This window comes from Moschus berezovskii, chromosome 12 (assembly GCF_049115385.1).
Source record: "Moschus berezovskii isolate FMDL1 chromosome 12, NW_MosBer_1.0, whole genome shotgun sequence".
NCBI classification, from domain to species: Eukaryota; Metazoa; Chordata; class Mammalia; order Artiodactyla; family Moschidae; genus Moschus; species Moschus berezovskii.
This window is the reverse complement of record NC_142471.1, coordinates 62,042,074-62,114,162: the sequence shown is the minus strand read 5'-3', so window position 1 is coordinate 62,114,162 and position 72,089 is coordinate 62,042,074. Positions and strand designations below refer to the sequence as shown.

The window sequence follows — 72,089 nt, the reverse complement described above, 5'->3', positions numbered from 1 at the left end:
TTGTCATTAGTAAACACTGCCAAATAATTGGCCAAATGATTGAACCAATTTATGGTTTACTTTGAGAGTGCCAGATCCTTCACTTTCTTGCCAACAATTAGTATAATCTTTTTCCATTTTAATCATTCTGATGGGTATGTAATAATACTTCATTGAAGTTTCAATTTCATTTCTGTGAAGATTGATTAATAATGCTGAGAACTTTTTCAGATGTCCACTAGCAGTATCAAATCTTTTGTGAAAGGCTTGTATATTTGGAAATGAACCCATAGTTGGCTCTCTCTATATATAAATATAGATATATACATAATTATATTGTGCAAGTGTATAGGAAATTTGGTAGTATGTATTTTGAATAGGTTGAGAGTAAAATGCTGACCCAGTGTTCTAAAGATCTGAATACTTAGTGTGCATTTTCTTAAAACTAGGTGATTTTCCTGCATGACCATAATACAAACTTAAATACAAACAGGAAATTAATATCGATGCATTTGGACCATCTAATTCTTATCTCTGTCTTTCACTAATACATCCCAAAGATATTCCTTATGTCCAGTTCCTTAGAATCACATCCTGCAATTTAGTTGTCATGTCTCCTTAGTCACATTCAGTCTGGAAGAATTCCTCAGTCTTTCCTTTACTTGCAGGACCTTGTCACTCTTGAAGAGTATAGTCTGGGTATTTGTAAAACATCCCTCAGTTTGAGTTTGTCTGATGTTTCCTCATGATTAGAGTCAGGTTGTGCAACTTCGACAGGAATATTACAAATTAATGTTTTTTTCTGTTTACTGCATCCTGTGAGGTGACAGTATTAATCTGTTCATTACGGATGCTATTTGCTTTGATTACTTGGTTAGGTTAGTATTTGTCAGCCTCTTCTCATCAATGTGGATGGGCTATGACTTTTCAAACAAGGTAGCTCCCCCCACCTGCTCCATGTGGGTGCCCTTCTTACCTCTCTTGGCTATGATACTCCATCCTGGGGTGCCCCTCAGTAGGAGTGCTTTCTTCACCCTACTTCATGCTAAGTCCCCTCCCCAGGTTGTCTTGTACTCTGCCTCTGCACCTTCATCTCCACCCCAAACCAAGATACCTCAATAAACAAACATTTTTTTTTTTAATCAAACTTCGACAATAAAATTACAAAGTAATTTTTTTAATGTGCATACCTTGGGACTTCCCTGGTGATCCAGTGGCTAGGACTTCATGCTCCCAATGCAGGGGGTAGGGGTTTGATCCCTGGTCAGGGAACTAGTTTCCACATGCCTCAACTAAAGATCTCATACTCACATGCCACAATTAAGACCCAACACAGTCAAATAATTTTTTAAGTGCATATCTTGTAATGATAATTCACAAAGAAAGAAATATGAAAGTGCAAGGAGTAGATGGAAAAAGTGATATGGCATAATTATTCATCAGGGATTCACACTTCATGAAAAAGGCTAAATTTCAAAAACAGTGATAATTGGCAAAGATGTGGGAAACCCAGTACTGTCAGATTCTAAGAAAAATGTAAAAGTACATCTGCTTTAGGAAAAGACAGGTACACATAAGATCTATATGATGTCTGGGGACCATGGGTAGAAGTGACAGCTAGAAAGACAGAACTGCCTGTCTCCCAAGCTAGTGGCATCCACTAGCCTGACCTGTCCTGGACCCCACAGAAGGGCAAGTTAAGAAGTTTAGAGAGAAGCACAGACTCTTTAATTTTCAGTTTTCACATTTGGACATGAGACTCTCAGCTTCCCATGAATAGAGCACACATTCTGTGGTTGGTATGAGTCTGGTTTACATTATCCCCCAAACCTCTCATGAGTGTATGCTTTTCCAGCAGGGTTTTAAGCTGTACTTAGAGGAACCTTCTGAAGTGTTCAGAGTTAACTGTGCAACCTCAGCATCAACCAATGATGGCTTTGTCCCTGGCTCACTAATTTCCTTCCTTACTGATTCATCCCACAACCATTGTGAATGCAAGTTTGTGTGCCCAATGCACAGTGAAGCCAAACAAACTGAAAGGCTGGAATTTGGAGCAGAGAAAGATTTATTGCAAGTTGAGTTGGTTCATACCCTAAAAAGCCTTGAGCTCCCTAAAGGGTTTTGGCAAAGCCTTTTTTTAAACGGCTGGTGCGGTGGGGCTGGGGGCAGGATGTCATCTGCAAGGTATGTGATCAGCCTTGTGCACAGTTCTCTGACTGGCTAATGATTAGGTAGCAGAGTGGTGTCACAGGGGTTAATATTATCAGTCCTTAGGCTACAGCAGGCCTGGGGCTATGTATGTGCTTATGGTCATCAATCCATTCCCCCATTTGTTGTTAAGGGGAATTCACATCTGCAAAACAACTCTGGAAATGTGCATCAAATACTAGTATCTAGGTAATTCAGAGAGGAACTAAAGCAGAGGTTACAGGGGAAGGCCCCAGAGGCTCCTGCTCAGTTATACCATAAACAGGCACATACCAGACAGAAGGTCTGCACTTCCCTCCTTCCTCAAAGAAACCCTCTAATAGAATCCATGAATCTGTCCTTTAACTCTATACTTAAAATGATAAAACATTTTAAGTACAAATAAGGCATCAAGACTAGCCCAACCCTATGTACCGAAAATATTACAAACTTAAAAAAGCTTCAGAGTCTCCAAGATGAGATCCAGATCCTGTGTTGAGAGTCCAGTCACACCTCTGCAGGAAACTGGCTCAAGGTCAAAGTCCAGGCAGCTTCTCTGCTGGATGTGGGAGTGGGTACAGTAGGTAACGTGAAATCAAGGGACAGCATGAAAGTTAATGATATGCAAAAATGTCTAGCAGGATGTTGAAGCATTATTGACTCAGTAGTGTCTGACTCTGTGACCCCATGAACTGTAGCCTGCCAGGTTCCTCTGTTCATGGGATACTCCAGGCAAGAATACTGGAGTGGGTTGCCATGCCCCCTCCAGGGGATCTTCCTGATTGAGGGATTGAACCCAGGTTTTCTTCACTGCAGACAGATTCCTTACCACCTGAGCCACCTGGGAAGCCCAGAGGACTTTGGAGGTAGGTTGCAAGTCAAGTGCTCATTTAACCATTCAAATCAAAGAGAACAATACATCCTACACCAACGTGGCTGAGGAAGAGAAATAAAAACCCACCTGACGTGTCATCATAAAATTTTCCAGACTAAAGAAGGCTCCTTTGAAAGAGTTTATCAACATGTTGAGGGAAAAGGAAATTAAATAACTGAACTTTATCAAGATAAAAAAGGGGAGCACCTGCAGGTATTACCCTTCAAGGCAGATTGTGGCTTGGAGCAAGAAGTGGGATTTTCCTTAAGACCTACAGAAAGTGACTTTAAAAAACTAAAAGAAATACTTCAAAGAATCATTTCTTTACAAAGGCAGATTCTGTTCCCTGGAATTAAAATCTTGTGTTCTTTGGTTGAGATCTTGGGAGGTTGGACAAAATCTCTTCATCTGTGGAGAGGAGATTACAGACTTTACACAAAGATCTACCCAGCTGTGATTAAAGTCCTGCTTCTAGGCATGGAATCTTAGGTAGCTGGTGATTCCCTTGGAGCATGTGCTCCCTGATCCCTGTCCATGGGTGCTGTTTCCTCTGAGACAGGAGGGTCCCACATTCCTTCCCTGGATCTTCCCCTTAAGGGAAGGCTGTCCTCCTTTACTCCTAACCTGAATTTCCCCTTGGGTCCAAAAGAGCAGGTGTTAAAATCAAAGAAAGGGAAGTCTCTGTTCCTCACAATCCAAATCCAAATCCCCACTTTGTGATGGTGGTTGTTTAGTCGCTTAGTTGTGTCCAACTCTTGCGACCCCATGGATTGTAGCCTGCCAGGCTCCTCTGTCCATGGAATTCTCCAGGCAAGAGTCCCCACTTTAGTTAGAACCATTTTTAGGAAAGCTCTGGGTCCTATTTCAGGTCCTGAGAATGAAAAAACCTTGTGAAGAACCTCACCTCTAAGTGTGGCCCCAAAGGACTCTCCCCTTCATTGTCTGAAGGGCTTGCAGACATTGTGCTATCATGCATTGAAAGCAATAAAACCAGCTGCCCAGCCTTGTTCCCAAAGATTCATTCTAGGGCAGGAGCTTGGAATTGGAGAGGAAGTGGGTTATCCTTTCGTTTAAGTCCACTGATGTGGTGGAGAAGTTAATCCTTTTGATACATAAAGGATGTGGCTGGATCAAACCAACCTTGCCATGGATAACAGTGTTTCAACCTAGAGAAATTATTCACAAGAAAACAGCTCACAGAACTCACAGCAGAGTCAGTTAAATTGGTGTGTCCTGGAGAGGATAGAGTGATGGGGTAACACAAGAGGTGAATTCTCTGATGGTAAAGTTTTCCACCCAGGACAAGCTCCCTGAGTGATTTCACTTGTGTTCACTTCACACCTTGCCAATATTATAGTTTTCTGAACAGTTGTTATTACACAAAACAGTTTACTCATTTATGTTGTTCTTTGCATTATTTAGATAAGTAGCATTATTTTTAATTTTTTAACATTTTTGTCTGTGCTGGGTTTTTTTCATTATGGTTCGCAGGCCTCTCTTGTTGTGGTACATGAGTTTAGTTGCCCCATAGCATGTAGGATCTTAGTTCCCCCTTCAGGGATCAAACCTGCATCCCCTGCATTGGCAGGTAGATTCTTAACCACTGGACCATCAGAGATGTCCCAATTAGCAGCAAATTTTAATTCAAGAAATCAGTCTACCTTTCCCTAAAAAATACGATATTTTCTGTGAGAGAACAGCCACCAGAATCATTTGAAATGTCCAAACACTCTTCCTTTTTTTAGTGTTTTCTAGTGTGAGGAGCTCCAGGGTGCCCCCAGGCTTCTCCTCAGATGCATGAGTCCAGGATCCAAGAGACCCTTCACCCAGCCCTCAGCCCAAGAATCCAAGGTCAAGTCCAGGACAGTGAAGAAAACACTGCTCTGTCACTTGTCCTGAGCCCACTCATTGGGAGCAGTCGCTTCGAGCCTGGATCACTCCGTCCCCCTCACATTGGGAGCCCCTGCACAGAGGATGAATGGCTTAGAGCTGGCTTGAGGAAGGAGTCCCTGAATCCTCCACCTGCACTCAATAAATGAAATGAAGAACCCATTAGAAAGCATTGTGTGCAAAAATTCTCTACAAACAATTAAGTTCAGTCACTCACTAGTGTTGAACTCTTTGCGATCCCATGAACCACAGCACACCAGGCCTCCCTGTCCATCACCAACTACCGGAGTCTACCCAAACTCATGTCCATTGAGTCGGTGATGCCATCCAACCATCTCATCCTCTGTCATTCACTTCTCCTCCTGCCTTCAATCTTTCCCAGCATCAGGGTCTTTTCAAATGACTCTGTTCTTTGCATCAAGTGGTCAAAGTATTGGAGTTTCACTTTTAGTATCAGTCCTTCCAGTGAAAATTCAGGACTGATTTCCTTTAGGATGGACTGGTTGGATCTCCTTGCAGTCCAAGGGACTCTCAAGAGTCTTATCCAGCACCACAGTTCAAAAGCATCAATTCTTTGGCACTAAACTTTCTTTATAGTCAAACTCTCACATCCATACATGACTACTGGAAAAGCCATAGCCTTGACTAGACAGACATTTGTTGGCAAAGTAATGTCTCTGCTTTTTAATACGCTATCTAGGTTGGTCATAACTTTCCTTCCAAGGAGTAAGCGTCTTTTAATTTCATGGCTGTAATCAGCATCCGCAGTGATTTTGGAGCCCCCCAAAATAAAGTCTGACACTGTTTCCACTGTTTCCCCATCTATTTCCCATGAAGTGATGGGACCAGATGCCATGATCTTAGTTTTCTGAATGTTGAGCTTTAAGCCAACATTTTCACTCTCCTCTTTCACTTTCATCAAGAGGCTTTTCAGATCCCCTTCACTTTCTGCCATAAGGGTGGTGTACTCTGCATATCTGAAGTTATTGATATTTCTCCTGACAATCTTGGTTCCAACTTGTGCTTCCTCCAGCCCAGCATTTCTCATGATATACTCTGCATATAAGTTAAATAAGCAGGGTGATAATATACAGCCTTGACGTACTCCTTTTCCAATTTAGAACCAGTCTGTTGTTCCACGTCCAGTTTTAACTGTTGCTTCCTGACCTGCATACAGGTTTCTCAAGAGGCAAGTCAGGTGGTCTGGTATTCCCATCTCTTTCAGAATTTGACACATTTTATTGTGATCCACACAGTCAAAGGCTTTGGCATAGTCAATAAAGCAGAAATAGATGTTTTTCTGGAACTCTCTTGCTTGTTCCATGATCCAGCAGATGTTGGCAATTTGATATCTGGTTCCTCTGCCTTTTCTAAAACCAGCTTGAACATCTGGAAGTTCACGGTTCACGTATTGCTGAAGTCTGGCTTGGAGAATTTTGAACATTACTAGCGTGTGAGATGAGTGCAATTATGCGGTAGTTTGAGCATTCTTTGACATTGCCTTTCTTTGGGATTGGAATGAAAACTGACCTTTAAAGTTTTTTTTTTAATTTTAATTTTTAATTTAATTTAATTTGATTTTTTAAATTTAAAAAATTTTCAAATTTTTAATTTAATTTAATTTTTAATTGCTACAAACAATTAACAAGGCAAATAAACATAATGTATCATTATTGCATCCCTGGAATAAATCCCACTTAATCATGGCATATGATCCTTTCAGTGCACTTTTTTATTTGGCCAGAGTTAGGGGCCCTTCTCATGGCAGGTGAGGAAAGTCTTAATGTGTTTTACATTCTAAGGAGTTCTCAGACACACAGTGATTTGTCTAGGGGAAGAATTTCATCAACTCATGCTCTAGTTTTCTCAATTTGGAAGACCTAGATCAACTTTCAAAGCCTCAGTGATCTGGCCCAATGGTGTATCATGTAGGGGGACCATGTGGGCTTAGGGACTGGTGCTTCTAATCATGGACAAACAGCCATCCTCCCAGCCCCAGAGTGGGCAACATGTAAGCTCTATCTGATCTCAAAAAGGTGTCTTGCTCCATGAAATACTGAAGGAAATAATTTTTTTCTACCAATTGCTCTTTTCCAAGTTGCCACTCTCTTCCAGGAAGTGGCCAGGGTCAAGCTCCTCTGGGTTGGGGAATTCTTTGTCATTATCCAGCACAGAGGTCAGAAAGGTAAATATGGTTGTGACTTGAAATGTGTTATGAAGTCATGGAGCTGGAAGAAATGGTTGCAACTCAGCCCATAGATGAGGAAGCCTAGGTCCAAAGAAGAGTGGAGGCATTTCAAACCAGACAGACAAAGCAATAGGCATGGATAAATTTAATGCCAGTGGCAACGATCTTGTTAAAGTAGCCTCCCATAGCATTTGAAGTACCGAGGTCATGGGCGGTTGGCTACCAGACCTGAATCTGTCCAGCTTTCAGAGAGTCTGGACACTGGTGTCTGTACCCATCTGCTGCTCTATTTCATTACTTTAGTTTTCATTCACCTCATCTCCGCTGGCACTTGAAATGTGCAAAGTATTCATTCCCAGGGCCTTTGTAAATATACAAATAAATCTGACCTAATGAAAAAGGACCTCTTCTGAGACAATGAGAAAGAGTTCAATAACAGCTAAGGTCTGTTTTTCACTGCAGTGTAATTTGTTTCCCTTAATTAAAAAATATGGGGCAAATCATCACTATGGATCGATCCTAGCTTAAAAGCACAGAAGAGAGGATAAAATAGAAAAAAAATGGCTTTTTGGCAACAATTCAGATTAGGACCATCAACAAATGCTAAAGCTCTTGGGTAAATGCTTTAACTGTAGAATATTCACAAGATCTTAAAGTATGATGCCATAAATTTTTATTACTTATGTATTAAATGATGAAACCTCTGCAATGGGGACATCTGGGAATACCTCCTTGTTTAGTGAGGAGGTTGACATAACCAATAATGGGATACGTGATATTATGTGCCTCCATTTCCCAGTGAGATTCAGTGGGACATACATATAGCATCTATGTAGTTCTCTTGCCAAAATCATAGCCAGAATCTAATCTCTAGAAATGGGAATAAAGAAACAAAGTGAATTTATTCTTGATTACAGGATACCAAAGGGGAAAAATAACCAAATTATATGCCATTTTCTTCACTGGATACTGAATTGAAAAGGAAAAAAAAGCTATAATGGATATTCTAGGAAAGTTAGAAAAACTTACATATAGATTATATATTAGATGCTATTGTATCAATAGTAACTCCTGAGCACAAAATTTTTACTGTTATGAATGAGAAGATCTTTGTACTTGGGATATGCATAGTGGTGTATTAAGGGATGCACTTCTCCAAGTATAAAAGACTAAGTCTCATTTGCAATTGAGATTATAGTCATTTCAGTGAGATTCTGACACAGGACATGATTATGTATGTTTCTAATCTACTATGCATATACAGAGTCTCCTTAAAGGTAAATTTCTGAAATAAAGTTGTCCATAAAATGTAAAATTACTGACACCACAAATGATTTTTTGTTGAAAAAAGTGGAAGTGTCCAACTCTTTGTGACCCCAGGGACTGTAACCCACCAGGCTCCTCTGCACATGGAATTCTCCAGGCAAGAATGCCGGAGTGGGTTGCCATATGCTCCTCCAGGGAATCTTCCTGATCCAGGGATAGAACTTGGGTCTCTCACATTAACAACAGATTCTCTACTGTGTAAGCCACCAGGGAAGCCCCCCCCTCCGGCTTTTTTTTATTGTCATAGTTAACTCAAACTTCCATGGTGGCTCAGACAGTAAAAAATCTGCCTGCAGTGGAGGAGACCTGGGATAGATCCCTGGGTTGAGAAGATCCCCTGGAGAAGGGCATGGAAACCCATTCAAGTACTCTTGCCTGGAGAATGGACATGGACAGAGGAGCCTGGTGGGCAATAGTCACAACTGAATGACTAACACTTCCACTTTTTTCATAGTTAACTTAAATATTAATTTCAGGTGTACAACATGGCGATTAGATATTTTTACAGATTATATTCCATGTAAAGTTGTCATAATATATTGGCTATATTCCATGTGCCGTACATTATATCCTTGTATCTTATTAACTTTAATTTTGTACTTAGTAGTTTGTACTTCTTAATGCCCTTCCTTTATCTTACCCTTTCCATCTACCTCTCTCTGCACTGGTAACCACTGGCCTGTTTTCTGTGTTTGTGAGTCTCTTTCTGTTTTGTTGTATTAGTTCATTTGTTTTATTTTTGAGTCTGCATCAAAGACTCTTGAGATTCCCTTGGACTGCAAGGAGATCCAACCAGTCCATCCTAAAGGAGATCAGTCCTGGGTGTTCATTGGAAGGACTGATGTTGAAGCTGAAACTCCAATACTTTGGTCACCTGATGCGAAGAGCTGACTCATTTGACAAGATCCTGATGCTGGGAAAGATTGAGGGCAGGAGGAGAAGAGGACGACAGAGGATGAGATGGTTGGATGGCATCACCGACTCGATGGACATGGGTTTGGGTAGACCCCAGGAGTTGGTGATGGACAGGGAGGCCTGGCATGCTGCAGTTCATGGGGTCGCAGAGTTGGACACGACTGAGTGACTAAACTAAATTGAATAACTGAAAATGGCCAGTATTTGTCTTTCTTTATCTGACTTATCTCACTAAGCATAATACCCTTCAGGATTATCCATGTTCTGCAAATGGTAAAATTTCATTCTTTTTTTATGGTTGAGTAAAATTCCATTGGGTATATGATGTTAGCTGTTGGTTTGTCATAAAAAGACTTTACTATCGTGAAATATGTTCTGCATATCAAGTCTGTTGAAAGTCTTTTTTTTTTTTTTATCATGAATAGATATTGAATTTTGTCAAATGCTTTCTCTGCATAGGGGAAGATGATCATGTGATTTTAACCTTTTGTTTTGTTAATGTGGTATATCACTTTGATTGATTTGTGGGTGTTGAATCATCCTTGCATCCCTAAAATAAACCCCACTAGATCATGGTATATGATCATTTTTATGTATTGTTGAATTCAGCTAATATTTTGTTCAGGACTTCTCTTTGTTCATCAGGGATATTGACCTGTAGTTTTCTTTTTGAGTAGTGTCTTGGTTTGGTATCAAAATAGTGATGGTCTCACAGAATGAGTTTGGAGGTGTTCCCTCCTCTTCAGTTTTTTGGAATAGTTTGAGAAGGATAGGTATTAACTATTTTTCTCTGGCTGTGCTGTGCAGCTTGTGGGTTCTTAGTCCCCTGACCAGGAATTGAATCTGATCACCAGCTGTGAAAGCGCAAAGTCCTAATCACTGAATCACCAGGGAATTCTCAACTCTTATTTAAATGCTTGGTAAAATTCCCCTGTGAAGGCATCCAGTCCTGAATGGTTGCTTGTAGGCAGATTTTTTTTTTTTATTACTACTCATTCAACTTCAATACTAGTAATTATCTGTTCTGATTATCTATTTTTTCTTGATTTAGTCCTGGAAGATTGTATGTTTCTAGGAATGTATCCATTTCTTCTAGGTTGTCCAGTTCATTGGCAAATAGCGGTAGTATTCTCTGATGAGTCTTTGTATTTCTGTGATATTGGTTGTAACTTCTCAATGATTTCTAATTTTGTATGTTCCACTCTTAATTTTATCAATTTTCTTTTCCTTATCAAAAAACCCAATTCTTGGTTTTGTTGGTCTTTTCTATCATTCTTTTAGTCTCTGTTTTACTTATTTCCACTGTGATTTTTATTAATTCCTTTTTTATGCTGACTATAGGCTTTGTTTGATTTTTATAATTCCTTTATATGGTACCATTGTTCAATATTCCATGATTCACATTAATCAGTTACTTTCAAAATAAATATTAATACAGTTAATAGTTACAATGCCAGCTTATTAAACTGGAGTCAGAAAAGCTTGGTTCTGTAACCTTTAGAATTTAAATGAACCTATGTCTCAGGGAACATTTTAACTAGGACAAACCAAAGTACTACTTTCCTGTCTAACTCACATGGTTCTAACTCTAATAGAACCAGACCAACTTTTTTTGAATAAAAAAGTTGTCACTCTCTTGGAATAACCATTTTATTCCTTGAGTAAGTGGTGTCCTGCTTAGTAATCTCCTTCCTTCTATGTGCACTTCCTCTCCCAGATATGGGAAGTTTTCTGCCATTGTTAATTTCAATACATTTTCTGGTCCTTTCTCTTTCTCTCTTCTCTCTCTATGACTCCTATACTGCATGTATTGATCTACTTGGTAGTGTTCTATAAATCCCTTAAACTTCTTTTCTTTTTCCTCCTTTTTTATTCTTTCTCTCAATTGAATAATCTCCAATGACTTATCTTCAAGTTTGCTGATCTTTTGTTCTGCTTGATCTAGTCTATTGTTACATTCTCTAATGATTTTTTTTAAATACAAAAAGTAATCTTCAGCTCTATGACTTCTGTTTCATACCTTTTAATTTTCCCCCCTGTTGTTGAAATTCCTACTTTATTTCTTTACTGTTCTCCAGACCCCAGTGATCAACTTCATGACTCATTTTGAATGATGTTTTAGGTCAATCATACATTTCCTGTTTCTACATTTTCCTTGACTCTCTGAATTGTGGTTTGCACATTAGACAATAGCCAGTTTCAGTCTTCACTGACTAGTCACGTGGAGGAGAAGAACTTCACCAATCAGCTCAACCAGAAATTCTGGCGGTCTCTCAAACCTGTGTGCTAGTCCAGCCTGCTTCTTATGTTCTAGAAACTCCCAGGTATCTACAGCTTGCTGAGTGCTTTCTTTGCTCCAAGACAAGTAACACAGAGACCAGTTCCTCATGAAATTCCCCCACAGCTGTGAGAGGTTGGAATGCCAGATGTGCATGCCAATTCCTTTGCTCTTCGAGGAGAAGCTGAGAGCTGGGAGGGGGATTCCTGCCCAATTATATGGCACATTGCTGGGCGTGGTAGTTGTGGTAAGAGAGGATCTGTTTCTCTTTCTGGCTTTGATGTGGCTAGGTTCACATTCACTAAGGGGACAGAAGTCTTTCAACTAGTTGATATTACTCTTTCGTGTGTGAATTTTGACCGATTGTGTGTGAAATTAACCTATGTCATTGAACTTCTCAAACTGGTGGGCATACAGCTTCATAATAATCCCTTATTATCCTTTTAGTGCTCTGGGGCTTAAAGTTATGGTCCCTCTTTTAGCAATGATATTGATAGTGTGTGTCTTCTCTCGGAGTGGGGAATAGGTTACTTATGGGTTTATCAATTCTATTCAACTTTTCAAAGAATTAGCTTTGGTCTCATTGACTTTTGTCTTGATTCCTTGTTTGCAATTTCACTGATTTCTGCTCTAATTTTCATTTGTAGTTTTCTGTGACCTACTTTGGATTTAATTCCTTACTATCACTGATCTCAATATTTTCCTACTGAGGCATTCCTGGACACAATCTCTTTCAGTTTCAAATTCAAACCTCAAGTAACTCTAGGTGACATGCAGCCAAGAGAACTTTCCGGGTGAATCTCCCTAGTCCTCTGTGCTGATCACTATGAGACCAACATGACTTCTTTGGATTACTTTCCTTCCTTTCTTACATAATTAGGCACACCATAAGGAAACTCTGAGAACTGGCTCATCAAATTACACTTTTTATTAGGAACATGCACTGGAATAATGACTCTCCATTGCCATACACTAATCATCTTGTTCTGTTTTGTATTGACTACATAGTGCTACTCAACAATAGATAAACCATTAGTATATGTGATGGCCAATACAAATGTTACAGGACATGGAGAATAGTGGATACATATCTGCAGTAAAACTGCACCATAACAAGAGAGAGGTTGAGAAGTCATTCCTAGGCAGAAGATAAGGAGGAAAGGAGGTTACCAATGCCCCAGATGAGAAGGAGTTGAAGACAACATCATAAGAGACACCTCCTTACAGAGGAATGAAGCAGAGCTTGTAAGGAGGTGGCACAGAAGCGAACCCATTGACAATTGGGGTGGTGTCAATGTCCTTTGGGTCAACCACAGATTTCAAAGTAAAGTTTTGTAAAATTGTTGTCAGGAACAAAAACACCTCCATGCGGGCCAGGCCCTCTCCTGCACAAATTCGTTTTCCTGAAAATAACAAACACAGAGAGTACATACTCCTTGAACACTGTGTTTCTGGCTGTTAGAAAGAGTTGGCATGCACATCTGGCATTCCAACCTCTCACAGATGTGGGGGAGTTTCATGAGGAACTGGCCTCTGTGTTACTTGTCAATGGTTAGAAAGTAACCATTGATGAATGTTGAATGGAGAAATGTAAGCCACCACAGTTAGACAGACATAGGATGGATACACATGCTGTCCACATAATTTCATATCTTAATGGCTATCCTTATTTACAGATTTTTAATGAGCTTTGGCACTATGCCGAGTACTTCATTAACTTTTCTCATGCAATTTGATATTTCATGTTTTCATCAATCTTTTTCTTCTCCTGGAAACACACAGTATGGTTGTATTTTATGTTCTTAGTCTGATGTCCCCATCATCTTTATTTCTACTCCTCACAGCCTCTGTTCTCTGCTCTAACTACATCTTTGCCAATCTTCAACACATCTTGAAGTTTCAAGTTTTACAACACATGGTTCCTTCTGGTTAAGGTGCACTTCTCTTATATTTTCAGCACCTAGCTCAAATTTTATTTCTGAATTTTAAAGAAGTGGGTCATCTTTCCAAGCTTTGGTGACTTAGTCCAATAAAGAGCATATATCATGAGGAGGGAAAGTGTATGGGCATTGCAATTGCTACAACTGAATATAGGAAAAGAGTAGTTCTACCAGTCCCTGAGTGGGAATTTTATAAGAAGTTCCAACTGATCCCCACCCCTAAAGTGTCTTGTCCTTTGAAGTAACGAAGAAAAAAGTTTTGTTACCTGCTGAGAAAGGCATGAAGTAGTCACTCTTTTTAAAGTTACCACTCTCATCCAGGAAGTGACCAGGGTCAAACACTTCTGGGTTAGGAAATACTTTGTCATCATATAGCACAGAACTCAGTGATACTAATACACCTGTGCCCTGGGAAGAATGGATGAAGATAAACTCAATTATAAAGAAATCACAGAGCTGGAAGAAATGTTATAAGTTATTCATTCCAATCTTGTGACCTACAGGTGAGGAATCCTAGGTCCAAAGAAAGACAATGGCATTTTGAGCCAGACAAAGAAGTAATAAACAAGGAATAAGCTTAAGGCAAGTGACAGTGATATTTGAAGTAGTTAGTCCATGGACCCTAGGGTGTTAGACCTTATGAATCCATTCTGCTTATCATACTGGTATCTGTCCCCATCAGCTGCTTTATTTTACTACTTTAGTTTTCACTCATTTAATATGTGGATTATGGTTTAAAACGGGGAGACTATGTTAGAGCTTGGGATGTCTGGATTATAAGTTCATAATGCTTTTACAAACAGACTTCTCATCTAATTAATAATAACTTCTGTGATAATAACAATAAGTATAATAACAACTGCTAATATTTATCATTGCCATGTGGATTGTTTGTCTTAAAGTATATGGCAGGGTTCATTAGAGATGAATGCTAGCTTAAAAACATATAAAAAGATGAAAAAAATAGAAAAATCATTTTATAACAATTCATCTTAGGGTCACTGACTTAAGCAAAATTTACCTATTAATGCTAAAACTGTAAGGTGAATGATAAGCATGAAATTTACCAAGTTCTAGTACAATGCCATAGATTTTTATTAATTAAGTGTAAAAAAAAAGCCAGAACTTAGGCCATGGAGAAACCTGACAGATACTATTTTATTATGTGAACAACAGTGCATAACCTATAACGAGGTAAGTGATATGATGTGGCCTCCCACCTTCCCAACGAATTTCATCAGGAAACACAAAGCACCTATATAGTTGTCTTGCCCAATCATAACTGGAATCTAATTTCTAGAGAATCAGCTTGAAGAATATTTTACATGAGTATTGGCCTGGACACTTCTCAAAATGAAATGTACTGAAAGAAAACAAAGAGGGCAAGGAGAACTCATAATGGAAGATTAAAAAGTAAAGATAGCCAGATTTCGTGCTTGTTCTTTGGCTGGATATTGAATTAAAAAGGGAAAAAAAGACTATAAAGAATATTCCAGTAAAAGTGGGAAAATTTGAAATACAGGCTAGGGGGAAATCCCTGGTGGTCCAATGGTTAAGACTGATGCTTCCACCGCTTTAATATATAAAGTTATTAATAATTTTAGTCTGTGTCAATGCCTAAATTTTACTTGGAGGTGTTACATCATTCCAAATATCCATTAGGAGAAGGATGAACATTTTGTGGAAGAATATAAACATCGTCTGAAACTCAGCATTTTCTTATTTATAACAATTGATACTCAACAAAAAGTTATTGGCACTTCAAAGGCACAGATAGGTGACCACAAGTAGAAGAGGGGAAGACTTATAAAATATGCCCACAATAAGGAATATTTCTCCTCTCACTTTAGAAAGGCAACATTATCTTAATATCAGAAATCTGACAAGAAAATTTTGAGGAAGAAATATAGGAGACGAAAATTCTTTAAACAGAGAAGTTCTGAACAAAATGTAGCAAACCAAATTCAGGTAAGTGTATACTTATAATATGTATATTAAGTGGGAAATTGAAGCCATACAATCATAGCAATAGTTGCAGAAATCAATATGAAAAAATTGCATAGCAATTATAACCTACAATTCATAAAAAATAAAGAGAGTAAATTTTCCTAATTTTTAACTCTACCAAAATATACATAAAACATGCTCAGTAGTGAGAGGTTAACCTCCACTCTCCTGTAGATCAGAAATGAAACAAAGACGTAACATGTATATTAACCCAGATTACAGGGCAATGTATATAGAAATTGCAATTAATTTAGAGAAAGATTATAAGTAATGATTTTTAAATTATCAAGTTTTCTACCATTAAAATAATCAAATGATAAAAGCTGATTATATTCCCATATTCCAGATAAAAGAAATAGAAAAGACTAAAAATTTTATAAAAACAAGAATAATATTAAGCACTTGGGGGGTGGGGAACAACAAAAGATTTGCAAGTCAATCAGTACACTGAAAAATTTTGAGAGAACTATAACCTCCCCAAAACTGGAAGAATATACCATATTTATGAACACAAAGATAAAACGAGTCATGATGTTAAACCTTTCTAAATAGATCAAATATAATAAAACTGATAAAAATCCCAGCAGAGAGCTTTGGTAAATGGACAAACTAGTACTAACATTGTTTGGAAAAGTAAACAGCTAAGATCAGAAAAACAATATTAATGAAGCAGGACAAATTTGGAAGACTTACACTGCTACTTGTCAAAATCTGTTATAAAGCTTTCTAGACTAACCTGGAAACAATACACAAACCATTGAATTGCTACACATATGATTTTTGTGCTTCTTTCATCTGTGTTCATTAAGGATTGCACCCATACCGTGAAATGGGAATGTCAAGACCACTGAAATCACTGTAAGAGAAACCAGTCTAACCTTGGGGATGATGTAGTTTCTGAATTCAATGTCATGGGTCACCATATGGGGCAGACTGGAGGGGACCAGGTCAATATATCTCTGGATCTCATGGACCACAGCATCCGTGTAGGGCATGTGGCTTCTGTCCTGCATGCAGGGGCTCCGATGTCTTCCAATCACATGGTCAATCTCTTCCTGGACCTTAGCTGATAAGAGATAGTATGACTAATGCAAAAAGGAAAAACTCATATCACATTTACATACCAGTTCAGGGATTAGTTCAGTTCAGTCGCTCAGTCATGACCGACTCTTTGCGACCCCATGGACCTCAGTACACCAGGCTTCCCTGTCCATTACCAACTCCCGGAGCTTGCTCAAACTCATGTCCATTGAGTCAGTGATGCCATCCAACCATCTCATCCTTTGTCATCCCCTTCTCCTCCCACCTTCAAACTTTTCCAGCATCCGGGTCTTTTCCAATGAGTCAGTTCTTTGCATCAGGTAGCCAAAGTATTGGAGTTTCAGCTTCAGCATCAGTCCTTCCAATGAATATTCAGGACTGAATTCAGGGATACACAAGGCATTATGAAGGTGTTCCAACATCATTATAAACATCAGTTAGGACTTCCCTGATAGTCCAGTGGATAAGAATCTGCCTGCCAATGCAGGGAGCACGTGTTCAATCTCTGGTCTGGGAAGATTCCATATACTGCACGGCAACTGAGCCCATGCCTCACAATTACTGAGCCTACGTGTTGTAACTACTGAAGTCTGTGTGCTCTAGAGCCTGTTTTCCACACCAAGAGAAGCCATCACAATGAGAAGCCTGAATGCAGCAACTAGAAAGTAGCCCCCAGTCACTAAAACTAGAGAAAGTCCACATGCAACAACAAAGACCCAGCACAGCCAAAACTAAATGAATAAATAAACAAAAATTTTTAAAAAATCAGTTACATGCCCAGAAGTAAAGCCAGTCATAGAGAGAAAAATGACCATAATATAGATGTATGTAAGTCTCCTATAAGCTAGGCTTAAGATACATCTATACATACCTCTATATTAACATACATGATAAAACAAATGATGAACTGTTTCAAAATACAAACAGAACACAACCTCAAGACAGTATAGTCCTTGCTGAAAGAAAAATAGGAATCAGATATTTTTTAACAAAATAATATAGAGGTAGAAAAGTTAAATTATATATGTTTTCATGCATTTGTACAATTACAATGGTACTCTTTTCATCTTCCAATTTCCATAAGCCACCACACTGAGTTTTCTAGCAGTTTCTTCTAAAATTGATGCTATATCTCTAAATAATAATTCACTGTTTCTCTTTTTAACATACCTATTTCTAGACAATATTGTCCTATGGCAGATGAGAATTTATTAGTATAACTCCATCTCCACTTCATACAGAACACACATAACACACATAATTCCTGTTACTCCATTTCCCCCAATATATTTAGATCACAACTTTCGGCTGTTAGAATTTCATTTTATCATCATTCTGACTACAAAACAAAGCTTCCTGATCAGACAACTATGATTATGCTTCATTTTTTGTATTCTTGGACTTAAATATTTCTCTTGATTTCATCTTATAAATTTCTGCATCTTGATCTAGAATTATTTCCAAATACTGAGATAAATATTCCAAACTCCAAATAATTTTCCTTTTATAAGGAAATCTCAGATCATCAATCACTTCTCTTTTGTTTGGTGTCTCCCTTCATAGCTGCTTTATCTATCTAATCCATTTTTAAGTGGATATTTTCTATGCCTGATCCCTAGCAATAGTCCTGACACTTTCATTCTCCTTCATGAGTTCTCAAGATTTCTGGAGCCGTGACTCCCTATGACATGACTTCAAGCATTTGGATGAGAAAAGGGAAATAGTGGGTAAAAATTTTGTCAAACACACTGGTCTGAAAACACCTTTTATAAAATCAATACCCAGTTTGATAGTTTTTCTTGAATTCTGATGCTGTTGTGAACTCTAGTCCTTTATCTATGACCTGCTAAATTTCTCTGAAAGTTTTTACAATTTTCTCTTTTATCCTGGTGTTCTGAAATTTCACTATCCTCTATCTTGAGGTGAATGCTTTTATTTCATTCACTCTGCTAGACACATCAAGAGAATTATCTATCTACATGGCAATATTTGCAGGTCTTTTCTCCAGAGTGTTCACTCTCTGGAATTTTTCTCTTGCTGCTGAATTTCAGGAAGCAGGATGCAGAAAGGAGCTGAGTCTGAATTCAAGATGTGGATTCTTCCCTAAACTTTCTTCAATGCTGTGACCTCACTATTTCCTCCTGTCTCTGCCCAGTGTCCTGGGCGTAGGGCCTCTTAGATTACACTTCTCTAGACAGTAAATCTCTCTCATCCTATTGGGGAAACACAGTGATCTGATAAAGTGAAAGTGTTAGTCTCTCAGTCATGTCCAACTCTTTGTGATCCCATGGACTGTAGCCTTCCAGGCTTCTCTGTCCATGGAATTCTCCAGGGAAGAATATGGGAGTGGATTACCTTTTGCTTCTCCAGGGGATCTTTCCAACCAAGGGATCGAACCTGGGTCTCCTGCATTGCAGTCAGACTGTTCACCATCTGAGCTGCTAAGGAGTTGTCAAAGAGTTGTGGCTATGTGAGCTACTTTTATCAGTCTTTGTCTCCCCCTATTCTGTTTGACACCTGCTACTTCTAAATGCTGAAACTTACAGGATGCTAGGGATATAAATGACTTTTCCTAATTATGTAGCTTCCTTTTCTGATATTTAGGACACAACTTAATCCTCTCTGTGCTGTGCTTAGTCATGTCCGACTCTCTGTGACCCCATGGATTGTAGCCCACCAGGCTCCTCTGTCAATGGGGATTCTCCAGGCAAGAATACTAGTGGATTGCCATGCCCTCCTCCAGGGGATCTTCCCAACCCAGGGATCGAACTCAGGCCTCCCGCATGGGAGATGGATTCTTTATCATCTGGGCTACCAGGGAAGTCCAAGAATACTGGACTGGACAACCTATCCCTTCTCCAGGAGAACCTTCTTGACCCAGAAATCAAACTGGGGTCTCCTGCGTTGCAGGTGGGTTCTTTACCAACCAAGCTACCAGGGAAGTATCTTCCTTTTGTGATATTTAGGATACAACTTCATCTTCTCTACTGACTTCATTATCACCCCTCAATATGTTCTCTGTGTTTTAGAAATTTGTTAAAGATCTATCTGTTGCTGTTTCCTGGCCTCTTCCTGTCCAACTTTAGAAGACTGATTCTCATTTGTAAGAGTTCATAGTCATTGTAGAGACATCCTGACACATGACATGACATTGTTTCTAAATTGCTATGAATAGTCATAAATCTTTAAATGCAAATGTCTTATATAATGTTCTTTGTAAAAGATAAAATTATAGACCACCAAAGTTCTTATTTTGGCAAGCACTGTTTCTCTAGAACCAGACTTTTGGACTAATAAAATACCTTTACAGGCACCTTAAAATTGAATAGTACAATTTCTTGTGAATCTAAATTTTTAGATCACTTCCCAGAAAGTAGACGTTATCTCTGGCTACCTCACTAAAGTTCTAGGATTTCCATTTAGGCTTCAGTAACCTGGTGGCTCAGAGGTTAAAGCATCTGCCTCCACTGGGTCGGGAAGATCCCCTGGAGAAGGAAAAGATAACCCACTCCAGTATTCTTGCCTGGAGAATCCCATGGACGGAGAAGCCTGGTAGGCTACAGTCCATGGGATCGCATAGAGCTGGACACGACTGAGCGACAGAACAGAATGGAAGGAGAGTATCCAGAGAAGGAAATGGCAACCCACTCCAGTATTGTTGCCTGGAGAATCCCAGGGACAGAGGAGCCTGGTGGGCTGCCATATGCGGTCACACAGAGTCGGACACAACTGAAGGGACTTAGCAGCAGCAAGGAGAGCTTCCATTTTCCCTACCCTGGCTTTAGAACATTGCATTTTCAGAATGAGGTGGCAACAAAGTGACCTTTCCATAATAAAGCCATTATGCAGCCCCAGGCCAATTCATGCTGGGAGTGCCTGCATGAAATCCAGATGCTGCTTTATTGCTTTTGTTGCTTTCCACAGTGTCTTCACTCCTGTCTGTCATCCTCCTGTATTATGTAAAGATGTCCCAATACCATCCCTTCATTAAATTTGAAAACATTAAGCTGCTCAGAGATTTAAGTAATTCTCTAAGAGAAACAAGATGGAAAACACTCCCAGTCTTTCCAATATCTCTTCTGCAGTCAGAAGAAGAGATGTACCATACCTGTGACTTCTGGGTGCTTCAGCAGCAGGAGGAGCCCATATCTCAGAGTGGTGCTTGTCGTCTCTGTCCCAGCTCCAAACAAATCAAATACGGCGGTTGCCAAGTTTTCAAAAGTAAACTCAAATTGTTGATTTTGTTTTTCCTAGGAATGATTTGATAAAACTGTTTGATAAGATAGTTTATCAGAATTGCCCTTAATCCAAAAGAGCTCATGGTGTTTTAAAGTTAAGGCAACAAACAAACTACTTGGCAATTACAGAAAAAAAAAAAAAAAAAAAAACACTGTATAGAAAAACAAAATACTATAGTTCAGTTGACTTAAATGTCATTTTCTCCTGCCTTATTCCTCATTTGCCTAAAAGTTCCATTCAACAGCCTCTTTTGCATTTAGGTGGTGGTTCTTTTTTTTTTTTTAGGTGGTTGTTCAGATGGTAAAGAATATTGCTGCAATGCAGGAGACTCAAGTTTGATTTCTGGGTAGGGAAGATCCCCTGGAGAAGGCAATGGCATCTCCATCCCCTGGATATTGGAATGGCAACCCACTCCAGTATTCTTGCCTGGAGTATTCCATGGATAGAGAGAAGCCTCGTGGGCTACAGTCCATGAAGTCGCAAAGAGGCAGACACAACCGAGTGACTAACACATTCACTTTCAGGCTATGCAGCTTAATTTTTTGCCAGAAAGATATAAATAGAAGCCTACTGGTACACTTCCTCTTTCTAACTCAAGTATTTGAGAGATTGAAAGTTGAAGCCATGGAAAAAGATGGTCCATACAAAAGGAAATCAAAAGAAAGCTGGAGTAGCAACACTCATATCGGACAAAATAGACTTAAAAATAAAGACTGGGGGGGACAAGATGGCAGAGGAATAGGATGGCAAAACCATTTTCTCCCCCAGAAATTCATCAAAAGAACATTTGAACGCTGAGTAAATTTCACAAAACAACTTCTGAATGCTGGCAGAGGACATCAGGCACCCAGAAAAGCAGCCCATTGTCTTTGAAAGGAGGTAGGAAAAAACATAAAAGATAAAAAGGGAGATAAAAGAGGTAGGGATGGAGCTCCATCCCGGGAAGGGAGGCTTAAAAAAAGAGAGAAGTTTCCAAACACCAGGAAACACTCTCACTGGGCAATAAATCTAGCCTTGGTAAATTCAAAAAAATTGAAATCATTCCAAGCATCTTTTCTGACCACAATACAGTAAGACTAGATCTCAATTATAGGAGAAAACCTATTATAAATTCCAACATATGGAGGCTGAACAACACGCTGCTGAATAACCAACAAATCATAGAAGAAATAAAAAGAGAAATCAAAATATGCATAGAAATGAATGAAAATGAAAACACAACAACCCCAAACCCGTGGGACACTGTAAAAGCTGTGCTAAGGGGATGGTTCATAGCAATACAGGCATAACTCAAGAAACAAGAAAAAAGCCAACTAAATAACCTAACTCTATACCTAAAGCAACTAGAAAAGGAAGAAATGAAGAATCCCAGGGTTAGTAAAGGAAAGAAATCTTAAAAATTAGGGCAGAAATAAATGCAAAATAAACAAAAGAGACCATAGCAAAAATCAACAAAGCCAAAAGCTGGTTATTTAAGAGGGTAAATAAAATTGACAAACCACTAGCCAGACTCATCAAGAAACAAAGGGAGAAGAACCAAATCAATAAAATTATAAATGAAAAGGGAGAGATCACAAGAGACAACACAGAAATACAAAGGATCATAAGAGACTACTATCAGCAATTACATGCCAATAAAATGAAAACTTGGAAGAAATGGACAAATTCTTAGAAAAGTACAATTTTCCAAAACTGAACCAGGAAGAAATAGAAAATCTTAACAGACCCATCACAAGCACGGAAATTGAAACTGTAATCAGAAATCTTCCAGCAAACAAAAGCCCAGGTCCAGACGGCTTCACTGCTGAATTCTACCAAAATTTAGAGAACTACAGGCCAATATCACTGATGAACATAGACACAAAAATCCTTAACAAAATTCTAGCAATCAGAATCCAACAACATATTAAAAAGATGTGTTGACCGAGTGGGCTTTATCCCAGCATTACAAGGCTTCTTCAATATCTGCAAATCAATCAATGTAATACACCACACTAACAAAATGAAAAATAAAAACCATCTGATTATCTCAATAGATGAAGAGAAAGCCTTTGAAAAAATTCAACATCCATTTATGATCAAAACCCTCCAGAAGGCAGGAATAGAAGGAAAATTCCTCAACATAATAAAAGCTATATATGACAAATCCACAGCAAACATTATCCTCAATGGTGAAAAATTGAGTATTTCCCCTAAAGTCAGGAACAAGACAGGGTGCCCACTCTCACCACTACGATTCAACATAGTTTTGGAAGTTTTGGCCACAGCATTCAGAGCAGAAAAAGACATAAAAGGAATCCAAATTGGAAAAGAAGAAGTAAAAGTCTCAGTGTTTGCAGAGGACATGATCCTCTACACAGAAAATCCTAACGACTCTACCAGAAAATTACTAGAGCTAATCAATGAATATAGTAAAGTTGCAGGATATAAAATCAACACACAGAAATCCCTTGCATTCCTATACACTAATAATGAGGAAATAGAAAGAGAAATTAACGAAACAATTCCATTCACCGTTGCAACGAAAAGAATAAAATACTTAGGAATATATCTACCTAAAGAAACAAAAGACCTATATATAGAAAACTATAAAACACTGGTGAAAGAAATCAGAGAGGACACTAATAGATGGAGAAATATACCGTGTTCATGTATTGGAAGAATAAAATATTGTGAAAATGAATATATTACCCAAAGTAATTCATAAGTTCAATGCAATCCCTATCAAGTTACCAGTGTTTTTCACAGAGCTAGAACAAATAATTTCACAGTTTGTATGGAAATACAAAAAACCTCGAATAGACAAAGCAATCTTGAGAAAGAAGAATGAAACTGGGGGAATCAACCTGCCGGACTTCAGGCTCTACTTCAAAGCCACAGTCATCAAGACAGTATGGTACTGGCATAAAGACAGAAATATAGATCAATGAAACAAAATAGAACGCCCAGAGATAAATCCATGTACCTTTGAATACCTTATCTCTGACAAGGGAGGCAAGAATATTCAATGGAGAAAAGACAATCTCTTTAACAAGTGGTGCTGGGAAAACTGGTCAACCACTTTTAAAAGAATGAAACTAGAACACTCCCTAACACCACACACAAAAATAAACTCAAACTGGATTAAAGATCTAAATGTAAGACCAGAAACTATAAAACTCCTAGAGGAAAACAGAGGCAAAACACTCTCCAACATAAATGACAGCAGGATCCTCCATGACCCACCTCCTAGAATATTGGAAATAAAAGCAAAAATAAACAAATGGGACCTAATTAAAATCAAAAGCTTCTGCATAGCAAAGGAAACTCTAAGCAAGGTGAAAAGGCAGCCTTCAAAATGGGAGAAAATAATAGCAAATGAAGCAACTGACAAAGGATTAATCTCAAAAATATCCAAGCAACTCCTGAAGCTCAATTTCCAAAAACTAAACGACCCAATCAAAAAATGGGCCAAAGAACTAAGCAGACATTTCTCCAAAGAAGACATACAGGTGGCTAACAAACACATGAAAAGATTCTCAACATCCCTCATAATCAGAGAAATGCAAATCAAAACCACAATGAGGTACCATTTCACGACAGTGAGAATGGCTGTTATCCAAACGTCTACAAGCAATAAATGCTGGAGAGGGTGTGGAGAAAAGGGAACCCTCTTACCCTGTTGGTGGGAATGCAAATTAGTACAACCACTATGGAGAACAGTGTGGAGATTCCTTAAAAAACTGGAAATAGAACTGCCATACGACCCAGCAATCGCACTCCTGTGCATACACACCGAGGAAACCAGAATTGAAAGAGACACATGTACTCCAATGTTCATCACAGCACTGTTTATAATAGCCAGGACATGGAAGCAGCCTAGATGTCCATCTGCAGATGAATGGATAAGAAAGCTTTGGTACATATACACAATAGAGTATTACTCAGCAATTAAAAAGAATACATTTGAACTAGTTCTAATGAGGTGGATGAAAATGGAGCCTATCATACAGAGTGAAGTCAGCCAGAAAGAAAAACACCAATACAGTACACTAACGCATATATATGGAATTTAGGAAGATAAACAATAACCCTGTATACGAGACAGCAAAAGAGACACTGACGTATAGAATAGTCTTTTGGACTCTGTGGGAGAGGACGAGGGTGGGATGATTTTGGAGAATGGCATTGAAACATGTATATTATCATATGTGAAACGAATCGCTAGTCCAAGTTCAATGCATGATACAGGATGCTCGGGGCTGGTGTACTGGGATGAACCAGAGGGATGGGATGGGGAGGGATTTGGGAGGGGGGTTTCAAGATGGGGAACATATGTACACCCAGGGCAGATTCATGTCAATATATTGCAAAACCAATACAATAATGTAAAGTAATTAGCCCCCAATTAAAATAAATAAATTAAAAAATAAAATAAAACAAAGACTGGGATTTCCCTGGTGTCCAGTGACTAAGATTCTGCACTCCCAATGCAGGGGGCCCTTGTTTGATCCCTGGTTGGGGAACTAAATCTCATATGCTGCCACAATTAGAAGATCCTTCATGCCACAACTAAGACCTGGCACAGCCAAATAAATAAAGATAAACAAGTAAATTAAATAAAGACTGTTACAAGAGACAAGGAAGAACAGTATATAATGATCAGGGGTTAATCCAAGAAGATGTAACAATTGTAAATACATATGCACCCAACATAGGAGCACCTCAGGGTATCAGGCAAATGCTAACAGCCATTAAAGGGGAAATCTATAGTAACAAAATAATAGTGGGCAACTTAAACTTACAGCACTGGACAGATCAGCCAGACAGAAAATTAAGAAGGAAACACCTGCCTTAAATAACCCATTAGACTAGATAAACTTATTGTCCTAGATGTTAATTGGACATTCCATTCAAAGGCAGCAGAATACACTTTTTTGTCAAGAACACATGGAACATTCTCCAGGATATCATCTTGGGTCACAAATCAAAACTCAGTAATTTTAGAAAATTGAAATCATATCAAGAAACTTTTCCAACCACAAGTCTATGAGATTAGATATCAATTACAGGGAAAAATGTATAAAACACAAACACATGGAAGCTGAACAATATGTTATTAAATAACCAATAGATCGAACATGACTGAGCATGCACCCACCACACTGCAACCAATGGTACACATGATATTATACACAGAAAATCCTAAAGATGCTACCATAAAACTACTAGAGCTCATTGATGAATTTGGTAAAGTTGCAGGATACAAAATTAATACATAGAAAAGAAATCTTTTTCATTCCTATACACTTACAATGAAAGATCAGAATTAGAAATCAAGGAAACAGACTCATTTACCATCACACCAAAAAGAATAAATAGCTAGGCATAAACCTACCTAATGAGGCAAAAGATCTGTACTCAGAAAACTGTAAGATCCCAATGAAAAAATCAAAGATGACATAAACAGATGGAGAGATATATCATATTCATGGATCAGAAAAATCAATATTGTGAAAATGACTATACTTCCCAAGGTAATCTACAGATTCAATATAATCCCTATCAAACTACCAAGGGCATTTTTCACAGAAGTGGTAGGTATTGCAAGGGGGCATCAGAGGGCAGACATACTGAAATCATAATCACAGGAAACTAGTTGATCTGATCACATGGACCACAGCCGAATGTGGTCCACTGGAGAAGGGAATGGCAAACCACTTTAGTATACTTACCTTGAGAACCCCATGAACAGTATTAAAGGGCAAAATGATAGGATACTGAATGAGGAATTCCCCAGGTCGGTAGGTGCCCAGTATGCTACTGGAGATCAGTGGAGAAGTAACTCTAGAAAGAATAAAGGGATGGAGCAAAAGCAAAACCAATACCCAGTTGTGGATGTGACCGGTGATAGAAGCAAGGTCCGGTGCTGTAAAGAGCAATATTGCATAGGAACCTGGAATGTTAGGTCCATGAATCAAGGAAACTGCAATATTTTGGCCACCTCATGCGACAAGTTGACTCACTGGAAAAGACTCTGATGCTGGGAAAGGTTGGGAGTGGGAGGAGAAGGGGACGACCGAGAATGAGATGGCTGGATGGCATCACCGACTCGATGGACATGAGTTTGAGTGAACTCCGGGAATTGGTGATAGACAGGGAGGCCTGGCGTGCTGTGATTCATGGGGTCACGGAGAGTTGGACACGACTGAGCGACTGAACTGAACTGAACTGACTGAAAACAACAACAACAACAAAAAAGCACTTGACAAGTAAAAGTAAGCAGGCTGTTTTAAATACTGAGTAGAAGGGACTGCTGCTGCTGCTGCTGCTAAGTCACTTCAGTCGTGTCCGACTCTGTGTGACCCCATAGACGGCTAAATGGAATAAATCAGGAAGAGAAAATAAAATATCATATTATCTCACCTATACGTGGACTATGGGCTTTCTCAGTGGTGCAGTGTTAAAGAATCCACCTACCAAAGCAGGAGACACAAGAGACCTGGGTTCGATCCTTGGGTCAGGAAGATCCCCTGGAGTAGGAAAGCTCAACTTGCTTCAGTATTCTTGCCTGGGGAATCCCATGGACAGAGGAGTTTTGTGGGCTACAGTCCATGGGGTCACAGAGTTGGATACAACTGAGAGACTGAGCATGCACATGTGGACTATAAAATAAAAATCTGAAGTCATAAATGCAGAGGACACATTGGTGGCTGTCAGAGATGAAGAGGGGTCAAAATGAATGAACGTGGTCAAAAAGTACAAACTTCCAGTTGTAAAATATAAATAAGTCCTAGGGATGTACTATGCAGCATGATAACTATAGTTAATATTGTATTGCAAATTTTCAGGTTGCTAGGAGGGTAAATCTTAAAAGTTCTTATCATAAGAAAAAAATGCAATTTTATGTGAGATGGATGTTAATTAGACTTATCGTGGTGATCATTTTGCAATACATGCGTATATTGAATCTTTCTTTATGTTGTACATCTAAAGCTAATATGCTATATGTTTATTATATTAATTCCTCAAATTAGAAATAAAAATCTACATTGTCTACAAGAAAGTCACTTAAGACCCAAATACACAAATATGTTGAATGTGAAAGAAGAAAAAAGATATTGCAAGATTGAGTAGCAAAATAAACTCTTAAGAAGGCCTGTCCTCAAGAGAAGCTAGTTAACCAGAGCCTCACCTGCTGGGGTTTTATCAGACACTAATCGACCTGAGGGTAGAGAAATATCCCATCCAGTTAGCTCTAGCTGTGGGAGAAGTGAAATTCCTGGCCCACCCTAACTTTCCTGCCCCATTGAAGGAGGGAGAAAAACACTGAGGAGAAAAACACTGAGGGAGAAAAACACATGAAGTTCACAGTCCAGAGGCATAGGCTCACTAAAATTTTGCAATCCCTCTCAAAATCACTACTGCCTTCTTGGTATAAATTGACAAGTTTATTCTATATCCACATGGAAATTTAAGAGACCATTAAAGCCAAAACAGTCTCTAGAAAGAACAACAAAGTTAAAGGACTTCTCAATTTCAAAACTAACTGCAAAGCTAGTATTTAAGACCACCGGATGATGTGAAACTGACATAAGGACTAACAGAGATTATCTAAATAGAGTTGAAATTACATAAATAAACCTCCACCTTCTGAGTCAACTAATTTCTAACAAGGATGTAAAGATGACTCATGTGGGAAAAACAGTCTTTTCCACAAATGGTGCTCACAGACACCAACTTCCAACTCCATATCTATGTCAATTCATTTTGCTTTACACTCAATTAAGGTTTCTCTCTTCCATCCACCTACTCCTTCCCATCACACTTCTCTGCACTGCTGAATACAGCATACACCCATCTGACATTCCCTCCCCTGTCTTTAAATGCAAATATATTATTATATTTCCAACCACTGGACATACAGGAAGGCAAGCTGCCTTAAGGCATTCTTTTCCATTCCCTCACACAGTGTGTGCAATTACCATGACCATCTTCATATTACAGCATGATATTTTGTATTTTCTCAAAATAATCAGACCCAACTTAGCAAATAAACAACTTGTTTGTAATTGTTTACATTTCACCTGAGGTGTCATTCTGTCTCTCTTTGGGTAGATTCTCAGTACACAAAGAGCAGGATCAATTTTTCTACTTATCATGCACACAATAAGTATTTAAAATGCTTGACAGCATTTCTTGCCTGACCATTAAAATAACTCTGGTAAATACAGAACTAGTCAATGAACCACAGAATGCACAATTGATCAGATAACTGAACTGTCATTAACATTTTACCTGCTCCATTCTGATCAGGAAACAATCAATATAGTCCCGAGGATTGTCAATATCCAGGGATGCTTTGTGTTCCATTGCTTTCTCCAACACATACCTTCTTAAAATAGCAACATTTTTAAGTATTTTGTTATGACTTCCTGGTAAATAATCGATGAGTGCAGGGAAATTATTGCAAACCTAGGAAAGAAACAACGACTTCACTTTCACTTTTCACTTTCACACATTGGAGAAGGAAATGGCAACCCACTCCAGTGTTCTTGCCTGGAGAATCCCAAGGATGGGGGAGCCTGGTGGGCTGCCGTCTATGGGGTCACACAGAGTCGGACACGACTGAAGTGACTTAGCAGCAGCAGCAGCAGCAGGGGAGAAACAACTGTTTATTAAATGAAGATCACTTTAATAATACTTCTATACCATATGCCAAACCCTTGTCAGAAATGATATTATAAATATTAACATAATATGGTCTCTATATTGAGGGAAATTCTTACCTTCAGTTCAGTGCAGTTCAGTTCAGTCGCTCAGTCGTGTCCAACTCTTTGTGACCCCATGAATCACAGCACACCAGGCCTCCCTGTCCATCACCAAATCCTGGAGTTCACTCAAACTCATGTCCATCGAGTTGGTGATGCCATCCAGCCATCTCATTCTCTGTCATCCCCTTATTCTCCCGCCCCCAATCCTTCCCAGCATCAGAGACTTTTCCAGTGAGTCAACTCATCACATGAGGTGGCCAAAGTATTGGAGTTTCAGCTTTAGCATCAGCCCTTCCAATGAACACCCAGGATTGATAATTTGCTATACTGATAGATGTCTATGAGGGAGAACATTCTGACCAGGGATCAAAGATGATAATTTCCTATAATCATATATTATATGTATAGTATAAAAGCACTGTTATAAAAATTATCTCAACTCTTCCCTTCTATCATGAAATATGGGATGGCATGAAATATTATGACTCACATATTGTAGATGACAAACAGAAGTTAAGAGAGTTTGGACAGTCTGATATCCAGTCCAGAGCTGGTCCCTGATGTTTCTACTGCTGTCTCATAGACTCAAACATAAGATCATGTTTCAGGACTGAAACAATACTAAAAACCATGAAACCTAACTCAATGTGATAAAGTCACTGGCCCCCAGAGCAATTAAATGACCTCCGCAAGGTCACATCATTGTCTTTTAGGTAGAGGGCAGAACATGTCAGCTCAACAAAGGTACATCTGTGATGTTGGTTTGTGGTTCCGACACCAAAAACCCCAATCACTTTTGTCATCCCCAAAGCAATTACCTTGTCAGTTAAGATGCCAGCTGAAGCACCAAACACTCCTATCCTAGTCAGTGTCCCCTGGCAGTACTCTCCCCCTTGAAGGAGACATTCTTTTCCATTCCAAACACAGATATTTCTGCCAACTTAATGTGCTGAAGAAGTCCTTAAGCGGTGACTGGGTGACAAGGCTTGTGGGAAATGGAAGGCTTTCCAGAAGGACATGGAAGTCCTTCTACTTCTGTAGGCATGCTTTGGGGAAGCTACCAAAATAGTTTATGGAAAGTGGCTTTGGGAATTGGTGGGAAAACCACTGAACAGTATCAATAAGACTGAATTACAGTTCTGTATTCTGGGCACGAATTTTCCTGTCTATCATCAAAGGGCTCCACCATCATCCCCAGATGAGCACTCCGTGATGCTAAGCTCTGGGCAGGATGGTGCTGTTCACACATTCGCCTCGCAGTTTGGCATATCTGGACCTCATGGAGAAAAGAGCAGAAATGATTCCTGGAGAAGAAAGGACCTTGGCCTCACCTGAATCCATGGAGAGCTCAGAATCCTGAGGATTTCATTCAATCTTCCCATTAGATCTAGAAAAATCTGATCTTTATAATCAAAACGGTTCTGGAAAATAATGGAGCAGATCACATTGCAGGGAGCACAGCCCAGGATGAAAGTGGGGTCACAGGGCAACCCTAAAGAATAACAAACAATTTAAACATGTCATTAAAACATACACGAGACATTTTTATTTAAGATAACAGGTAAAGGTAATTTTAGAAACTCTAAAGCAATATTTTGGACTTCATTGTGGCTCAGTTGGTAAAGAATCTGCCTGCAGTGTGGGAGACCTGGGTTCGATATCTGGGTTGGGAAGATCCCTTGGAGAAGGAAAAGGCTACCCACTCCAGTATTCTGACCTGGAGAATTCCATGGATAGTCCATGGGGTTGCAAAGAGTCAGACACGACTGAGTGACTTTCATTTTCACAAAACAATATTTTACCTGTTAATTCCCTTAATAGCAAAGTATTCCACATGCATAAAATCAACACATCACTTTTACCTTAACCTAAGTAGATCATTTCACCCTAGCTATGTAAATAATGGTTTTTGAAAAAAAATTCAATTAAAATCCACAGCCTTAACTTGTACTCTTTTCACCCATGGGCCTGTAAATTTGAAGGAAAAAAAAAAGAAAACAGTTTAAAAGACTATTTTTATATCATTTTATAACCTAAATTTATCAGCGCTGAATATTATCTGTTTGCAAAGCCTGGAGAAAATAAAGCACTGATAAATAAAAAAAGAGAATAGTTGAGAACCTCAAAATGCTTTATATAATGAATAGTTGAAAGAATCATCTCTAGAATCAACATGGAAGTTAAACAGAGATTGTAGGTGAATTCATGTATTTAAAGGAACAGATTTTTAAAAACAGCAAGTATCCATGCTGTACGAGAAAAAACTAATACAAATGAACAATGTTGGCCACCACAACACTGTAAAGCAAAAATCCTCCAATAAAAAAAAATAAATGAGAACAAGAAAAATAACTTTTTATAAAATGGGTTTCTTGACTAAAATACGAATTGTTATTGTTCAGTCACTAAGTCATGTCAGTCTCTTTGTGACTTCATGAACTGCAGCACGCCAGACTTCTCTGTCCATCACTATCTCCCTGACTTTGCTCAAGCTCATGTCCATTGAATCAGTGATATCATTCAATCATCTCATCCTCTGTCACCCCTTGCCCTCAATTTTTCCCAGCCTCAGGGTCTTTTCCAATGAGTCAACTCTTCGCATAAGGTTGACCAAAGCTTCAGCTTCAGCATCCGTCCTTCCAAAGCATATTCAGTGTTGAGGATACCACTTTAATGACAGAAAGTGAAGAAGAACTAAAGAGCTTCTTGATGAAGGTGAAAAAAAACCTGGCTTAAAACTCAGCATTTATAAAACTAAGATAATGGCATCTGATCCTATCGCTTCATGGCAAATAGACTGGCACAAAGTGAACACAGTGTCAGATTTCATGCTCTTTGGCTCCAAAATCAGTGACTGCAGCCACAAAATTAAAAGATCCCATGGACGGAGGAGCTTGGTAGGCTGCAGACCATGGGGATGCAAAGAGTCGGACACAACTGAGTGACTTCACTTTCACTTTCATGATTTGGAGAAGGAAATGGCAACCCATTCCAGTGTTCTTGCCTGGAGAATCCCAGAGATGGGGGAGCCTGGTGGGCTGCCGTCTATGGGGTCTCACAGAGTCGGACACTACTGAAGTTACTTAGCAGCAGCTCCTTGGCAGAATAGCTATGTCAAAGCCAGTGTTTTAAAAAGCAGAGACATCATTTTGCCCACAAAGGTCAGTATAGTCAAAGTTATGGTTTTTAAACTGGTCAGGTATAGATGTGAGAGCTGGACAATAAAGAAGGCTGAGAGCTGAAGAACTGATGCTTTTGAACTGTGGTGCTGGATAAGACTCTTGAGAGTACTTTGGACAGCAAGGAGATGAAACCAGTCAATCCATAACAGGTGATCTTGTATTCCCATCTCCTTAAGAATATTCCACAGTTTGTTGTGGTCCACACAGTCAATGGAGAAAAGGAAAGGTTTACCCACCAAAGAGTTCCAAAGAATAGCAAGGAGAAATAAGAAAGCCTTCCTAAGTGATCAATACTAAGAAATAGAGGAAAACAACAGAATGGGAAAGACAAGAGATCTCTTCAAGAAAATTAGAGATACCAAGGGAACATTTCATGCAAAGATGGGCTCGATAAAGGACAGAAATGGTATGGACCTAACAGAGCCAGAAGATATTAAGAAGAAGTGGCAAGAGTAAATAGAAGAGCTATACAAAAAAGATTTTCATGACCCAGATAACCACGATGGTGTGATCATTCACCTAGAGCCAGACTAGGAATGTGAAGTCAAGTGGTTAGGAAACATCATGTGAAAAAGCTAGTGGAGCTGATGTAATTCCAGCTGAGCTATTTCAAATCCTAAAAAAATGATGCTGTTAAAGTGCTGCACTCAATATACAAGCAAATTTGGAAAACTCAGCAGTGGCCACAGGACTGGAAAAGTCAGTTTTCATTCCAATCCCAAAGAAAGGCAATGCCAAAGAATGTTCAAACTACTGCACAATTTCACTCATTTCACATGTTAGCAAAATAATACTCAAAATTCTCCAAGCGAGGCTTCAACAGTATATGAACCAAGAACTTCCAGATGTTCAAACTGGATTTAGAAAAGGCAGAGGAACAAGAGGTCAGATTGCCAACATCTGTTGGATCTTAGAAAAAGCAAGAGAATTCCAGAAAAATATCTACTTCTACTTCATTGACTCTGCTAAAAGCCTTTGACTGTGTGGGTCACAACAAACTGGAAAATTCTTAAACAGATGGGGATACCAGACCACCTCACCTGCTTCCTAAGAAACCTGTACTCAAGTCAAGAAACAACAGTTAGAACTGGACATAAAACAGTGGACTTTTCAAAACTGGGAAAGAAGTATGACAAGGCTGTCTATTGTCACCCTGCTTATTTAACTTCTATGCAGAGTACATCATGGGAAATGCTGGGCTGGATGAAGCACAAGCTGGAATCAAGATTGCCAGGAGAAACATCAATAACCTCAGATATGCAGATGACACCACCCTTATGGCAGAAAGTGAAGAGGAACCAAAGAGCCTCTTGATGAAGGTGAAAGAGCAGAGTGAAAAAGTTGGCTTAAAACTCAACATTCAAAAAACAAAGATCATAACATCACTTCATGGCAAATAAATGGGGAACAATGGAAACAGTGACAAACTTTATTTGGAGGGGACTCCAAAATCACTGCAGATGGTGCCTGAAGCCATGAAATTAAAAGACGCTTGCTCCTTGGAAGAAAAGCTATGACAAACCTAGATAGCATAGCAAAAAACAGAGACATTACTTTGCAACAAAATTCCATCTTGTCAAAGCTATGGCTTTTCCAGTAGTAATGTATGGATGTGAGAGTTGGACCATAAAGAAGGCTGAGTGTGGAAGAGTCGATGCTTTTGAACGGTGGTGTTGAAGAAGACTGTGGGGGAGTCACTCTAAAGGAAATCAACCCAGAATATTCATTGGAAAGACTGATGCTGAAGCTCCTATGCTTTGGCCACCTGATGCCAAGAGCTGACCCATTTGAAAAGACCCTGATGTTTGGAAAGATTGAAGTCAGGAGGAGAAGGGCATGGCAGAGGACAAGATGGTTGGATGGCATCACTGACACAATGGAAGTAAGTTTGAGCAAGCTCCAGGAGATGGTGAAGGACAAGGAAGCCTGAAGTCCTGCGGTGCATGGTTTCGCAAAAAGTTGGACACAACCAAGAGACTGAACAAGAACAATACACAGTCAAAAGTTTTAGCAGAGTCAGTGAAGCAGAAGCAGATGAATTTTGTAGAATTCCCTTGCTTTTTCTATCATCCAAAAAATCCTTTAAGCTAGGCTTCAGCGTACATGAACCAAGAACTTCCAGATGAACAAGCTGGATGTAGAAAAGGCAGAGGAACCAGAGATCAAATTGCCAACATATGCTGGATCATAGAAAAATATGAATAAAATGCAAAATTTCTGTTTCAAACATAAATCCCAAATAAGTGAAGCAGAAAAGGTAAATTGATGAAAAATTTTTTAAAAATTGTCTCCTTAGGAATTAAATGCTAATCATTTCCTTTTAGATCAAAAATTAATTATTTGGGTAGAGTTGCCCTATGTGAACATCTGTGATATTGTTCTGTGTAGCTAGCAACAGAATAGTATATTTCAATCTGTTTTCAGTTCAGTTCAGTCGCTCAGTCGTGTCCGACTCTTTGTGACCCCATGAATCACAGCACGCCAGGCCTCCCTGTCCATCACCAACTCCCGGAGTTCACTCAAACTCATGGCCATCGAGTTGGTGATGCCATCCAGCCATCTCATTCTCTGCCGTCCCCTTCTCCTTTTGCCCCCAATCCTTCCCAGCATCAGAGTCTTTTCCAGTGAGTCAACTCATCGCATGAGGTGGCCAAAGTATTGGAGTTTCAATTTTAGCATCAGTCCTTCCAGTGAACACCCAGGATTGATTTCCCCCATGCATCATTTAAAACAAAATTATCATATTTCCAGTAAAGAAATCACATTAGAGGAAAAGTTTTCTTTTCGGTAGGAGATCTATAAAACAAAATTGCTGCAATGAAATGATCAATGAAAATTCATTATGTGGAGAGATAAAATGTTCATATCTATAGATTAAGAATCACTTGAATTAAAAATATACTGACAAAGTGACATCAGGAAGATGGTGTCCTAGCCCTTGTTCTCCCATAGACACACTGATTTAAAAATTATAAATGCAGTAAAAATTTTAATGAGGTTTTCAGAATCCAGTTACGTGTTGCAGTATCATAGATGAGTACACAGCTAAGAACAGCCATATTAAAATTTTAAAAAGTGAAATTTTTTTTCCTGTATTAGCAACTCCCCCAACCTGTCACAACTCAGTGCTAGAAGAGAATGGCCAAGGTGGTGACTACTCCATTGCACGAAAGCGAAGGATGAAGCATGCATCCAATGAACTGACTTTTCAGGGGCTTCTTTAGGAAATGGTTTCTGTCTTAACTAACTTGGGGTGCTCTCAGAACTAGAATAGTATGGATGTCTGGGACCACTGAGAATAAAGGAAAGTGAAGATAGTGGTTTGCTATGGCCAGCATGGCTTGGCACAATCTAGAGAAAGTGAACCAGTTCAGGATTTTTCTTGAAGAGGATGGGAGAGGAGTGGAGCTTTCTTCTGGTGCTCTGGCTTTTTTCAGGGCTACCCAAGGGGATGGTATCTGTCTCATCTGATTCAGGGTATTAAGGGGAAACTTGCTGCAGACAGACAACAAAGGGAACAAGAGGTTACCTGAAATGAATTTGGCAAGCTTCACTAATTGTGAAATTCTACACTCAAGGCCAGAGAAGTTACATCTTCATTTTCAAAAGAAAAAGATTTCAGAGGCCCCCAGAATCCCTAGCCAAGATACCTGGGTAGAGTTTTGCCTTATATAAATACTGGGCCACAATAATGTGAAGCAATTATGATCCAATTAAAAATTAATTAATTAAATTTAAATAATTAAAAATAAGCAGAATCAGCTGTGAACTACCCATAAAAAAAAAGGCTGGGAGGGTTGGCAATTTTTTCAAAATCCTGGATCCCAACACAAAGTCACAAAACACAAAAAGGAGCAGGAAACATGGCTCAAAAGTAGAAAATAAATCTCTGGAAACTGACCCCAAAGTAATGGAGATATTACTTATATGAACAAAGAATTTTTAAAAGTGTGGTAAAGATGATTCATCAGTTCAAGAGGATGATTCATGAACAAAATGAGAATGTCAACAAAGAGACCAAACATGAAAAAGAATCAAAAAAGAACTTCCCTGGTAGTCCAATGGTTAAGAATCCACTTTCCCATGCAGGAGAAGTGGGTTCCATTCTTATTTAGGAAACTAAGATCCCACATGCCTCAGAGTAACTAAGCCCACACTAATATTATTAAAGCAGAAGATCAAAAGGGAAAAAATATGAAAAAGAATGACAAAATCCTAAGGAACTTACAGAGCACCAATAATTATATCAATATGCATATTATGGGGAAGAGAGATAGAAAGGGACAGAAAGCTTATTTGAAGAAATTAATGGCAAAAAACTTTCCATATCAGGGGAAAACTGACACTCAGATCCTAGAAGGCCAACACACTCTAACTAGGATGAACAAAAGAATCCACATTGAAATGCATTATAATCAAATTGTCAAAAGTCAAAGATAAAGAGAGAAGTGTCATAGCAGCAAGGAAATAGTGATTTGTCTCCTACAACAGAAACATCATACAACTAACAACAGATTTCTAAGCAGAGATGTTGCAGGCCCAGAAATGAGTGGGATGATAAAGAAAAAAGAAAAAAAAAAAATTGTCAACCATGAATACTGTTAACATATCTGGCAAAACAATTCTCCAATAAAGGACAAATAAAAGCTGAAGGTGTTCATCACCACTAGACATGTCTTACAAGAAATGCTAAAACGTGTCATTAAAGTAAAACTAAAACCCAAAAAAGATGTCCTTTTCATTATAGGGGACTGGAATGCAAAAGAAGGAAGTCAAGAAACACCTGGAGTAAGAGGCAAATCTGGCCTTGGAGCACGGAATGAAGCAGGGCAAAGGCTAATAGAGTTTTGTCAAGAGAACGCACTGGTCATAGCAAACACCCTCTTCCAACAACACAAGAGAAGACTCTACACGTGGACATCACCAGATGGTCAACACCGAAATCAGATTGATTATATTCTTTGCAGTCAAAGATGGAGAAGCTGTATACAGTTAGCAAAAACAAGAGTAGGAGCTGACTGTGGCTCAGATCATGAACTCCTTATTGCCAAATTCAGACTGAAATTGAAGAAAGTAGGGAAAACCACTAGACCATTCAGATATGACCTAAATCAAATCCCTTATGATTATACAGTGGAAGTGAGAAATAGATTTAAGGGACTAGATCTGATAGATAGAGTGCCTGATGAACTCTGGATGGAGGTTCGTGACATTGTACAGGAGACAGGGACCAAGACCATCCCCATGGAAAAGAAATGCAAAAAAGCAAAATGGCTGTCTGAGGAGGCCTTACAAATAGCTGTGAAAAGAAGAGAGGAGAAAAGCAAAGGAGAAAAGGAAAGATATAAGCATCTGAATGCAGAGTTCCAAAGAATAGCAAGGAGAGATAAGAAAGCCTTCCTCAGTGATCAATGCAAAGAAATAGAGGAAAACAACAGAATGGGAAAAACAAGAGATCTCTTCAAGAAAATTAGAGATTCCAAGGGAACATTTCATGCAAAGATGGGCTCGATAAAGGACAGAAATGGTATGGACCTAACAGAAGCAGAAGATATTAAGAAGAGGTGGCAAGAATACACAGAAGAACTGTACAAAAAAGATCTTCATGAGCAAGGTAGTCACGATAACGTGATCACTGACCTAGAGCCAGACATCTTGGAATGTGAAGTCAAGTGGGCCTTAGAAAGCATCACTACGAACAAAGCTAGTGGTGGTGATGGAATTCCAGTTGAGCTATTTCAAATCTTGAAAGATGATGTTGTGAAAGTGCTGCACTCAATATGCCAGCAAATTTGGAAAACTCAGCAGTGGCCACAGGACTGGAAAAGGTCAGTCTTCATTCCAATCCCAAAGAAAGGCAATGCCAAAGAATGCTCAAACTACTGCACAGTTGCACTCATCTCACACGCTAGTAAAGTCATGCTCAAAACTCTCCAGATCAAATTGCCAACATCCGCTGGATCATCAAAAAAGCAAGAGAGTTCCAGAAAAACATCTATTTCTGCTTCATTGACTATGCCAAAGCCTTTGACTGTGTGGATCACAATAAACTGTGGAACATTCTGAAAGAGATGGGAATACCAGACCACCTGACCTGCCTCTTGAGAAACCTGTATACAGGTCAGAAAGCAACAGTTAGAACTGGACATGGAACAACCGACTGGTTCCAAATAGGAAAAGGAGTACGTCAAGGCTGTATCTTGTCACCTTGCTTATTTAACTTATATGCAGAGTACATCATGAGGAACACTGGGCTGGAAGAAGCACAAGCTGGAATCAAGATTGCTGGGAGAAATATCAATAATCTCAGATATGCAGATGACACTACCCTTATGGCAGAAAATGAAGAGGAACTCAAAAGCCTCTTGATGAAAGTGAAAGGGGAGAGTGAAAAGGTTGACTTGAAGCTCAACATTCAGAAAACAAAGATCATGGCATCTGGTCCCATCACTTCATGGGAAATAGATGGGAAAACAGTGGAGACGGTGTCAGACTTTATTTTTTGGGGCTCAAAATCACTGCAGATGCTGATTGCAGCCATGAAATTAAAAGACACTTACTCCTTGGAAGGAAAGTTATGACCAACCTTGATAATATATTAAAAAGCAGAGACATTACTTTGCCAACCAAGGTCCGTCTAGTCAAGTCTATGGTTTTTCCCGTGGTCATGTATGGATGTGAGAGTTGGACTGTGAAGAAAGCTGATCGCCAAAGAGTTGATGCTTTTGAACTGTGGTGTTGGAGAAGACTCTTGAGAGTCCCTTGTACCACAAGGAGATCCAACCAGTCCATTCTAAGGGAGATCGATCCTGGGTGTTCATTGGAAGGACTTATGCTAAAGCTGAGACTGCAATACTTTGGCCACCTCATGCGACGAGTTGACTCACTGGAAAAGACTGTGATGCTGGGAAAGGTTGGGGGCGGGAGGAGAAGGGGACGACCGAGAATGAGATGGCTGGATGGCATCACCAACTCTGTGGACTTGAGTTTGAGTGAACTCCGGGAGTTGGTGATGGACAGGAAGGCCTGGCATGCTGTGATTCATGGGGTCGCGGAGAGTCGGACACGACTGGAGCGACTGAACTGAACTGAACTGAACTGAACTGAAAGTTGAAACAATAGGGCACTGAATAGTAACACAAAAGCACAAAAGTATAAAGTTTGCAGATATAGGTAAATATATAGATGAATCCAGAATACCACAGTAATGTAGAGGTGGTGCATAAACCACCATTACCTCTAGTATAGAAATTCAAAGATAAACTGACAAATCTTTACCTAGATTATCTAAAAAAGAGAGTGAAAGCAGGGACTTCCCTGGTAGTCCAGTGGTTCCAGATTCTGCGCTTCCAATACAGGGGGCATGTGTTTGATCCCTGGTCAGGGAACAAAGATCCCACATACCACGCAGCCAAAACACAACAAATAAATAAATGGATGAAAAGATGTACAAGAAAGTCTCACTCCAAATAACAAGTGCTATTTATTTAAAAATTTTTAATTAAAAAAGAGAAAATTCAAATGAAAAACAATCAGAAGTGAAGATGAGACATTACAACTGATACCACAGGAATACAAAAAAAGTTGAAGCAACTACTGTGACATCAACAAATTGTATAGCATAGAAGAAATGGATAGACAAGCTATTAGGACTGAATCATGAAGAAACAGAAAATCTCACAAACCAAAAACGATAAGGTTGTCAAATCAGTAATCAAAACCCAACAACGAAAAAAGCCTAGAACCAGATGACTTCACTGATGAATTCCACAGACATTTAAGGATTAGAAACATTGCCAATCTTTCTCAAACTCTTTTGAACATATTAAATTTATCAATGCAATATACCACATTATTAAAATGAAAAGCAAAAATCAACACAATAGATGTAGAAAAAGCATTTGACAAAATTAGAAATTCTTTCTTGATAAAAACACTTCTATATTACTCAGCATAATAGTGTGATATATGACAAACCCACAGTTAACATCATACTTAGAGGTGACAGTTTGAAAGCTTTTCCTCTAGGATCAGGAAAAATATAAGATTGCCCCCTCTTACAACTGCTATTCAACATAGTATTGAGGGTCCAGTCTACAACTATCTCTCAGTAAAAAGAAAATGTGTCCAAAGGAAAGTTCAGTTCAGTCGCTCAGTCATGTCCGACCCGACTCTTTGCGACCCCATGAATAAAAGCATGCCAGGCCTCTCTGTCCATCACCAGCTCCCGGAGTTCACTCAAACTCACGTCCATCGAGTCGGTTATGCCATCCAGTCATCTCATTCTCTGTCGTCCCCTTCTTCTCCTGCCCCCAATCCCTCCCAGCATCAGAGTCTTTTCCAGTGAGTCAACTCTTCGCATGAGGTGGCCAGGGTATTAAGGAATAAGTAAAAACTGTCTGCTTTCACATCTTACGATCTTATGTATGGAAAGCCCTAAAGACCCTACTAAAAACCTAGAACCAGTGAATTCAGTAAAGTTGTAGGATATAAAGTCAACATAAAAAATGAGACATTACAATTGAAAGTGATCTATGACAACTCCACAGCTAACATTGTACTCAAAGGTGACAGATCAAAAGATGACAGATCAAAAGATTTTTCTCTAGGATCAGGAACAATAAGAATGCCCACTCTTACCACTCCTATTCACTATAGTACTGGAATCCTAGCCCCAGCAGCCTCTCAGTGGCAACCCACTCCAGTATTCTTGCTTGGAAAAAACATGGACAGAAAAGACTGATGGGCTACAGACCCTAGGGTTGTAGAGTTAGACACGACTGAGCACTCATGCACACACAAAGGAAAAGGAAGAAGCAAAAAAGTCTGTTTACACATGCTATGATCTTATATATGGAAAACCCTAAAGACCCTACTAAAAACTGTTAGAACTAATCAGTGAATTCAGTAAAGTTGCAGGATATGAAGTCAACATAAAAAATGATTTGCATTTCTGTACATTAAAAACAAACTCTTTGAAAAAGAAATAAAGAAAACAATCCCATTTTTCTCATAATAAAATGATGAAATGCTTAGGAATAAAGTTAACCAGTGAAATGAAAGTGTTGTATACTGATCTCTTAAAGACGCTGATGAAAATAATTAATAAGGCATGAATAAATGAAAAGCTATTTAGTGTCCATGAATCAGAAGTATTAATACTATTATTATGTCCATAATATCCAAAGCAGTCTGTAGAGTCATTGTAATTCTATCAAATTCTATCAAATTCTAATGGCATCTCTTACAGAAATACAAAAAATAATTCTAAAAATCCACATGTATTTATAAAAAGACCCCAAATACCCAAAGAAGTCCCAAGAAGAATGAAAAATGCTAAACACATTAAAATTTCTGATTTCAAATCATATTACAAAGCTAAGATATCAAAAGAATATTGTACTGGCATAAAAACAAACACATAAACCAATGCAACAGAATTCAGAGCCCAGCAATAAACCCATACATATAATATCAACTAATATTTGACAAGGGAGCCAATAATACTTAATGGAGAAGGATAGTCTCTTCAATAAATAGTGTTAGGAAAATTACAAATTCACATGCAAAAGAATGAAACAGGACCCCTATCTTTACCACTCACAAAAGTTAACTTTAAGTGGATTAAAGACTTCAGTGGAAGACCTGAAAGCATAAAACTACTAGAATAAAACTTAGAGAAAACACTCCTTGAGAATGGTTTTGGCAATGTGATTTTTTTAATGTAACACCAAAAGCACAGCAATGAAATCAAAAGTAAACTAATGGGACTACATCAAAGTAAAAAGCTTTTCTGCACAGCAAAACAAGTATGAAAGGAAACCTACAAAGTATGAGAAAATATTTCCAAACCATATTTCTTATAAAGGGTTAATATCCAAAATATGTAGAGAACTCATACAATGCAATAAAAAGTAAAGCAACCTGGGTAAAAGTGGGCAGAGGAACTGAACTGACATTTCTCCCAAAAGACATGCAAATGGCCAACAAGTGCATAAAATGTTCTCAACATTACCATTTGCCAGGAAAATGGAGATCAAAATCACAAAGCACACATTAGAATGACTGCCATCAAAAGTCAAGAAATAACAAGGGTTGACTGGGATGTGGACAAAAGGGAACACTTAAACACTATTGGTGTGAATGTAAACTTCTACAGTCACTATGTAAAACAGTGTGGAAACTCCTCTATATATTAAAAATAGAACTACCATATGATCCAGCATTGCTACTTCTGAATGAAATGAAAACAGAATATCATAGAGGTTTCTGTACTTCATGTTTATTGCAGCATTTTTCACAATATCTAAGATATGGAGACAAACTAAGTCTCCATCAACTGTTGAATTGATAAAGAAAAAATAAACATACACGCAGAGAGTTGACCCTTGAACAACATGTGGATGGAGCACTGACCTCTATCCCACCTGGCCACAGTTGAAAGTCCATGCATAACTTTACAGTTGGCCTTCCACATCTGCAGTTACATGGTCCAGGATCCAACCAAGCATGAATCATGTGGTACTGTAGCAAGTACTTACTGGAAAATATCCACATATCAGTGGACCAATGAGTTCAAACCCATGTTGTTCAAGTGTCTACTGTATATACATCACTTTAAGTTCAGCACTTGACTGATATACACATACACACACACAATGGAATACTATTCAGCCATGAGAGGAAGTAAATCCTTGTATTTGTTACCACTGAATGGGTAGTGAGCATATTATGCTTAGTGAAATAAGACAGACAAGACAAATACTATATGAAATCACTTATATGTGGAATCTGAAAAAAAAAACAAAAAACAACTAACACATAGAAACAGAGTAGAAGGATGGTTTCTAGGGGCAAGAGGTTGGGGAAATAAGGAGATGCTGCTAATGATGGGACTTGATGGAGGTGCTAGACAAGCTATGGTAGTAATCTATTGCAATATATGAGTATATAAAATCAACATATTGTATACTTTAAACTTACACAGTATCAATTATATTTCAATGAAGCTGGGGGAAAATATTGAGTGTAGACCACATCCATTCAGGAAGTTGATTTTTTAAAAACCTGGATATGTAGGTGTAGTTACAGCAACCACGTAGGGAAAATGTATGGTTCTGTAGAAAATTATGCACTATCTATATAGTTCACCCTTCTGTATTATGGGAGATATTTTGCAACTTTTTCATTTTTCAACAATAGACAGCAACACAAAATAATTCTTGTCTCTAGACATACAAACTCTGTTCTGTAGAGATTCAGTTGACTTTCCTAGCTAGTTTTGCCTTCATTTGCACATTCATATCAACATTTTTTCACTCTAAATAAATTTGTATTTTTCCACCCTTGTCCTATAACATGGTTGGAATACTCTGTTACTACTTGTTGTAACTTATTTTCTCATTAATGAGTTATATAATATTTTTAACTTGTGTTCATTTAAAAAAAGTAAAGAAGATTGGTCAATAGGTATCTGAAACAATGCTAACATCACTAATCATTAAGTTTTGTGCTGGTCTCAGCTTATCAATAACCAATGGTGTGGTTGGACCAGCTCTTGTGTTCATATTTTGACTGTGGAGGCTCTTCAAAAATCAGAAATATTAAATACATTTACTATATTACCCAGAAGTCCCATTTATGAAGAACTGAACTGATTTGGGATCTCAAATAGATATAGCCATGGGGTGGAAAGAACCTAAATATCCCTCAATAATTAGCAAAAGGGCAAATATGTAAATACACACACTGGAGTACTATTCAGTCATAAACATGAAAGAAATCTTGTCACATACTACAATATGGATGACCCATGAGCATATTTTGCTAAGTAGAAAAGTCAGAAGCATATTTTGCTAAGTAGAAAAGTCAGAAAGGACCAATGTTGCTATTCCACTTAGATGAAGTAGCCAAAGAAGTCAAACTCACAGAAGTAGAAAGTAGATTGCTGGTTAGCAGGGCCTTGGGGAAAGGAAATGGAGAGTTCAATGGGTAGAGAGTATCAGTCATGAAGGATGAAAGTTCTAGAGGCCTACTGTATGATTATAGTTAATAATACTGTCCTGCAAAAAATAATATGTTAAGAGGATAGATCTTATGCTATATGTTGTTTACTATAAAAATATTTTTAAGTGTTGCAAAGAAATGGTAGGGCATGGAACAAAAGGAACATGTGTACTTATTGGTTCCTATGGCAAGTTCCTTTATATTCTAGACTTGTAAGGTTAAAATTAAGTTTATTTTACTTTATAGGTAGAGGGTGATTTTGAAAACTTTGGGAAATTTCTTCATCTATATGTGATTCACATGAAATCTGATTTTCAGTCTTTAATTCTGAAGAAAAAAAATTAAAACAGCGGAATTTGTAATACAAGCTGAAAAATCAGTCATTATGACAAATATTTTGTGCCTGGTAGTGGGAAGTAAATAATTACCATAAATTTGTTATCAAAATCCAATGATGGAGCAAAGTTTGGTTAACTGAAAACAGAGTCAAATTCTAGTTAGAGAAGACAGGGTAAACAGGTATTGATTAGGTTGAAATCTAGTTTAAAAAATTTTCATATTAATCACTTGGTTTGGTGTGTTGTGCTGAATATGTGTAGCATATATTTTTTCACAATATAAGTATAGTGAGTATTGAGTAACAAGAAATAATTGGTACTGATGTCTTTAAATAGTGCTGCCTTTACAGAGAGGGCTTCCCAGGTGGAGCTAGTGGTAAAGAGCCTTCCGGCCAATGCAGGAGACTTAAGAGGGAGACACAGGTCTGATCCCTGGGTTAGGAAGATCCTCTGGAGGAGGGGACAGCAACAGACTCCAGTATTCTTGCAAGGAGAATCCTATGGATAGAGGAGCATAGTGGGCTACAGTCCATAAGGTCACAAAGTGTCAGATATGACCAAAGGGACTTAGCATGCACTCATGCCTTTATAGAGAACTCATGATTGAGAACTGCACTGAGATAGATATTCCTAATGGACTGAAATCATAGATGATATAACTATTGGCCAGAACATCAGGCCTGGGTCCTGGAATAACTGTCAGATGTGTCTGTGAGACTGAATATAAGAATATAGTTCAATTAAGTAAACGCATATGACACTGTTTCATGCTCCATAAAGGCATGAGGAGGTCATTCCCACCCTGTCTACTTAAGTATTCCCTGGTGAAATGCTCTAAAACAGACAACCACATTTATGATACAGGAAAATCACTGCTTTCTCTTTCATGAAATGATTCAAAACTATTCTTAGTGATTTCTGATATTAAAACAGAGCTCAGAAGACCGTACGAATAAATGACCTTTTGTAACCACACAGTATGTGTAATCCTAGACGTCCACACGCAGCAAGCATAGATACACAAAAGCCCACTTGGTTCTCTGCTTCAAGCCTCCTTTCCTCCACATGAGGGCTGACAGTCATGACCCATAGGAAAGATGTGGCCCGTCCTGAAATGCTTCCAAGGGGCATCATTGGAGAGAGAGACTATTAAGGATAGAGCTATTACAGAGCATAGAACTGCTCACCATTGGTTTTTCTCAACTCCTCCACCAGGCAGCGGGCTTCCTCTTGAACTCGGTCCTCAATGCTCCTCTTCCCCATCCCAAAATTTCTCAGGGTCATGAGGGAGAAGCGCCGCATCTCTTTCCATGTCTTCCCATTGCTGAAAAGGATTCCTGCCAGGAAGGGAAACAGAAACTAGAAGGGAGGTCCTAGGGAAGGAGAAGTAAGCTGACACTTGGCAGCCTCCCATATGGACCAAGTTCTGCTGGAGAGCTCTTCAAATTCCTGTTTGCATCCTGCCCACTCCCATTGCCAATGCTTAACACATACCATTTATTATATTAGCTTTTTCAGCCAATGGAAATGCGCCTCTTCCAGAAAACTCCTCTGCCTTATCAATCAGGGCTTCTTTCACTGCTTCATATCCATGCAAGACCACGACGGGCTTCATGCCAAAATACACAGTGAACACAGGGCCGTAGACTTTTGAGAGCTGTGAAGGGAGGTGCACATAATAGCAAAATAAGTCAATATTTGAAACTATATTGTGCCTGAGGCAGAATGTATTATCATCCTACTATTATGCTTTCATTCTGCCACATACAGCCTAAATATTTCTGAATTTAATACATAAGTATGATGGTAATTGTTACTGCTTCCATTTCTGTCTGTTATGCTAGACAATGGCTCAAGTAACTGGTACCCAGATTACAATTAATTCTCATATCAGCACCTTCAGCAGGTTTATTTGCTCGGCATATAAATAAGGAGTTCAGTTCAGTCGCTCAGTTGTATCTGACTCTCCGCGACCCCATGAATCACAGCACGCCAGGCCTCCCTGTCCATCATCAACTCCTGGAGTTCACTCAAACTCATGTCCACAGAGTCGGTGATGCCATCAGGCCATCTCATTCTCTGTCGTCCCCTTCTCCTCCTCCCCCCAACCTTTCCTAGCATCAGAGTCTTTTCCAGTGAGTCAACTCGTCGCATGAGGTGGCCAAAATATTGCAGCTTCAGCTTTAGAATCAGTCCTTCAGTGATCAATGCAAAGAAATAGAGGAAAACAGCAGAATAGGAAAAACAAGAGATCTCTTCAAGAAAATTAGAGATTCCAAGGGAACATTTCATGCAAAGATGGGCTCGATAACGGACAGAAATGGTATGGACCTAATAGAAGCAGAAGATATTAAGAAGAGGTGGCAAGAATACACAGAAGAACTGTACAAAAAAGATCTTCATGACCAAGATAGTCACGATAACGTGATCACTGACCTAGAGCCAGACATCTTGGAATGTGAAGTCAAGTGTGCCTTAGAAAGCATCACTACGAACAAAGCTAGTGGAGGTGATGGAATTCCAGTTGAGCTATTTCAAATAAAGAGTACATCATGAGAAATGCCAGGCTGGATGAAGCACAAGCTTGAATCAAGATTGTCAGGAGAAACATCAATAACCTCAGATATGCAATGACACCACCTTTATGGCAGAAAGCAAAGAGGAACTAAAGAGCCTCTTGATGAAAGTGAAAGAGGAGAGTGAAAAAGCTGGCTTAAAATTCAACATTCATGGCATCCAGTTCCATCACTTCCTGGCAAATAGATGGGGAAACAATGACAGATTTTATTTTCTTGGGCTCCAAAATCACTGCAGATGGTGACTGCAGCAATGAAATTAACAGATGCTTACTCCTTGGAAGAAAGGCTATGACCAACCTAGACAGCATATTAAAAAGCAGAGACATTACTCTGATGACATAAGTCTGTCTAGTCAAAGCTATTGGTTTTCCAGTAGTTATGTATGGATGTGAGAGTTGGACCACAAAGAAGGCTGACAGCTAAAGAATTGATGCTTTTGAACTGTAGTGTTGGAGAAGACTCTTCAGAGTCCCTTGGACTGCAAAGAGACCAAATCAGTCAATCCTAAATGAAATCAACCCTGAATATTCATTGGAAGGACTGATACTGAAGCTGAAGCTCCAATGCTTTGGCCACCTGATGTGAAGAGGTGACTCATTTGAAAAGATCCTGATGCTGGGAAAGATTGAAGGCAGGGGAGAAGGGGATGGCAGAGGACAAGATGGTTGGATGGCATCACTGACTCAATGGACATATGTGAGTTTGAACAATCCCCGGCAGATGGTGATTGCCTTGCATGCTGCAGTCCACGGAATCGCAAAGAGTCGTACATGACTGAGCAACTGAACACCAACAACAAAATATAAGGAAACAGGTTGGGGAATTCCATTTCCTTTCCAGCGTCCCATGGCTACTACATAGAAGATTTAAATTTGAAACCCTTATTCACCTTCTGATCCTTAAGAAGCAATGCATCAATCCCTGAGGCCCACCTTTAAACCATCACCTAGCTGACTGCTTCAGAACCAAGTGTAGGGTTCTTCCAATGGGAATTCATATCCCCTAGCCCTATGATGAATACTAGAATTCCATATTTTAAAAAATGAATTCAGATAACTCTAATGCCCAGCTTAGTTTGAGATCCACTGGTGTCACTAATACAGAAGGGGAGGAAGCATCGTAGAGGCAGTGCCAGGACATGCATGTGTCATGGAGGAACAATATCTTCCATCCTGCAGTATTTACAGGGTACAGACAGGAGCTTCCTGAAGAATCCAAATGAGTGCTTCTGCCGCCAGTGGGACCCTGACTGGTGAGTTCTTTCTCTCATTCACTCATGCTTGTACTGAACGCAGAGGTATTTCTTTAATACCAAGCACAATGTACTTCTTGAGAAAAGTTATATTTTCATGGCCATCTGAACAAAACACACAGCTTATATAGTAAAAGACTTTTGCAAGGAAATCTCTAATCACAAAACACTTATCATTTACTTTCAGTCCCAAATCACAGCAAATGGCTGTGAAACAAAGGGAAGTAACACTTGCAGCTTTTGCCACTTTATTATTTTGATTCTATTACATGTGCATGTGCAAAGACAAATATTCCTCTGCTCACAAAACACATTACTTCGTTTCTCTACTTATGACAATGACAGGCCAGAAAAGACAACAGAAATACCAGAATTTACAGGGAGTAATTTGCTGATCTGTTTTAACAATGTGCCCAGGACTTCCCTGGTGGTCCAGTGGTTAAGAGTTCACTTGCTGATGAAAGTTCAATCCCTGGTGTAGGAAGATTCCTTATGCCAAAGGGCAACTAAGCCTGTTTTCCACAACTCCTGAGTCCATGTGCCCTAGAACCCATGCTTTACAACAAGAGAAGCCACCACAATGAGAAGTCTGTACAGCGCAAATAGAGAATAGCTCCAATCTGCCACAACTCAAGAAAGCTTGTGCACAGCAAGGAAGACCCAGTGCACTCAAAAATAAATAAATACCAACTGAAAAGTAAAATAAAAAAAATAATGTGGCCAGAGAAATATAAACTATTTTTAAAATTGAACTTAATTTACTTACCCTTTTCAAGCCACTGGAGGAGAATAAAATCTACTTACATTGGTTAAAGATTTGCTGATGTTCTTAACATCTAACTGTAGGATGTTTCCAAGAATTGGGAGAGGAGTGGGGCCTGGTGGGAGCTTCCCTTTCCCAGAGCTCTGTTTCCAGAGTGAGAGGAGAAGCAGACAGGAGAGACAGAGCACCAGGACCACAGCCAGATCCATTGATGCCTTCTCTTCTTACTCAGACGACTGTGAGCTTGAAATCTAAGTCCCTGATGATTCAACACGAGTCTCTCTGAGGATTAAATATATGAATCAATCACATCCACTTTATACTCTATTCTGAGTGGACTTTGGCCACTGATAAAGGTGAAATCAAAGTGTCCTTTAGTCTTGTTTTCCCTCTGTACTGTAATGACTTTGGAGATTGTCATTTACTTGTACTGGGCTGGGATACACGTTTGATAATTAAAAAAAAATTTTTTTCCACCGTGCAGTTAGGATTGAGAACCACTGAAATAAATAATCTGATGCCAAAAAACAGCTCAAAATTCTGGATTCAAGTCAATGATCAGTTGTAAATTTATGACTTTGAAGATAATCAGTATATTCTATGCCATTTTAATTTATTTATTTATTACCAAATTAAACAAGTTTATTGGAGTATACTTGATTTACAAATGTTAGTTTCAAGTATACAGCAAAGTGAATAGGTTATACATATACATTTATCCACTCTTTTTATCCTTTAGATTATTTTCCCATATAGGCAATTATAGAATATTGAGTAGACCTGTGCTATACAGTAAGTCCTAGTTAGTTATCTATTTTTTTATTTTTAAATGTTTTAATCCTTTAAATTATGAAAGTATGATACCACATTTACAGGCGACTCGGAAAATATAGAACAAATTTGCATATAGGTTCCGCTGTGTATTGTAATTATTTAAGTAGATAAATTACAGTTTTTAGTTGGAGTTTCAATATCAAATTCTCAAAAATTAATAGAATGAATAGAAAGAAAAGTACAAGTATACAGTAGATCTGAAAAGCACTATGAACCAATTCAACATAGATTTATACAATTTTCACACAATAGCAGGATACATATTCTATTCAAGTTCCCATATACTATAAACCAGGAGACAGTGGAACATATCCAGGGACATAAAACAAGGTGCAAAAATTTCATGATCTAACGCTGGGCTGGAAGAAGCACCAGCTGGAATCAAGATTGCTGGGAGAAATATCAATAACCTCAGATATGCAGATGACACCACCCTTATGGCAGAAAGTGAAGAGGAACTCAAAAGCCTCTTGATGAAAGTGAAAGAGGAGAGTGAAGAGTTTGGCTTGAAGCTCAACATTCAGAAAACGAAGATCATGGCATCTGGTCCCATCACTTCATGGAAAATAGATGGGGAAACAGTGGAAACAGTGTCAGACTTTATTTTTTGAGCTCCAAAATCACTACAGATGGTGATTGCAGCCATGAAATTAAAAGATGCTTATTCCTTGGAAGGAAAGTTATGACCGACCAAGATAGCATATTAAAAAGCAGAGACATTACTTTGCCAACAAAGGTCTGTCTAGTCAAGGCTATGGTTTTTCCCGTGGTCATGTATGGATGTGAGAGTTGGACTGTGAAGAAAGTTGAGTGCCAAAGAATTGATGCTTTTGAACTGTGGTGCTGGAGAAGACTCTTGAGAGTCCCTTGGACTTCAAGGAGATCCAACCAGTCCATTCTAAAGGAGATCAACCCTGGGTGTTCATTGGAAGGACTGATGCTAAAGCTGAAACTCCAATACTTTGGCCACCTCATGAGACGAGTTGACTCACTGGAAAAGAGTCTGATGCTGGGAAATGTTGGGGGTGGGAGGAGACTGGGACGACAGAGAATGAGGTGGCTGGATGGCATCACCGACTCGATGGACATGAGTTTGAGTGAACTCCGGGAGTTGGTGATGGACAGGGAGACCTGGCGTGCTGTGATTCATGGGGTTGCAAAGAGTTGGACATGACTGAGCGACTGAACTGAACTGAACTGAACTGAAAGATACTGAAATCATACAGAGTGTGTTCTTTTACCACTGTGGATTATGTCAGAAATCAATATCAAAAGATATTTTAAAATAGCCCACATATTATCAAGTGCAATGTGACATTTATCAAGACAGATCCTTGACTTAGCCATTGAAAACCTTAAAAAGGTTAAAAGAAAAAGCACAGAGGGTGATTGAAGAGAAGAAAGCATCTAAATGAGAAGTTAATATCAAGGATATTTTTAAAACTCCAGATATCTGGAAATTAAATATCCCCTTTTAAATGATGGATATATCTAAGAAGTCATAACAAGGAAAATCAGAAAATGTTTGTAATGGAATAAAAATGAAAAAAGCATTTATCAGAATTTGCTGCATGCAGCTGAAGCAGCTCAAGGCAACTAAATACAATGTGGAATCTTGAATAAGGCATGAAAACAAACAAGGGACACTAGCATAAAATTTTGTGAAAATTGAACAAAATCTGTGCTTTAGTTAATACTGTGCTGTGCTACATTGAGTTTTGCTGAGTTGCTCAGTCATGTCCGAGTTGCTTTTTGATTCCACAGACTGCAGCCTACCAGGTTCCTCTCTGTCCATGGGGATTCTCTAGGCAAGAATACTGGAGTGGGTTGCCATGCCCTTCTCCAGGGGATCTTCACAATCCAGGTGTCAAACCCAGGACTGCTGGCAGATTCTCTACTGTCTGAGCCATCAGGGAAGCACAAGAATACTGGAGTGGGTAGCCTATCTCCAGCAGATCTACTCAACCCAGGAAAGAACTGGGGTCTCCTGCACTGCAGGAGGAATCGTGCCAGCTGAGCTACCAGGGAAGCCAGTTAATACTGTACCACATGTTAATTTCCTGTTTTGTGTTGTTTTTACAACATAGTATCTCTTTACTATTTTTCAGAATTAGATTAGAAGTTTCAAGTTTCATTCAAAATTTTTTAAAAATCACTAAGATAATAAACTTTCTAGACTTTCAGCAGTAATACTTGATGCCAGAATAAATGGAATTATATCAAAGGTTTGAGAGAATATAAATTAGAATTCTGGCATTCTATTCATATGCAGTAAAACAAGTGGAACCAAAATGTCATACATTTTTTAGCTAAGCAAAAATTCATAAGTTTTCTAAAATATATATATTTTATTATACATATATTAATGAAAGTTTTTCTGCTACACTTGATAAAGGTTTGAGAAAGAACAGCAACAAAAAGAGACAGAGAAATTGGAAAACATAAATTAAATGAAATGGGAGCACTGAATATGAAAGAGAAAAAGTGAAACAAACTAGATAAAAATAAAATATTATCATATGATTCAGTTACTTTTAAACGTGGCTGCTCACTAGAATCACATCTGGAACTTTGGAGAAAACTTTGGAGAAAGAAATTTTTCAAAAAATTTGAACATAATTCTAATATGCATCTGGATTTGAAAAAGTGATTACAGGTTTTTCTATTAAATGGTAGTTTTAGTGATATAGAGTTCTATTATTTTCTGTTGACCAATCATGACACAATGGTATTAAATGAACACTAGTCATGTAATCACAATAATGAAAGATGTTTATCAGTTTTCACAATTAATAGCCAGACAAAAAATATATAATTGCAATTGCAAGCCATAATGGAAACATGATTAACCTAACAGTATAAAATAATTACATTTTGGAGGCTTAAGTAGAGTGATGCAGTAAGTGGAAATGCATACATGCATATATTTCATCTTTCATTCACCCAGTCAGTCTGTCTTTAGGCTGGTGCATTTAATCCATTTATATGTAAGGTTATTATCAATATATATGTTCCTATTACAATTTTAATTGTTTTGAGTTTATTCTTTGTAGGTTGGTCTCTTCCTTCTATTGTGTTTCCTGCCTAGAGAAGTTCCTTTTTCATTTGTTGTAAAGCTGGTTTGGTGGTGCTGAATTCTCTTTTAACTTTTGCCTTCATAAAATTTTCGATTTCTCCTTTAAATCTGAATGACAGTCTCGATGGGTAGAGTATTCTTGGTTATATCTTCTTCCTTCTCATCACTTCAAATATATTGTGCCATTCCCTTCTGGCTTGTAGAGATTCTGTTGAGAAATTAGCTGATAAACTTATGGAGTTCCCTTGTATGCTATTTGTCATTTTTTCCCTTGTTTTTTAAAAATTTTATCTTTGTCTTTAATTTTTGTCAGTTTGATTACTATGTGTCTTGGTGTGTTCATCCTTGGGTTTATCCTGCCTGGGACTCTCTGTGCTCCTAGACTTTGTTGAGTATTTCTTTTCCTATGCTAGGGAAGTTTTCAGCTATTATCTTTTCGAACGTTTTCTCAGTTCTGTTCTTTCTGTCTTCTCCTTCTTGTTCGTTGTTGAGTCACTCAGTCATGTCCAACTCTTTGCAACCTCACGGACTGTGGCACGTCAGGCTTCCATGTCCTTCACTATTTCCTGGAGTTTCCTCAAACTCATTTCCATTGAGTTGATAATGCCATCCAACCATCTCACTTTCTGTCTCCTCCTTCTCCTCCTGTCAGGAAGCATAACAGGAGGCTTCCTGTGTGCTGTTTTGGATCTGTCAGGAATTCTCTGTTCCTTATTAATTCCTGAATATTCAGGAATTAAGAGGAGAGGCAAGCCTCTCCCGGGGGCTGAGGAATCCAGGCATTTCCTTCATTAGTTTTTCTATATGGTCATAAGTACCCTCTTCCTTTTTATGAACCATATGGTAAAAGTGATTATTTACAACTCTCTCTCTCATTAATATGGATCGCCTATGTTTTGTAAGTCTGGACTTTTAATCTTTATCTTTGCTGAGAATAACCACAGTATAAATACCTACACAATGTTGAATAAAACACCTTTGCTCCATCAGAGCTCTGGTCCCCGTGTCTTGCTTTCTCTCTCTCTCTCTCCCTCTGTCTGTCTTTTTCAGGCTAATTCCTGGAGCGTAGAGGCTCTCTGTGTTCACTTTCCTGTCTGGGCTTCTAAGACCCTCTCGAGAAGGTGCTTTGTGCCTTCACCCCAACGAGAGGGTGTCTGAGGCCTTCGTGAACAGAGCAAGTCCCATGCCAGAGGTTTTATTGGCTTTCTGCATAAACCAAGGAAGATCAGCCGCTTTCTCTATCCTTTACTGTCTCATCGGTCAACTCCAGACTACCAGGTTCTGGCCCATTCAAGGACCAACATTCTCCTGCCTTCAATCTTTCTGAGCATCAGGATCTTTTCCAATGAGTCACTTCTTCGCATCAGGATGCCAAAGTATTGGAGATTCAGCTTCAGAATCAGTCCTTCCAATGAAGGACTCAGCTTCATCAGTAGGCTCTTTAGTTTCTCTTTATTTCTCTCATTAAGGTGGTATTATCTGCATATCTGAGGTTATTGGTATTTCTCCCTGCAGTCTTGATTCCAGCTTATGATTCATCCAGCCCAACATTTTGAACAATGCACTTTACATATAAGTTAAATAATCAGGATGACAGTCCAGTTCTAGTAGTGAAGTGAGTGACTACTAGTGAATGACTACTAGAACTGGACATGGAACAACAGACGGGTTCAAAATTGGGAAAGGGATATGACAAGGCTGTATACAGTTCTAACTGTTGCTTATTGATCTGCATAGAGGTTTCTCAGGAGGCAGGTAAGCTGCTCTAGTATTCCCATCTCTTTAAGAATTTTCCACAGTTAGTTGTGATCCATGTGGTCAAAGGGTTTAGTGTAGTCAATGAAGCAGAAGTAGATGTTTTTCTGGAATTCCCTTGCTTTTTCTATGATCCAGTGGGTGTTGGCAATTTGATCTCTGTTTTCTCTGCCTTTTCTAAATCCAGTGTGTACATCTGGAAGTTCTTTGTTCACATACTATTGAAGCTTAGCTTGGAGAATTTTGAACATTACTTGGCTAGCCTGTGAAATGAGTGCAATTGTGCAATAGTTTGAATATTCTTTGGCATTACCTTTCTTTGGGATTGGAATGAAAACTGACCTATTCCAGTCTCATGACCACTGTTGAACTTTCCAAATTAGCTGGTCTAATGAGTGTAGCACTTTTACAAGCTTCATCATTTAGGATTTGAAATAGCTCAACTGAAATTCCATCACCTCCACTAGCTTTTTTCATAGTAATGCTTCCTAAGGCCCACTTGACTTCACACTCCAGGATGTCTGGCTCTAGGTGAGTAGGCACACCATCATAGTTGTCTGGGTCATTAAGACATTTATTGTACAGTTCTTCTGTATGTTCTTGTCACTTCTTAACATCTTCTGCTTCTATTAGATCCATATCATTTCTATCCTTTACTGTGCCCATCTTTGCATGAAATGTTCCCTTGGTATCGCTAATTTTCTTGAAGAGATCTCTAGTCTTTCCCATCCTATTGTTTTCCTCTGTTTCTTTGCTTTATTCATTTAGGAAGGCTTTCTTATTTCTCCTTGCTCTTCTTTGAAACTCTTCACTCAGATGGTTATATCTCCTTTCTCCTTTGCCTTTCACTTCCCTTCTTTCCTCACCAATTGGTAAGGTGTCTTCAGACAACCATTTGCCTTGTTGCATTCCCCTCCCCCACCTTGGGAATGGTTTTGGTCACTGCCTCTTGTACAGTGTTGTGAACCTCTGTCCATAGTTCTTCAGGCACTCTATCAGATCTAATCCCTTGAATCTATTTGTCACTTCTACTGTATAATCATAAGAGATTTGATTTAGATCATATGTGAATGGTCTAGTGGTTTCCTTTACTTTTTCAGTGTACGTCTGAATTTTGCAATAAGGAGTTCATGATCTGAGACACAGTCAGCTCCCAGTCTTGTTTTTTGCTGACTGTATACAGTTTATCCATCTTTGGTTGTAAAGAATATCATCAATCTGATTTTGGTATTGACCATCTGGTGACATCCATGTGTAGAGTTTCATTGGAAGAGGGTGTTTGTTATGACCAGTGTGTTCTCTTGGCAAAACTCTGTTAACCTTTGCCTTGTTTCATTTTGTACTCCAAGACTAAACTTGCTTGTTACTCCATGTATCTCTTGACTTCCTACTTTTTCATTCCAGTTCCCTATGATGTAAAGGACATAATTTTTTGGTGTTAGTTTTGGAAGGTCTTGTAGGCCTTCACAGAACCATTCAAATTCATCTTCTTCAGCATTAGTGGTTGGGGCATAGACTTGGATTATTGAGATATTGAATTGTTTGCCTTGGAAATGAACTGAGATCATTCTGTTGTTTTTGAGATTGCACCCAGGTACTGCATTTCAGACTCTTTTGTTGACTCTGAGGGTTACTCTTTTACTTTTAAGGAATTGTTGCCAGCAGTAGTAGATATAATAGTCATCTAAATTAAATTCGCCCATTCCTGCCCATTTTAGTTCACTGATTCCTAAAATGTCGATGTTTGCTCTTGCCATCTCCTACTTGACCACTTCCAATTTACCTTGATTTGTGCTCCTAACATACCAGGTTCCTATGCAATACTGTTCTTTACAGCATTGGACTTTGCTTTCACCACCAGTCACATCCATAACTGGATGTCATTTCTGCTTTGGCTCAGGCTCTTCATTCCTTCTGGAGCTATTTCCCCACTCTTCTCCAGTAGCATTTTGGGCACTTACCATACTGGGTTTTCATCTTTCCATGTCATATCTTTTTTTCTTTTCATACTGTTCATGTGGTTCTCAAGACAAGAATGCTGAGGTGGTTTGCCATTCCCTTCTCCAGTGGGCCATATTTTGTCAGAATTCTCCACCATGACCCCATCCATCTTCGGTCACCCTACATGGCATGCCTCATAGTTTCATTAAGTTACACAAAGTTGTGATCCATGTGATCATTTTGGTTAGTTTTCTGTGACTGTGGTTTTCATTCTGTCTGCCCACTGATGGATGAAGATAAGAGGTTTGTGCAAGCTTCTTGGTGGGAGGGGCTGGCTGTGGGGAAAACTAGCTCTGTTCTGATAGGCAGAGTAATGCTGAGTAAATCTTTAATCCAATTTCTGCTGATCTGTGGTGCTGTGTTTGTCCTAGGCCAAACTATGGTAATGGAAGTGGTGACCTCCACCAAAAGGACTTATGAAAGTGTGTCCTAGGGCTGTTGCTGTGAGTGCCCCTGACCCCATGCAGGCCACTGTCAACCCACGCCTCTGCCAGAGACTCCCAGACACTCATAGGCAAGTCTGACTTAGTCTTTTGTGCGGTCACTGCTCATTTCTCCTGGGTTCTGGTGTGCACAGGTTTGCTTGTGCCCTCCAAGGCTCTCTGTTTCCCCAGTCCTGTGGAAATTACATAATCAAGTCCCACTAATTTCAAAGTCAGATTCCCTGGGGATTCTCAGTCCCCTTGCTGGATCCCCAGATTGGGAAGTCTGTTGGGGACCTAGAACTTTTTAACACTATGAGAAATTCTTTGGTATAATTGTTTTCCAATTTGTGGATCACCCACCTGGCAGCTCTATATTATTAATGGTGACCTCCTTCAAGAGGACTTATGCCACATGCCACACCTGCCAGGACTGCTGCTACCCTGTCCCTGCAGCAGGCCACTGCTGATCCATGCCTCTTCAGGAGACCCTCAAACACTTGAAGGCAGGTCTGTCTCAGTTTCTTGTGGGAGTCACAGATCCTTTCCCTGGGTCCTGATGTGCACAAGGTTCTGTATGTGCTCTCCAAGCATCTCTGGTGGGTATGAGGTTTGATTTTAAATATGATCACACCCCTCCTACCATCTTGTTGCAGCTTCTCCTTTGTCCTTGGATGTAGGGTATCTTCTTTTGGTGGGTTCCAGCTTTCTCCTGTAGATGGTTGTTCAGTAGCTATTTGTGATTTTGGTGTTCTCACAGAAGATGAATACACATCCTTATACTCTCCCTTCTTGAACCTGTCTTCCTGTCTTCTCCTTCTGGAACCCCTATAATGCAAGTGTTGGTGTGTTTAATGTCCCAGAAGACTCTTAGGCTATCTTCTTTTTTTTTTTTTTTTCATTCTTTTTTTATATTCGGTTTTACACCAGTGTTTCTACCTTTCTGTCTTCCAGGTCACTTATCTGTTCTTCTGCTTCAGTTATTCTGCTATTAATTCCTTCCAGTGTACTGTTCATCTCTGTTTACTTGTTTTTTAGTTCTTCTCAGTCTTTGGTAAACATTTCTTGCATCTTCTCCATTATTTTTCAAAGATCTTGATCATCTGCACTATTATATCCAGTCTTGGAGTTTACAGAGTCTATTATACGGTTTTCATTCTGTCTTATGGAAGCTTCCTGATGGGAGAGACTGACTGAGGGGGAAACTGGGTCTTGTTCTAATGGGCGGGGCCGTGCTCAGTAAATCTTTAATCTAAATTTCTGTTGATGGGTGGGCTTGTGTTCCCTCCCTGTTATTTGACCTGAGGCCAAACTATGGTGGAGGTAATGAAGATAATGACGACCTCCTTCAAAAGGTCCCACCAACTGCTGCACTCAGTGTCCCCAACTCTGCAGCAGGCTGCCACTGACCCAAATCTCCACCAGAGATTCCTGGACGCTCATGGGCAAGTCTGGGTCAATCTCTTGTGGAGTCACTTCTCCTTTCTCCTGGGTCCTGGTGCACACAAAATTTTGTTTGTTCCCTCCAAGAGTCTGTTTCCCCAGTCCTGTGAAAGTTCTGATGGCTCTAAGGTGGGGTTAATGGTGACCTCCTCCAGGAGAGCTTATGCCATACCCAGGTCTACTGTACCCAGAGCCCCTGTCCCTGCAGCAGTCCTCTGATGACCTGTACCTCTGCAGGAGACACTCAAACACAGTTCTCTCTCAGTATCTGGGGGTTTTTGGGTCCTGGTGCACACAAGGTTTGTTTGAGCACTCTGAGCATCTCTGGCAGATATGAAGTTTGATTCTAAATTGATTTTGCCCCTCCAACTGTCTTTCTGGGGCTTTTCTTTTGCCCTTGGACATGGGGTATCTCCTCAAAGTTGTTCCAGCACCACGCAGCTGCCACTACAATGCCTACCCTCTTGCTGGTTCTTCTCTGCCCTTGGATGTGGGATAGTTCCTCGAAGTTGCTCCAGCGCCATACAGCCACCACTCCAGCGTCATTCAACTGCTGGAGAAGACTTTACAAATGGACATCACCAGATGGTCAATACCGAATCAGATTGATTATATTCTTTGCAAAGATAGAAAAGCTCTATAGAGTCAGCAAAAACAAGACTGGGAGCTGACTGTGGCACAGATCATGAACTCCTTATTGCCAAATTCAGACTTAAATTGAAGAAAGTAGGGAAAACCACTAGACCATTCAGATATGACCTATATCAAATCCCTTACAATTTTACAATGAAAGTGACAAATAGATTCAGGGAACTAGACCTGATAGACAGAGTGCCTGATGAACTATGGATGGAGGTTTGTGAAATTGTACAGGAGGCAGTGATCAAGACCATCCCCAAGAAAAAGAAATGCAATTAGGCAAAATGGTTGTCTGACAAGGCCTTACAAATAGCTGTGAAAAGAAGAGAAGCAAAAAGCAAAGAATAAAACGAAAGATACACCCTTTTGAATTCAAAGTTCCAAAGAATAGTAAGGAGAGACAAGAAAGCCTTCCTCAGTGATCATTGCAAAGAAATAGGGGAAAACACTAGAATGGGAAAGACTAAAGATCTCTTCAAGAAAATTCGAGATACCAAAGGAACATTTCATGCAAAAATAGGTACAATAAAGCACAGAAATGGTATGGACCCAACAGAAACAGAAGATATTAAGAAGAGGTGGCAAGAATACACAGAACTATATAAAAAAGATCTTCATGACCCAGATAACCATGCTGGTGTGATCACTCACCTAGACCCAGATATCCTGGAATGTGAAGTCAAGTGGGCCTTAGGAAGAATCACTGTGAACAAAGCTAGTGGAGGTGATGGAATTCCAGTTGAGCTATTTCAAATCCTGAAAGATGATACTGTGAAAATGCTGCACTCAATACGCCAGCAAATTTTAAAAACTCAGCAGTGGCCACTGGAAAAGATCAGTTTTTATTTCAATACCAAAAAAGGCAATGCCAAAGAATGCTCAAACTACCGCACAATTGCACTCAACTCACATGCTAGCAAAGTAATGATCAAAATTCTCCAAGTCAGGCTTCAAAGACACATGAACTGAGAACTTCCAGCTGTTCAAGCTGGATTTAAAAAAGGCAGAGGAACCAGAGTTCAAATTGCCAACATCTGCTGGATCAAAAAGAAAAAGAGAGTTCCAGAGAAACATCTATTTCTGCTTTATTAACTATGTCAAAGCGTTTGACTGTGTGGATCACAATAAACTGTGGAAAATTCTGAAAGAGATGGGAATATCAGACCACCTTACCTGTCTCCTGAGAAATCTGTATGCTGGTCAAGATGTAACAGAACTGGATGTGGAACAACAGACTGGTTCCAAATCAGGAAAGGAGTATGTCAAGGCTGTATATTGTCACCCAGCTTATTTATTCTACATACAGAGTACATCATGAAAAATGTCAGACTCGATAAACCACAAGCTGGAATCAAGATTTCCAGGAGAAATATCAATAACCTCAGACATGCAGATGACACCACCCTTATGGCAGAAATTGAAAAAGAACTAAAGAGCCTCTTGATGAAAGTGAAAGAGGAGAGTGAAAAAGTTGGTTTAAAACTCAGCATTCAGAAAACTAAGATCATGGCATCCAGTCCCATCACTTTGTGGCAAAAAGATGGAGAAATAATGGAAACAGTGACCAGATTTATTTTGGGGGGCTCCAAAATCACTGCAGATGGTGACTGCAGCCATGAAATTCAAAGATGTTTGCTCCGTGGAAGAAAAGTTATGACCAACCTAGAAAGCATGTTAAAAAGCAGAGACATTACCTTGCCAACAAAGGTCTATCTAGTCAAAGTTATGGTTTTTCCAGTAGTCATGTATGGTTGTGAGAGTTGGACTATAAAGAAAGCTGAGCACAGAAGAATTGATGCTTTTGATCTGTGCTATTGGAGAAGACTCTTGCGAGTCACTTGGACAGCAAGGAGATCTAAGCAGTCCATCCTAAAGGAAATCAGTCTTGAACATTCATTGGAAGGGCTGATGCTGAAGCTGAAACTCCAATACTTTGGCCACTTCATGTGAAGAAATGACTCATTTGAAAAGATCCTGATGCTGGGAAAGATTGAAGGCAGGAGGAGAAGGGAAGGACAGAGGATGAGATGGTTGGATAGTATCATTGACTCAGTGAACATGAGTTTGAGTAAACTACAGAATTAGTGATGGACAGGGAGGCCTGGTGCTTGCAGTCCATGGGGTCACAAAGAGTCGGACAAGACTGAGCAAATGAACTGAACTGAATGATAGGGTTAATAGAAACCTCTCAAGAGGGCACTTGCCAAGAGGCACCTCCCATGACTGCTGCTCCCATTGCCCCTGTCCATCTATGTTGCTGCAAATGGAATTATTTTGTTCTTTCTATGGCTGAATAATAGTCTATTGTATATATGTATTATATCCTTTTTATCCATTCCTCTGTTGATGGACATTTAGATAGATTCCATATCCTGGCTGCTGTAAATAGTACTGCAGTGAACATTGGGGTGCATGTTATTTTTTGAATTATTTTCTCTGAGTATATGCCCAGAAGGGGGATTGCTTGATCATATGATAGCTCTAGTTTTAGGTTTTTAAGAAACCTCCATACTGTACTTCATAGTGGCTGTACCAATTTATATTCCCATCAAAAGTAAAAGAGGGTTTTCTTGTCTCTCCACCCTCTCCAGCATTTATTGTTTGTAGATTTTTGATAATGGCACTTCTTACCAGTGTAAAGTAACACTTTATGATAGTTTTGATTTGCATTTCTGTAATAACTAGTGATGCTGAGTATCTTATCATGTGTTCTTTGGCCTTCTGTATGTCTTCTTTGGAGAAATGTCCATTTAGATTTTGTGCCCACTTTTGGCATTTCTTTTTTATATTAAGCTGCATGAGCTGTTTGTATATTTTGGAAATTAATCACTTGTCAGTTGCTTCATTTGCAAATATTTTCTCCTATTTTTGGGGTTGTCTTTGTTTTGCTTATGGTTAGCTTTGCTGTGCAAAAGATCCCAATGCCTCCAATCTCACAAGTAAGTAATCATTCCAAGTCTCAACCAGTTTTTTTCTTAACAAAAGCACCTTATTTTCTGTAAGCTCCAATTGTAATTTGTGTGTGTTGTTGTTGTTTTTTTTTTTTTGGCCGAGTTGTGAGGTATGCAGTATCTTAGATCCTTGACCAAGGATGGAACCTGTGCCCTCTGCAGTGGAAGTATGGAGACCTAATTACTAGACCACTAGGGAATTCCCATCAATTATAATTCTTGACAAACAATTTGTGTAGCCGTGCAGTTTTTTGCCTTTATAAGTTTCTCCCATTTGGTAATCTGATGGAATTCAATTCAAGTGCTTTTGGAACTGTGACCCTTGGGCTGCAGTCCTAATAAAACTCAATTAAACACATCTTTATTTTAACCAGGTTTCTGTTCTTGTAATTCTTGGTTAACCCTAACATAATTCAAATATCTTAAAACCAAACACAAATTGAGTAATTAACTAACTAAATTTACATGCCTCTTATCATAAAATCTTCCCCTTTCCTCTAAAAAAAAATAAACACTGGAAAGCAGAGATTGTTATTTCATATTTTTCAAATGAGGGAAACGAAGCTTCCGGGAGAGCAGGAGAGTTTTCCAGGGTCACACAGCTATAATTAATAAAACTCGGATTGAAACTGAGATCTTCTGATGCCCATTTTTGCACTCAGTTATTACCAAAGAAGAAAAACTTTAGTAAAATCAAAGTAAACTGCTGCCAACACAAATACTCAATTAGTTCAGTTCAGTTGCTCAGTCATGACTGACTCTTTGCAATCAAATGACCTGCAGCACACCAGGCTTCTCTGTCCATCACCAACTCAGGGAGCTTACTCAAACTCATGTCCATCATGTCCATGGTGATGCCATCCAGCCATCTGATTGTTGTCCCCTTCTCCTCCTACCTTCAATCTTTTCCAGGATCAGGCTCTTTTCCAATGAGTCAGTACTTCATATCAGTTGGCCAAAGTATTGGAGCTTCAGATTCAGCATCAGTCCTTCCAATGAATATTCAGGACTGATTGCTTTTAGGGTTGACAGGTTTGATCGCCTTGCAGCCGAAAGTACTCTGAAGTGTCTTCTCTAACACCACAGTTCAAAAGCATCAGTTTTTCAAAGCTCAGATTTCTTTATGGTCCAACTATCACATTCATACATGACCACTGGAAAAATCATAGCCTTGATTAGACAGACCTTTGTTGGCGATGTAATGTCTCTGCTTTTGAATATGCTGTCTAGGTTGGCCATGACTTTTCATCCAAGGAGGAAGCATCTTTGAATTTCATGGCTGCAGTCACCATCCGCAGTGAATTTGGAGCCCTCCCCCCGCCCAAATAAAGTCTGTCAATGTTTCCATTGTTTCCCCATCTATTTGACATGAATTAATGGGACCAGAGAAAGGCAATGCCAAAGAATACTCAAACTACCGCACAATTGCACTCATCTCACACGCTAGTAAAGTCATGCTCAAAATTCTCCAAGCCAGGCTTCAGCAGTATGTAAACCGTGAACTCCCAGATGTTCAAGCAGGTTTTAGAAAAGGCAGAGGCACCAGAGATCAAATTGCCAACATCTGCTGGATCATGGAGAAAGCAAGAGAGTTTCAGAAAAACATCTATTTCTGCTTCATTGACTATGCCAAAGCCTTTGACTGTGTGGATCACAACAAACTGTGGAACATTCTGAAGGAGATGGGAATCCCAGACCACCTGACCTGCCTCTTGAGAAACCTGTATGCAGGTCAGGAAGCAACAGTCAGAACTGTCCATGGAACAACAGACTGGTTCCAAATAGGAAAAGGACTGCGTCAAGGTTGTATATTGTCACCTTGCTTATTTAACTTCTATGCAGAGTACATCATGAGGAACGCTGGGCTGGAAGAAGCACAAGCTGGAATAAAGATTGCTGGGAGAAATATCAATAATCTCAGATATGCAGACGACACTACCCTTAAGGCAGAAAGTGAAGAGGAACTCAAAAACCTCTTGATGAAAGTGAAAGAGGAGAGTGAAAAGGTTGGCTTGAAGCTCAACATTCAGAAAACAAAGATCATGGCATCTGGTCCCATCACTTCATGGGAAATAGATGGAAAAACAGTGGAAACAGCGTCAGACTTTATTTTTTTGGGCTCCAAAATCACTGCAGATACTGATTGCAGCCATGAAATTAAAAGACGCTTGCTCCTTGGAAGGAAAGTTATGACCAACCTTGATAGTATATTAAAAAGCAGAGACATTACTTTGCCAACCAAGGTCCGTCTAGTCAAGGCAATGGTTTTTCCCGTGGTCATGTATGGATGTGAGAGTTGGACTGTGAAGAAGGCTGACCGCCGAAGAATCGATGCTTTTGAACTGTGGTGTTGGAGAAGACTCTTGAGAGTCCCTTATACTGCAAGGAGATCCAACCAGTCCATTCTAGAGGAGATCAATCCTGGATGTTCATTGGAGGGACTGATGCTAAAGCTGAAGCTGCAATACTTTGGCCGTCTCATGCGACGAGTTGACTCACTGGAAAAGACTCTGATGCTGGGAAAGGTTGGGGGCAGGAGGAGAAGGGGACGACAGAGAATGAGATGGCTGGATGGCATCACCGACTCTGTGGACATGAGTTTGAGTGTACTCCGGGAGTTGGTGATGGACAGGGAGGCCTGGCATGTTGTGATTCATGGGGTCGCGGAGAGTCGGACACGACTGAGCGACTGAACTGAACTGAACTGAACTAAATGGGACCAGATGCCATGATCTTAGTTTTTTGAATGTTGAGTTTTAAGCCAGGTTTTTACTCTCCTCTTTCACTTTCATCAAGAGGCTCCTTAGTTTCTCTTCGCTTTCTTCCATAAGGGTGGTGTCATCTGCATATCTGAGGTTATTGATATTTCTCCCAGCAATCTTGATTTCAGCTTGTGCTTCATCCAGTCCAGCGATTGCCAGGAGAAATATCAATAACCTCATATATGCCGATGACACCACCCTTATGGAAGAAAGTGAAGAGGAACTCAAAAGCCTCTTGATAAAAGTGAAAGAGGAGACTGAAAAAGTTGGCTTGAAGCTCAACATTCAGAAAACAAAGATCATGGCATCTGTTCCCATCACTTCATAGGAAATAGATGGGGAAACAGTGGAAACAGTGTCAGACTTTATTTTTGGGGGCTCCAAAATCACTGCGGATGCTGATTGCAGCCAGGAAATTAAAAGACGCTTACTCCTTGGAAGGAAAGTTATGACCAACCTAGACAGCATATTAAAAAGCAGAGACATTACTTTGCCAACAAAGGTCTGTCTAGTCAAGGCTATGGTTTTTCCAGTGTCATGCATGGATGTGAGAGTTGGACTGTGAAGAAATCTGAGACCTGAAGAATTGACGCTTTTAAACTGTGGTGTTGGAGAAGACTCTTGAGAGTCCCTTGGACTGCAAGGAGATCCAACCAGTCCATTCTGAAGGAGATCAATCCTGGGTGTTCATTGGAAAGACTGATGCTAAAGCTGAAACTCCAATACTTTGGCCACCTCATATGAAGAGTTGACTCACTGGAAAAGACTCTGATGCTGGGAGGGATTGGGGGCAGGAGGAGGAGGGGACGACAGAGAATGAGATGACTGGATGGCATCACCGACTCGATGGACGTGAGTTTGAGTGAACTCTGGGAGTTGTTGATGGACAGGGAGGCCTGGCGTGCTGTGATTCATGGGGTAGAAAAGAGTCGGACACGACTGAGTGACTGAACTGAACTGAACTCTGCATATAAGTTAAATAAGCAGGGTGACAATATAAAGCCTTGACATACTCCTTTCCAAATTTTGAACCAGTTGATTGTTCCATGTGTGATTCTAACTGTTGCTTCTTGACGTGCATACAGATTTCTTAAGGCTGGTGGTCTGGTATTCCCATCTCTTAGATAATTTTCCACAGTTTATTGTGATCCACACAGTCAAAGGCTTTGGCATAGTCAATAAAGCAGAAGTAGATGATTTTCTGGAACTCTTTTGCTTCTTTTATGTAAAAATGGATGTTGGCAATTTGATCTCTGGTTCCCCTGCCTTTTCTAAATTCAGCTTGAACAGCTGAATTCACAGTTCATATACTGTTGAAACCTGGCTTGGAGAATTCTGAGCATTACTTTGCTAGTGTGTGAGATGAGTGCAATTGTGAAGTAGTTTGAATATTCTTTGGCATTGCCTTTCTTTGGAATTGGAATGAAAACTGACCTTTTCCAGTCCTGTGGCCACTGTGGAGTTTCCCAAATTTGCTCATATATTGAGTGCAGCACTTTAATAGTATCATCTTTTACGATCTGAAATAGCTCAACTGGGATTCCATCACCTCCATTAGTTTTGTTTGTAGGGATGCTTCCTAAGGCCCATTTGACTTCAAATTACAGGACATCTGGCTCTAGGTGAGTGACCACACCATCGTTGTTATCTGGGCCATGAAGATCTTTTTTCTGTAGTTCTTCTGTGTATACTTGCCACCTCTTCTTACTATCTTCTGCTTCTGTTGGGTCCATACCATTTCTGTACTTTTTTGTGTCCATCTTTGCATGAAATGTTCCCTTGGTATCACTAATTTTCTAGAAGAAATCTCTAGTCTTTCGCATTCTATTGCTTTCTTCTATTTCTTTACATTCATCACTGAGGACGACTTTCTTGTCTCTCCTTACTATTCTTTGGAACTCTGCATTCAGATGAGTATATCTTTCCTTTTCTCCCTTACCTTTCACTTCTCTTCTTTTCTCTGCTCTTGTAAGGCCTCCTCAGACAACCATTTTGCTTCTTAGAATTTCTTTTTCTTGGGGATGATCTTGATCACAGCTTCCTGCAGAGTGTCATAAACCTCCTTCCATAGTTCTTCAGACACTCTGAAGATCTAATCCTTTGAATCTATTTGTCAGTTCCACTATATAATTGTAAGAGATTTGATTTAGGTCTTATCTGAATGGTCTAGTGGTTTACCCTACTTTTTTCACTTTAAATCTGAATTTTGTGACTAGGAGTTCATGATCTGAGCCACAGTCAGCACCTGGTCTTGTTTTTGCTGACTGTATAGAGTTTCTCATCTTCGGCTACAAAGAATATAATCAATCTGATTTGGGTATTGACCATCTGGTGATATCCATGTGTAGAGTTGTCTCTTGTGTTGTTGGAAGAGGGTTTGGTATGAACAGTACATCCTCTTGGAAAAACTCTATTAGCCTTTGCCCTACTTCATTTTGTACTACTTTGCCAAACTTGCCTGTTACTGTAGATATCTTTTTACTTTCTACTTTTGCATTCCACTCCCCTATGATGAAAGGACATCATTTTTTGATGTTAGTTCTAGAAGGTCTTTTAGGTCATCATGGAACCATTCAACTTCAGCTTTTTTAGAATTAGTGGTGGAGCATAGACTTGGATTACAGTAATATTGAATTGTTTGCCTTGGAAATGAACAGAGATCATTCTCTCATTTCTGAGATTGCACCCAGATAATCACGATGATGTGATCACTCACCTGGAGCCAGACATCCTGGAATGTGAAGTCAAGTGGGCCTTAGGAATCATCACTATGAATAAAGCTAGTGGAGGTGACGGAATCTCAGTTGAGCTATTTCAAATCCTAAATGATGAAGCTGTGAAAGTGATGCACTCAATATACCAGCAAATTTGGAAAACTCAGCAGATGCCACAGGACTGGAAAATGTCAGTTTTCATTCCAATCTCAAAGAAAGGCAATGCCAAAGAATGTTCAAACTACTGCACAATTGCACTCATCTCACACACTAGTAAAGTAATGCTCAAAATTCTCCAAGCCAGGCTTCAGCAATATGTGAACCATGAACTTCCAGATGTTCAAGCTGGTTTAGAAAAGGCAGAGGAGCCAGAGATTAAATTGCCAACACCCACTGTATCATCAAAAAAGCAAGAGAGTTCCAGAAAAGCATCTACTTCTGCTTTATTGACTATGCCAAAGGCTTTGACTGTGTGGATCACAATAAACTGTGGAACATTCTGAAAGAGATGGGAAGACCAGACCACTTGACCTGTCTCTTGAGAAACCTGCATGCAGGTCAGGGAGCAACAGTTAGAACTGAACATGGAACAACAGACTGGTTCCAAATAGGAAAAGGAGTACGTCAAGGTTGTATATTGTCACCCTGCTTATTTAACTTATATGCAGAATACATCATGAGAAACACTGGGCTGGAAGAAGCACAAGCTGGAATCAAGATTGTTGGGAGAAATATCCATAACCTCAAATACGCAGAGGACACCACCCTTATGGCAGAAAGTGAAGAAGAACTAAAGAGCCTCTTGATGAAAGTGAAAGAGGAGAGTGAAAATGTTGGCTTAAAGCTCAACATTCAGAAAACTAAGATCATTGCATCTGGTCCCATCACTTCACGGCAAATAGATGGAGAAACAGTAGAAACATTGGTGACTTTATGTTCTCAGGCTCCAAAATCACTGCAGATGGTGACTACAGTTCATCATACCAACAAGCAATAAGCAGTCTATGATAAAGAATGAAAGTGAAAGTGAAAATCATTTAGTCAAGTCCAACTCTTTGCGACCCCATGGACTATACAGTGCTGGGAATTCTCCAGGCCAGAGTACTGTAGTGGGTAGCCTTTCCCTTCTCCAGGGGATCTTCCCAACACAGGGATTGAACCCAGGTCTCCCACATTGCAGGCAGATTCTTTAACAGCTGAGCCACAAGGGAAGCCCATAATACAGAATAGAAGAGTATTATCTGAGTCAAACTGAGAACTATAGCCCAGGAGACAGTCTCTAAGTAGCCTTGAGGAACTGCTACAGGGAAGGATGGTTTCATCACAGTTTTATATCTCGTCAGAGGAAAGGTCATACATCAGACATGACAGGGGTATATACCTTCAAGGTTTGAAAAGAGACAGATTAGCATGTACACAATGAGGAAGTATGACCTCGGCATCTGAAAAGGAAACCTTATCTTCAATGGACTACTAGTATGAGTACCATAGAAAGGGAGGCATTTTACCCCTATTTTTAAAGGGAACATATTTTACTTCTGGATTTTATCTTCTTTTCATTAATGGTTATAGTAGATATATAATGTATGATAACCTAAAGCCATAAGACAGGGTCTTCTAGTTATCATAAAGTTCAGGTTAAATCATGTATAAGCAGAATGACTTCGCTGTATCTCAATTCATGATAATTTCTTCAATCATCTCCAAACATGTTACTCTGAATGTACACTTCACTGACTGTTCACAAAAACTAGACTGCATATTAAATAAATGCCTCTTGACTCCAAGGATTAAAGGGTCATAGATTCTCAAGAGAGTAAATAAAAGATAGAAATTCTCCCCTCTCCATCACTGCAGAGGTGAAACTTGCTCAGGTACTAAGGAAAGAGCCAATCTCAAGATTTTAGTGGGGAAAGTTTGAAAAACTATAGCTCAAGTCTCCTAGCTGCTTTCAGACACACAAGTGCTTCTGTTCTTTTGAAGTCTCTGTCAGAAATAATAGAATGAAGTATGCACAGTTTTAAACAAAATTCTAGAAAATGAAGACCTGATTGAAATAAAAAGGTGTTTATTGGAGGTTTGTTAGTACTGTATCTTAGGAGACAAAGACTCAAGAAACACTTGAATTTTGCTTCCCTGGACTATAAAATGAGGGAAGCTTATAAATGCAAAGATTGCAAGGTTACAGTTAGCAACATGAGTTGTTTATCAAGAAGTATAATTGACGGTGGAAAGAAGTATGTGTTCTTAGTAAGTATTGTTTGGTGTCTCAAATGTTTGCGCAGTTAAAAGGTGAGACCTTGAGAATATGAAGATGCAGCTGGTATGTGTTCTTCTGAATAGGGCTGGTCCTGTCCTTGAGTCTGGATCAGGTCAAAGAAATGCCAAGTTCTCAGTGATACAAAGACACACCCAAGACCACATCCTCAAAGGCCCATTGATTCCGTTTTTGTATGTCTGAATGGTGATTGCTCCTTTATAGTATCAATTTGCCATCAAGAGCAAGGAAGGGAGATTTTACATAGAACAACAGGTGTGGATTCAGTGGAGGATGAGAGACAAGGGTTTCATTAAACAGATGATCAGCACAGAACTATCAGACATGCAGACCTGAACAGAAGAGAATAGTTAGTGGTCATGAAGATCTAAATATCACTGGAATGGTAAACATCACTAGATCACTAATGTTGGTACTTTCCAAACATAGGTTCTACAAAGATATCTTCATATTTGTATAAGGTGATAAATGTATTTATGTCTAAGTACTTTTAGTAAGGAAAAATTAGTTTTTGTCAAGACCTAATTTTAAAAAGCAGAGACATTACTTTGCCAACAAAGGTCCGTCTAGTCAAGGCTATGGTTTTTCCCGTGGTCATGTATGGATGTGAGAGTTGGACTGTGAAGAAAGCTGATCACCGAAGAATTGATGCTTTTGAACTGTGGTGTTGGAGAAGACTCTTGAGAGTCCCTTGGACTGCAAGGAGACCCAACCAATCCATTCTAAAGGAAATCAGTCCTGGGTATTCATTGGAAGGACGAATGCTAAAGCTGAAACTCCAATACTTTGGCCACCTCATGTGAAGAGTTGACTCACTGGAAAAGAGTCTGATGCTGGGAGGGATTGGGGGCAGGAAGAGAAGGGGACAACAGAGAATGAGATGGCTGGATGGCATCACCGACTCGATGGACATGAGTTTGAGTGAACTCCGGGAGTTGTTGATGGACAGGGAGGTCTGGTGTGCTGTGATTCATGGGGTTGCAAAGAGTCGGACACAACTGAGCAACTGAACTGAACTGAATTACAAAATGTTTTGTTCCTAATGTTTACATAGATTCATGTTTTATTCCTCACGTAACTGAGAATTGGCATACCCGTGATAACTCTTTGGATTCTTTCAATTACCTCTTCCTGAGACCTCATGCTTCTCTCCAAGCAAACATTCAGTTCTCCAGGTGCACTGCATTTACTGATTATGTACTATGACTCAATATTTTATTATTCATTCCAGTAATGACTTTCCAAATATATCAATTTGGTTAATAATTACAGCATCAGTTGAATAAAATAAGGGTCAGAAAAGTTTAACTTTGTACATGAACTTTAAACTTTACTGACTCCAAGAATCTGTGTAATATTTATTTAGGACAAAGAGAATCAGTAATTTGCTGCCTAACTCACACAGCTCTATATTGTAAAAGTTGTACACCAGTTTATTTTGGCTCAAACAAATTTGGTCACTTTCTCGAGAGCAATT

General features: G+C 39.3%; 1 protein-coding gene across 3 annotated transcripts; it reads right to left on the bottom strand.

Moving 5' to 3' along the window:
• Positions 1 to 12,858: 12,858 nt before the first annotated feature.
• LOC129555972 (cytochrome P450 2C42-like) lies at positions 12,859 to 49,946 on the bottom strand. 3 transcript variants are annotated; one of them, XM_088842510.1, is made up of 9 exons: positions 49,779 to 49,946; positions 46,632 to 46,800; positions 46,331 to 46,480; positions 30,949 to 31,109; positions 29,142 to 29,318; positions 20,734 to 20,875; positions 16,463 to 16,650; positions 13,844 to 13,985; positions 12,859 to 13,040 (listed from the first exon to the last, which is right to left on the bottom strand). In XM_088842510.1, exons 3-9 carry the CDS (start codon positions 46,443 to 46,445, stop codon positions 12,859 to 12,861), a joined length of 1,107 nt encoding a protein of 368 aa, XP_088698636.1. In that variant the 5' UTR covers positions 46,446 to 46,480; positions 46,632 to 46,800; positions 49,779 to 49,946. The 3 variants fall into 3 exon arrangements, with proteins under 3 accessions (XP_088698636.1, XP_055281908.2, XP_088698637.1); XM_055425933.2 differs by having other exon boundaries at positions 46,638 to 46,800; XM_088842511.1 differs by lacking the exon at positions 29,142 to 29,318 and having other exon boundaries at positions 46,638 to 46,800.
• Between the last annotated feature and the right edge of the window lie 22,143 nt (positions 49,947 to 72,089).

What these genes read in the sequence shown, in the direction of transcription:
- LOC129555972 (XM_055425933.2), bottom strand. Translation starts at nt 49,946, where the DNA reads ATGGATCTGGCTGTGGTCCTGGTGCTCTGTCTCTCCTGTCTGCTTCTC. An exon ending in TCAGCAAATCTTTAACCAAT is followed by an intron (nt 46,801 to 49,778) that starts GTAAGTAGATTT and finishes CTCCCTTCACAG; the next exon opens with CTCTCAAAAGTCTACGGCCC. An exon ending in TGAGCTCTCCATGGATTCAG is followed by an intron (nt 29,319 to 30,948) that starts GTGAGGCCAAGG and finishes TTTCTTTCCTAG; the next exon opens with GTTTGCAATAATTTCCCTGC.